We start from the raw sequence: 72089 nt of genomic DNA, 5'->3' as shown, positions 1-72089 counted from the left end.
GAGTGACGGTGATCGGCGACGACACGCAAAAGATACTGTTTTTGTTCTTCGTCACATGTGTGTAATGTGTTGTATTCCGTGATCAACGCCACTCCACGCTCGGCAATGTCACTTACAACCTTCATTTCACTCACAATTGCTCTCGCTCTTTGATACGCGTCATTGGTTTCCCAGTTATCTGGATCTATCTCCAAAAATGATGAAGACAAATTCAGAGCCTTAAAAAATCTGTTTGTATTTGATGTAACAAAATCAATGAATGACCATTTTATTTGAAAACCAAAGACTTGTTGTATTTGGCCTGCCGTCATCATATTCACGAGATAGTTCTCGAGGCAATATTTTCATGTGTGATGGGTCGTTCGACTGGTCCGGACATTCTACTCTTCAAGCGTTTTCAAATGAAATGGTCATTCATTGCTAAAGATGATGTACAATGTGCGTGAACTGACGACGAGGCTTTAAAGCATGTGACAGACGTAGCAGATGCCATAAGAACCTTCGCTAATGAAAATTGTTAATACAGCAACATTGTGACGACTACAGAGCTCCTTGAGTTGACCATCATATTCTTGGGTAGAGTTCCTCTTCGTGGCATCAAAATCATGGCTCCTGGTGCCCTTCATCGTGCCAGGTGGATGGCGAAAGCCATCTATGCACTCAAAGTTGGGATGTACCGAAAACAGTACACGTTGACTAAAAGGGAGGATGTCGCTTTGCGCAATATCTGTGTGTTTGTTGTGAGAGTGTACATGAAAGCTTGGTTTCTCGCCCCATCGCCGATTCTTGCACTATCTCAGGATCTCGCATTTCTCAACAACTCGATCAGTACAAGGATATTCATTCAAAGATGGCAAAGGCCGCAGTGAACAAGATGTTGCGTCATTTGTGGTACCTGGGAGAGGAGCTTATCGCGTTGGCATTCTTTGATAATTCTTTATCATCAGACACTAAACGGAAGATAATGACTCCAATAAAGACATGTGACGAAGGAGTACAGCCTAGTAAAAAAGCTGTAATTGGCCACAAAGAAATTGCAGACAAAAGTTTGAAAGTTTTTGCTACATCAAATACAAACCGATTTTAAGGCCCTGAATTTGTCTTCATCATTTTTGGAGATAGACCCAGAAAACTGGAAGACCAATGACGCGTATCAAAGAGCGAGAGCAATTGTGAGTGAAATGAAGGTTGTAAATGACATTGCCGAGCGTGGAGTGGCGTTGATCACGGAATACAACACATTACACACATGTGACGAAGAACAAAAACAGTATCTTTTGCGCGTCGTCGCTGATTACCGATATCCAGACTGTAGTAGAAAGACCCTCGCGCAATAATTCCTATATGTATGTACTAAACAATAAAAACTATTAATACTGCAAAAAATGCTCAATGCCAAGCAAAAAGCGAAGCAGAGCGAAATAAATCAAATATATATAGTTATTACTCTCTAAACCCTTGACAGCCTGTTTTAACCTAAAAGGAGGACCTTCTGATGATTACCCTTTTAGGGTGAAACAGGCTGTCAAGGGTTTAGTTTAGACAGTGGTTCTCAACCTTTTCTGAGTCATGGCCCCCCAGACTGTGGCTCTAAAAGACCATGGCCCCCTTGAGTGAAATAAAAATGTATTTGTTTAAAGAACAACGAAACGAAATCAATAAAAACAGTTAACGAGTGATTAAATGATTTAATGCTTTCTTTTTCGTAATAGACTACGCCAGTAAATCAAGCGTATCCTTAATTGTTACGTTACAATCACAAAAGATGATGCAACATGCAGTGAGATAGAACATACGATGAAAAAACATGCTTTTAGCTAGCTTTACGTTACTAACACCTACATGAGTGTTTTTTGTGTCACAATTCTACGTTTCTGTCAATACATGTTATAATTCATTAATGAAGCCTTTTATCGTGGCTCCCCTGAGAACGCTTTGTGGCCCCCTTGGGGGGCCGAGGGCCACGGTTGAGAACCCCTGGTTTAGAGGTTAATAACTATGTATGTACTATGTATATTAGTTTACATCATGTACATGTAGTTTATTTACTGTCTTCTAAAGTTGTTATTGATTGTCAAATTTAGTCTCTGAATTTTAAACACAAGTATGCAAAGTTGCACATTTTGTATATATGTAGACCAGTTAGTATAATTCGTAATACAGACGTACATGAGTTTATAAACAGACTATAGAGTAATTATTAAACTGTATTTTTCTTGCAATATACCATGGCACTGTACCATATTTTTTTACTGTACCGTATCATATCATATCTGTATCACATCCTCTCAAAACGTTAAAATGGGGGTAAACGACAAAACTTTGAACCCCGGTAGCAACCTCTAAATATCAACCAATCTTTATGAAAATTCACATATATCATTTTCTCATCAATGGTAACAATATTTTAGGGTGAGACATTAACATTTACAAAAAAAGTTTTTTTTGGACCACCCTACTGGGCGTGCAGTTGTTCTCTTGCGTTATATTGCCTTTTTCATTATTTTTGGACTTAACATTGTTTGGTTTTGAAAATTCTAACTGGTAATTTCATAAAATAACGGACATAGCATATTTATAAAATCGATTGAAGTATTGTAACCACTGTTTTTACATTGAAACAATTTTATATGGAGCTATAAATTGAGATGGAGCATCCAGGTAGCAGTTGTAAACTTTTTTACAGTGTAGAACTAGAACCATGATTTCCTGTTTTGGTACTACACAATCTTTTCATTTGTGTGATATTATGTTCAATTGTTTCTTTGCCATACTCTTTCACATCTTCTGCAATAGTGCTATAAAATGTGCCAGGTCTTATTTGGACTTTTGGTACATGGCCTCCTCAAAAAACGTAGCTAGTAAATAGCTGAAAGGTTTATTGCTCAATGCTGCAATCACGTTTGTTAGATAGAACCATAACTGAGATTTCTGAATATCAAATTTAGCTGCCTAATCACCAACTTTCATCAGACTTTGAAATAATCTCCAACAGCTCAATTAAATTAACAATTAACATCTGGACATTAAAAAACATCCCAATCATAACACTGTAAGTGATTAAACAATACTGTGTTTACTAAATTAGTTGATCTGACAACCTTAATCATTGTCACAAACCAGTGATGCATTCATGAAACTAGAATTTAAGGAATGGTTAAAAAAAATCTCTATGCTAATTTCTAACAGTATCTACAGAACGAACAAACAACATAATGAAATTACAAGGAAAGATAATAACTCTGCAACCTAAATATCAGCAAAATTGATACTTAGTATCTCAGAATTTTCAAGTTCTTTTGAGTACTGTAGTCAAGATGAGTCCAGCTGAAACAAAAGCAAAACTAGCATTGGTGTTCACTGTTCAGCTACTTCTGGAATGTCTGCATAAAAGTGGTAGTGGTGTGTAGGAATGAGGTTTTTTTGCATAATTTCATCAAATCGGCTTTTTTGTCCTTTTTTACTGCCAGCTGTGATTTGTAACATTTGGGTAGTTCCATAACTAACGGCAATGAAAATTCAGTTGCAAGTCGTCTGCTGCTCTGTCGACTTGATTTTATGAAGTCTATCTCACTGAAAGACGACTCTGAATATTTGTACTTGAAGTATAGCTTGACTGGATTTACCTAGCAAAACATTAATTGCATAATCTTGGTCCACAGTATTTTTTCACCGTCAGAATCAGTGAGCAAGTCTTTTAGGCGCAGGCAGTTAGGCGTTGGACCGTTGGTCAAATAGGCGGCAACACTGGCGTCAGGATATTTAGGTGCGGAGCACTGTGGCACCCGTTCATTTACATGCTATTCTTAGTAAAGTCTGCAGATTGTATCAGCTTGGCAGGTAGGGCAATGCTTTTCACACAAAATGTTATATTGAAAAGAAAAATATGTTGTTTTGTTATTGTTAATGCGCGTGCATTTATTTGTGGTTAGTCATGGCTTCAGTGAGTGAAGCTACTGTATCTGGCAATGCTTTAGTAAACAATATACCGTAGGCTATATTCAAGCGGGTGGTAGGCTTGAGTGAAGAATAACTTAGTTTTCCGTCAAAACTCCGACTAGGTTTTGCCAAACCTGCCAAGCTGATACAATCTGCAGACTTTACTAGGAATAGCACCTAAATGAATGGACGCCACAGTGTGCGCACCTATTTGACCGGCGCTTAACTGTCTGCGCCTAAAAGACGTGGACCCCAGAATCAAAAGTTGAGCCTCGAATGATATGTGAGTATTGTGGTAAATCATTCACAAATTTTTTGAAGTCAACAACTTGGCTAAAATCAGTGATTGTCTCTATGGTAGGATTGGTTTTAAATGACCCATAGCAACCAGCCTTACACAGCCTGTGTCATCCCTGAGTGACACAACCAGAAGATCACCTTTTCACAACATGTATTATGTCCGGCATTTTCAATCAGTCAAAAGTAGCAACTAGTTTAAGTCCAACATACTATGTTATGTCCAGACACAGTTAATAGGTTGACATTATGTTAAGTCCAGGGAAGGACATAGCACAGTTCTGTTTGAAAATTTTGAAATTTCTGCAGGACTTAACATAGGCTAAAAGCTAAAATAATTGACATAAGAGAAATCTGAGCATGCCATCAGATAGAGCTATGTCCAAAACCCAAGAAAAGTTGAAAAAGTGATTTTTCAAAAATTGGACATAACATAGTTCGGTTCTAGGTGAGCGATATATTTAGCACAATCAAGAAACTAAAATGGTCCTGGGCAGGTCATATAGCAAGATATCAGGACAATAGATGGACTAAAAAATTAACAACATGGACACCACGAGAAACCAAAAGAAAGAAAGGAAAACCAAAAGTGAGATGGAGGGACGACATTGACAAACAATGCAATACAACCAATTGGTACCAACTAGCACATAATCATGTAAATTGGCATGAAAAGGGGAAGGGTTACGCTCTGCAGTGGGCTCTCACAGGCTGAAAACGATGATGATATATATTTAAATTTAAAACAATGAAAACTATTAATACTACAAAAAGTGCTCAATGCCAAGCAAAAAGGCAAAGCAGAGCGAATTAAATCAAATATAGTTATTACTATCTGAAGCCTTTACAAATTGTTTCACCTAACGGATTATCAGAAGGTCTTATTCAAATAGAACATTCTATTTGAATAAGACCTTCTGATGATCCGTTAGGTGAAACAATTTGTAAAGGCTTCAGATAGTAATAACTATATTTGATTTATTTAAATTTAAAAGTATTGTAAAAATTTTTTTTTCCTTCTTTTGGTGTTTGATTCCATAGCAACACTCTATTAAAACATATGTTCTTACCAAAGTTTGACATTGCAGATGGCAAATAAAAATCCTTCTTTTGGTTTTGACCAGTGGTATAATGGTAAACTTTATTTACAAAAACAAAGCAACCACCAAAGGCCTGTGGCAGGATTTAGTGCCCATCATCACTATCCAAATTCGGTTTTGTCCCCACTAGTGGACGGTGGCCGATTCTGACCATGCAGCAATTGCCTTCACTTTTATTCTCCATCTCATTCTATCCATCACATCTTCTTCATTCAGTCTAACTTTATCTGCCTCATTCTTCACCTGTTCTTTTTAGACATCCCGTTTCCTCTTCCCATCTACCTTCAAAGTCAAAGCATTTCAAAGATAACTTCCTTCCTTCCTGCTTAGTACATGTCGATACCAGTATACCATCTTACTCAGTTTGCCTTGGCACGTTGTTCAGTTCAGTAGTCTTTGTCAGCTCTGGTATATCCAAATCCATCAGTTCTTCAATCATTTTCTCCCTGCTGGTTTTTACCCCACACATTGCTTTCATCATTGCCCTTTCTGTTCTTTTCTCTTAGCGCTCATGTCTCCCTGAAGAACAATATTGCAGTGATGTTAAGTGTCCAGGCATGAAATAGGGATGCAATGTATTTCACCACCTGAACACTTTGTCCCCGACCGGTTGAGTTGAGCATACTAAGTATCTTGAAATAATACCGATAATGATACACCAAACCTCACTTTCAAGTTAGGGTTCTCAAATTAAAATTGTAGCCCATTGATTGATTGAATCTTTATCCTCGGACTGGGAAAGCTTCTTGCAGAGCCTAATCCTGGCAGTTTCGCATACTTGTAGAGGCTTTGAATCACTGACGCAGGCCCGGTCACCGAGATTGACAGAGTGAAGTTTCCGATTGTTGAAGTCTTGTTGCCAGGGAACTATTCCATCCATTAGATGCCGCTGAATGGAGAGCAGTCCTTAACGTGCGTTGCTCAAGCGCACACCCCGAGAGTCGAACCAGCGCCGCTTGATCTTGAAGCTTCTTCGTTCCAGAAGTGACGCGCTAACCAATTGAGCTATCGGGGCGGAATGATCACGAGCTGAAATCACGAGCTGAAACACTGGAATGATCTATTCACATCCAACTAACATTTCTAGACAAAATTACAAAGAAAAGTTCACACTTATTTTGTGGTGGCCCATAAAAATTCAATGATTAATTCAAGTGGAAAATTTTGAAATGTTTGCGTGAACTCCGATCAGTAACTTCGGCTTTGTTCTATTGTTCTCTCGATCTTTTTAGGGGATAAAGTGTTCAGGGGACGAAATAGGTTGCATCCATGAAATAGCACCACCAAATAACCTTCTTTTCTACCACTACCTACTAGATGTAGATACATTATGGAGAAATTATTTTTGAAAGGCCTTCCCTTGATCCCAAAAGTTTTTGTAACAGTTCTCTAAACTACTAACACAGGAAAGTGAGCGTGCTGGCTCAAACGCTAAAATGAACAAGTTGCAGCAGCGTTTCTTATAACAGAAAACCTCAAAATAGTCTAGTGTAACAACATAGCTGATATATGTAATCTGCCTCACTACCTCAGTGATCAAGTGCCTGACTCAATCATATGACGGTGATTCGACTCTGGCAGTGTGTGGTTGAGCAGCGCATTTCAGGACTGCTCTCCATTCAGTGGAATAATTTGCCAGCAACAGCATTTTCACAATTGAAACCTTTACTTTGTCAATCTCGGTAACTGGTCCTGAACCAAAAGCCTCTACAAGTATGCAAAACTACCAAAAATAAGGCTTTATCATTCTGAGGAAAAAGATCCAAAACCAAGCATTTTTTTGTACTTGCCAACTTAAAATTTTCTTAATGTGGTGGCAGTTGACTTTGGTGACTTTCTGGTCTTTTGCTGCCATCCTTGTTGTGCAAAAATTGTTTGCCATATATGTTTGTGCAATCTTTTTTCACGCCAACAAAAACGAATAAACTGAACTGAGAAGTGGGAACAAAATTGCAACCTCCAACATTGACTAAAGTTCTAAAGTTAAATCAGTGTTGCCAGACTCCAGCTTGTTTACTTCACTGCTCGTCATAACTGCTCGTTAACACTACACCAGCCAAATGCCCAGGAACAAAGAAAACAGAACTGGATAAAATGAACTGGCAAACTCAGACGATCGCAAACATCCACAAACCACGAAGACTCTCCCTCCATGGAAAGATATCCATCCGCTCCGTTAGCTCAGTGGTTACGCGCCCGGCTCAAGATCACGCGGTGCAAGTTCGACTCTTGGGGTGTGAGCTTGAGCAACGCATTTCAGGACTCCTCTCCATTCAGCGGTATCTGAGGGATGGAATAATCCCCGGCAACAATTAACTTCAACAATCGGAAAACTTCATTCTGCCAATCTCGGTATCCGACCCTGCGTCAAGAGCCTCTACAAGCAGCCTACCAGTATGAGAAACTACCAGGAATAACCAATCAAGGCTTTGTCAGTCCGAGGATAAAGATTCAAAACCAACCAACCCGAGCATTCTCTCTGACGTCACGCTCGCTAGAATCCACTTGATTTGTACCAATACCGCGGGCTTTCAACACAATGCTGCGTCTCGCTCAGAAATTTAAGGAATTGTAGGCAATGAATTTTTGGAAGAATGCCTAATCGCATTCTGAGTTCTGACTAGTGCTTCATGGGCACGTAGATTTGCCGTTATGTTACATTGTATGGTTGTGTACAGCGTTTACAATGCTAATAGTTAGCGCTTTCAGTTCAGTTGTTTTTTTATTTCTGACCATCGGTGAATAGTCATCCAAAAGAAGATATCTAGATTATTTACCGCGGTGGGTCCCTTTAGTCAGAGTAAGTCCCTCGCCTGCCTGGTAGGTATATTCCATGTAAGTATGGTGTTCCACTGTGCCTGCTGAGTGTTTAGGTGTGTGAACAGCTCCCGGAGTGTATGCATAGCATTAATGATGAGTCAGGTAACAAATCTATTTTATATGGAAAATTGTCAACCTGCAAGATCTTGAACTCTGAGCGTTGCACGAAAAAAAAGAGCCCAACCTCATGGGCGAAACACGTGTCTATCGCTGTCAATTCTTGCTACACTCGACTGCCGAGAAATGCACGTTTTTGGAAAAAGTCTTGATGGCTAGTGTGAAGGCCAGTAGCGTAGCCAGGAATTTTGAAAGGGGGGGAGGGTTTGACGGCCGGCGAGCGAAGCCCGGCTGCATGTTCGCCTAAGACGACACCCAGCGCCGGGGGGTCTCCCCATAAAACTTTTGAAAAATCAGTTTGAATTCGGTGCATTCTGAGAGCATTTTCAACAAAAATGTAGGTATGAATATTCCTGTAAAATGGTGCTGTCCGATGGCATAGCAAAAGGATAAGATCATGTTTTATTCGTCATTTTTCGGCAATAAAGCTATAAGTCTCTATGTTTTCTTGTTGCTAATTCCTGGCTGAGATGTTCGAATGTTTGGTAGGTATTGGAAAAACTCGCTCTTTCAATGCAGTTTTGTTTAAAATTAGGCAAACTTTGTTTTAGAGACATATAGAGACTGAAAGAAGCATCGTTCTCAATATTGTGACATCACACGCGTGCCAAAGGGTGGGTTGAAACTCTTAACCCCTTTGGCTACGCCACTGGTGAAGGCTACACCGGTATGATAGTTAGTTAGTTGTTTTCTTTCCACAAAAGTAAGGATTCAATTGACTAACAAAAGCAGCGGTTGAGAACCATGTGTTATGTATTAGTGGTGCGATACTGACGAGCCCAGCCTCATAGGCGAAACACGTGTCTATCGCTGTCAATTCTTGCTACACTCAACTGCCAAGAAACACATCACTTCACTATATTGTTTGCTTCTTCTTCATCGTGTGTCACACGGCCGTAGCCCAGAGCATCACGCAAGCTCTTGCTCTATCGTTGAACTCGGCCAAATCCTGTGCAGAGCACCTTGCTTTTAGGTCAGGGCATTCGAGTAGATGTTGCATCGTTTGCTCCTGTCCGCATTTGCAACTTGTGCTCCCCATGGAATACCCCCAGTGTCTCATCAAGGTTTTACACCTACCAATAGGCTACCAGTACTTAAGCGGTTGGGGCATCGCCAATACTTCCACGGTTCATGTTTTCCTGGAGGAAGGCTCTCCAGTCTCCATGGGTGTGAGCTCGATATTGGCCAATGTCGGTCCGGCTGCCAGTCCCTCCTGCCATAGTTGACCCGCACATTGGCGGCGACATCGTCTTGACCTAATGGGACAACTGAACCAAGGAAACTTTTTCTTGATTTCAGACGCCTGTTTGCTGGAGTTTGGCCATAGGCCTACAGTGGATGTCTCAAATTTATGTCCTGACAAGATCTTTCCTTTCTGCTGGTCACGCTTCTTCTGATGTTGGGGAGAGCAATTCCAGACAGAATGTGCAGGGACGTGATGTTGGTTGGTTTGAGACAACCTGTAGTCAGACGGCAGCTTTGGTTTAATATGGGGTCAATTTTCTTGGCATGTGCTGAGCAGTGATGTACGCGCATACAAAAAGTATTGACGCCGTCAGCGTAAACGCAAACGTTCGAAAAACCATACGCCGTAAGCGTCAACGTAACTTCTAAAAAAAGTTGGCGGCGTCAGGGTCAGCGCATACACTAGCGTAACCTCATTTTGTTTGCTAAGTGCCAAACATTCACACGGTATAAACCACTCGAAACAAACAAGTTTTATTTTGAATTTCCACGAAGAAGCACAAGCATCTGAAAGTGTTTATCTGACATTTTGCTGCGTTTTGATTTCAATATGTCTTTGCCCATTGAAAACATTCTTTCAACTTATTCAAAATTTGAAAAGTTTGATAAAAAATAATGCAAACAACAGCTAAGACATTAAAAAGTATGCGTTGACGCTATGCGTTAAAAAACTGCGAAAACTTTACGGCGTAGCCTCAAACGACAACCATCCAAAAAATGTGGCCACAAGCGTTAGCGTAGGGGAAGGTGGGGCAAGATGATCACCGTAAGGTTAAAATCTCCATAAAATTCAAAGTTTAAAAGATATTTACAAATTCTCAGCATTACAAAAACATGTATTCATCAGCGCATCTAATGGTAGCATGCTTTGCATTACAAGCCAACAGCATGAGAATCTATAGCCGTTTGAAAAAATGTGGACGAAATGATCATCTTGCCCCAGTACCGGGGCAAGATGATCACACATATGGGGCAAGGTGATCATACATTTTTTGCATTCTGTGAGGTGGGGTTTATTATCAAAAATAGAATCAACTTGGTGTAGCCTCAAATTGAAGAGGCAAGCGACTGACATTATGAAAAACAGCGATTGGTATGCAGTACGTCAACTGCAAAAGAATCTTTCAAACGAACAGCAAAAGAACATTCAAACTATCGGCACATTGCTCAACAGCAGTGCCATAGGTACTATAAAAGGGTAAATCATGAGGTACAATTAAACAAAACCCAATTCTTTAGTGTAGCATGCATAAATATCAAAACATCACTAATTTAGGAATGTTAATCGTTTGATTTCATGATATTCCCTATACAAAAACGTTGATTTTTATTCTGCACCCCAAACATGAATGTGCTTTCCCTTATAATTGGGCCCTGCTTGGAGAATCTTAGACAAAGTTTTTACAAATTTAATGCATACAGGTTGGCATTAAAATATAGTTGGTGTGATTTTCTCTCGCTTCCACTCCTTAAGTGAGGTGACGGCAATTTGTGAACAATATCACTTTTTGTGAATGAAGCACTATCATCTTCATCAATTGCAAAGAGAAGCTTTTCAAAATTTTCTGGTAAGCACTGCATTTTCTTCAAAAATACTCCCTCGAATTCGCCATCTTCAAAAGAGTCGATTCTCGCGATATATGGAACTACTCACGATTTTTCGGTAATCTTTACTACCGTACAATGAAGTCCCCTTCAACAATTTCTGTATTACTTAAATCGCAGTCACTGGAGCTATCGGCAAAAGGAATTGACATTGTATTGAAGTTCCAAAGAAGCTTTCCCATGATGAGTTCTTCGTTTATATACCCGTAGCCTACCATAGCCTAATTCTTTAAGAAAAAGTAAATATGTTATGAAGTATGGTAGGCCTTTGAAATCAAAAGACCTGCAATAAAATTACAGTAATTCATGAAGATGTCATTTTATGGAATTTCACGAGGTTATAGCCAGGAACAGTGCAAGCAATTTTAACCATAAATCCACTCATTTAAATTAGTCTCAAACTAGCAGAATTATATTGTCCAAAATTATTTCAAGTGGGGCAAGATGATCACCCTGATCAACTTGCCCCACGTGCAAGTGATCATCTTGCCCCATGCCAAACATTTTACTTTCAACTGCACTCTGTTGAAACTTAAAAATACTAACAAGCTATAAGAAGCAAGGCTAAATTATGAATTGACTCCCTAACCGATGGGCATACTTTCGTTTTTCTGACATTCTTAAAAAACAACGTTATCACCTGCTTTTTGTGATTTTGCAATTTTACTTTTAGCTACCAAAATCACGTTTTTCAGCACAAGTCCTAAACGGCTAGTCTAAAATGGCTGAAAGTTACATGTAAAATGGCGCTTTGGTAGAGCTGCCACTACTTGGCAGCACTGCGTTAAAGCTTCATTTTAAAAGAAAATAAATGGGGGTGATCATCTTGCCCCCGTGATCATCTTACCCCAGCTTGCCCTAAACAAAAAGTCTACGCTGCAAGTCTACGGCGTAGAATTTGCGGCGTATACGTACATCTCTGCTGGTGCTGAGCGTTCTCACACTGGGCAAGCATATTCTGCAACAGAATAGCATAAGGCTAAAGCAGTTGACCGTATTGTGTCAGGGATGGCACCCCAATCAGAGTTTCCGAGTTTCTGTGAAATATTATTTCTAGAAGCCACCTTAGCTCTTATCTTTTCGATATGGGATTAGTATGTAAGGGACCTATCTAGTTTGACACCGAGGTATTGTTTGCTAAAATCAATCATGTATAAAATTGTGCACTGGAGCGTGAAGTAAAATTAGTCTCGAACCAAAATTTCAGACTTAATCGAAAGTAATTTTCCCAACGACTACCAAAAATTGACTTTTAACTAGGGATTGTAGATCATAGGGATGCGAAACTTCATCCGCTTTTGGCTTATCCGCAACACTAGAAGGGTTAGGTTTCTTTGTAATTTACAAAATATTTTACTTTTTATGGGTTATATAAGTAGAGTGAAGTTGGTTTTAAAGTAATTTAAGGTTTTTAGTTGAAAGCAAGCCAGCAGTAAAGCGTAAAAAAAATGTCAAATTGGCAATTGACCCTTCTTAATGTTGAAGGAACAACGGAGTTGCGCGTCCCGTAATGTACCGTCCCTACTTTTAAGCCAAAATTCCGCTTTATTAAGGAGTTAGTAACAAAACTCCCTGAACAAAACTATTACCCTGTCAACTAATTTTGGGGAACTGTTTAAATTATTCCTTTATTTCAATGTACCCCCATTTTACGGTACGATAAACTCTTTCGTAATGTTTGATGCTAGGTCACATTTTTAATGTCTTATTTTGTTGTGTGTTTGGGGTAGGCTACTAATTTTTTATTTCCAAATTTTTCTAATTGATTGAATCTTTATCCTCTGACTAAAAAAGCTTTATTTGAGAGCTTAATCTTGGCAGTTTCGCATACTTGTAGAGGCTTTGAACCACTGGTGCAGACCCGGTTACCGAGATGGACAGAGTGAAGTTTCCGATTGTTGAGGTGTTGTTACCGGGGTACTATTCCTTGCATTAGATGCCACTGCATAGATGTCTCAAATTTTCTTTTTCATAAACTTGTTGATTAGATTCTCCCAAATAAGAAGATTTTCTCACAAGTGAACTCGCAGTTCTGCTCGCACTCACCGCTAACCGCCACTACTTACAATAACCGCAAAACTTTGGCGTTCAAAAGTGTAGCAAATTGACAGATTTAGTTCTATCAGATGATTTTCATTAATTTTTTTTTTTTTTTTGCTTTTTATCGGTTTAAACTACCCTGCACTTTTCCAATTAAATGATTTCACAACGATCAATGTTGTAAATGAGTTCCACAAAAAGATTTTGGATTCGAATATTTTTAATTTAACGAACCGTGATGAAAATACGACTTGTGTCAGCTGGACAACATTTTTTCTTACAACAAAACAATTTTTCTGTCAGGATGTGGCTGGTTTCATTTTAAGCCTTTTGTTGTATAAGCCTATCTATTAATCCTAAAATATACTGTGTCGTTTGAATAAGTTAGATAGGTTCTGTGCGTCTGTCCTTCAGATATCATATTGTTCATGAAGAAATAAATGCTAGCCTAAGATTGTTAAACTTTTAGTAAGCCAGCTAACTAGGCTATTCAAAACTGGTTGGTTGATTTTGAACCATTATCCTTGGACTGACAAAGCCTTGATAGGTCATTCCTGGTAGTTTTGCATACTTGTGGAGGCTGTTGACGCAGGGCCAGTTATCGAGATTGACAGAGTAAAGTTTTCCAATTCTTGAAGTGTTGTTGGCGAGAAATTGTTTCTTGCACTAGTTGCGCTGAGTGGAGAGCATTCCTAAAATGTGTTGCTAAAGCGTATAGCCTACCCTGAGAGCCGAACCAGCGCTGCTTGATCTTGAGTCGGGCATGCAACCACTGAGCTAACGGGGCGGACAATGAGCTAACCAGGTGGACCTGAGCTAACGTACGGTAACGGACAGGACACTAGGCTATACCGTACGGTATATGGTACATTGTTCAATTTAAAGCAACAGACTCTTGATTTTAGGCAGTGGCTATTGTGGTTCAGAAAGTAACTCATCTATATAGTACTGTCTTAGTATATCTGGTACTGGTAGCCTCTGAGGCTATGATACCGTTATTACTCTAGCATAAAATTTGCCTTTTTTCCTAGCTGCATGATTTTTCAATTTTAACAACCATTGCTGGCTTAAAAGCATCATAATTCTCCAACTTGAATTTTGTGACACATTGGTAGGCTATAGAATGATGATTTTCAACGTTTTGTAGTTTGTGGCTTTTTCATAAACGCTCAAAAGTTTTGTAAAACTGAAAAAAATCATTAATTGATTTGCAAAACATTTATCAGGAAATGTGACGCTAATTTTCCATCAGTAATGGTTATAGTTCTTGTAAAATTTATCTTGGTGCGTCAATCCACACGAGGCATTCATCATTTGATATCTTTGTGCAATGAAGGCGCATAGAAGTTTTGTGATACAAATGTTTCCCAATCTTGTTAATAGAAACTTAACCTAGAAAAATTCAACACTATCAAAAGCGAAGCAATCGCTTACAACTTCATCTAGAAAAATGTACCATGAAAAATGTTTTGTGTCGATTGTGACAACTTAGTGCATTTAGAATCTAATCCAACAGAAAACTGAACACAACAACTCTGACTTTAGCATGACATTTCATATATGTGATTGTGTTTTTTTTATGTTGTGTCATGGTTAACCTGTCGCAAGACAATAGATTGCAGCCAACCTGTGGCAGAGACGTCTCACCACAAGACTACTTCTTTATCGATTGATTGTACAACCTGTGTACTACTGTACATCTCACACAGGTTGTACAAATGTACAATCATTGTGCCTACACTTTTCAACAAATAAAAAAATTACCAGAAATATGCCACTAACTATCGGTTTACATTGTGTGAATCAAAAATCAAATCATTGTTGAAAAAACTTGAATCATGCCCCTTTTGTGTACAGAAAAGTTACAAGGAAAGATTTTGACGTATATGGGCAACTAACACCAATGTTAGTGTACATTTGATGACATACGACACCATATTTGCTCAACTATAAACCTTGCCTGCTAATGTTTTTATTTCTCATCATTTGTGAAGTTTACATTTTGGGGCAGCTGGTGTTTTTGATTGATGAACAAAAGTTTTGTTACCGTACAATATTGAAAACATAGGCTAAGCAATCAGCAACTGGTATTGTAGTTAGAAGTTTTAAGATTATTCTGTTGTTCTTTTTCAAAATAGATCAACAGTTGTCCAAAGTTCGACTCAAGCAAGGCATGGGCATGCTGTGATAAGGAAACATTAATAGCATTAGTAAGGTGAACAAAAAGTGCAGACGTTGCATGAAATTAGGTATCTGCTCAATGCAAGAATGAATTAGAATTTGTACTAAGTGGTCTCGCTGGGAGATGTTTCTGCGACAGGTTGGCTGCGGTCAGTTGTCTTGTGACGCATCAGAGTGTCATGTTCTCCAGGCTATCTTATTTGACTCTGGATAATTTGTCATGTTGCCTAGCTAGGCGCCATTTTATGATCCCCGCAAAAAAAATCATCTAATTTGATGGTTTTGGTGTCTGAGTGCACATTGTACTTTAGCTGCTTCGAATGTGCTTGTGGATCTTTGCTGATTTCATAATTTTTTTACTAATTTTTTATCTACTATGCTTTCAATTTGCTTGTTCTTTAACTCCACAGTTTTTTCAATTCCTCCTCAGGTGTTGAGTTAGTGGATTTTGGTGTATCATCACAACACTAGTATTTTTTATAGCCTTGTTTAGAACCTGCTGCTTTAAACAATGTCAAAAAGGGATAGTATTAGTAAGTTAAAGTCGTTAAACTTACAACAAAAATATGACATTGTTACCAAATACAAAGCCGGATGCATCAAAAATAAGTCTAAGTTTGCTAAGAAACACAATCTGCCTCGATCCACACTGATTTCAATGATCAAAAACTCACAAAAAATCATTTCTGATTATGACAATGGAAAAAACTGTCACTTCAAAAGAAAGAGAAAGCACAACTTTGATAAGGTAGATGAACCTTTGTTGGTATGGTTCAAATCTACCAAAGATGAAAAGACGCCAGTTAATGGAGAAGATATTGTACTAAAGGCGCAAGAATTTGCTAAAGCATGTGGTTATGAAAACCCTGATAAATTAAATATTAGTTGGATTAACAGATGGAAAACGAGAGAAGGAATCGTCAACAAGAAATTACATCAAAATGTAAGGAGTGTAGACCAATCAACAGTTGCAATAAAAACCATTTTGGATGAAATTAAAGACAAAGCAGGTAGTAGAAAAAAAAACACTGATATGAATGAGAAAAGCCCATTAACATGTATTTCAGCAAAAGAAGCATTGAGTATGGTAAAGAAGTTGCAATTGTTTATGCTGCATCAAGAAGATGGGTGGGAACTATTTGAATCGCTTGCAAAACTTCATTCCTATCTCATACCCAAGTCCTCGGAAGAGGCTAAACATGAAGCCTGTTAAGTTAAAAGAATAAAATTATTAAAATGAATTGTTGTCAACATTAACTTACCTATCATGATCATTAATTGCTACACAGCATCTTAGCTCAGACAACTTGCTGCAGAGAAGTATATATCTCGCTGCCAAATGACTTGTAGCAAGACTATTTTCCATTGCAAATATCTAGTTTCTCAGCACAAAATGTTAGCTAGCTTTTCTGTCACAGTACATTTTCATGTTAGGTGACATTAGAAACAAGAAATGTTCCATACTTCTGGTAGTATATAGGGCTGTTCTAACGAGGGAGCTTACAGTGGCATTGCAACGTTGCATTATGCTTCAGGGCTGAGGGTTTATCCTTTTCAACTTTGGGTGTGCCTTTATGTGTTGTTACTATTCAAGTTGCTGTCTCTATTTTTTGCCCTTTCTAAGTGCAGGATTCTGGCACTCACCTTGAAAAACTTACAACAAACACTAAACCTAATGTACAAGTGGAAGTATGCACAGTTATGTCACAGTGCATTCTTTTGCCATAATAGTCTCCACACAGGAGTAAAATGGTTGGAACGCCTGTTTAACCTAATCAAATAATAAAGAGCCCAAAATGTTATTGTAACTCATGTTCAACACGGAGTGGTCTGATTCGGTGAGTTCGATTCGGTGAGTCCAATTCGGTGAGTCCGATCCCTTAACGGGGGATTTTTTCAATTTTTTTTTTAAATTATCGGGTACCGTAGCCTAATTATCATTGCCCTTTTAGGGTTAGGGGTTTGGAGTTAGGGTTAGAGGTTAGGAACTCACCGAATCAGACTCACCGAATCGGACTCACCGAATCGGACTCACCGAATAGTAGCAGACCCTGTTCAACAAGTATTTTGAAAACCATACTGTTTTCATCCTCATTACAATAAATGTAAGCAACCCTTGTGTTGCTTAGTTTCAAGTTAGGATAGATTGCTTACATTTATAGCACTGAAGATAAAGACAGTATATATATACTTTCCGAAACCTTTGCTAAACATGAAATTAGTATCTACAGTTTGGGCTTTTTATTTTGTATTAGTATCAACATTTATTGAAAGCATGGTCTTAAAGCACAAATTGTGATCACCAAAAGTTTTTCTTCTTTTTTTATGTACGGTATGTAACATTTGGGCAGTTCCATGATAAGGACAACCAACCCATCAAAACATATTTTTTATCTGATAACAATAAAAATGGTATCCCTGGAAAGCTTATTCTTTCTAGTTTTCAGAAAAAAAAAAAATTTGGCCCCCACACAAAATGGGTGAAAGTTATGCTTCAGTAAGTGAACATCATTTCAAATGTCAAAAAAATGATGAAAAATACTCATATATATACTGAATTCTGAAGTTTCTGATTGATATTTCAAGTAACTTCGTCAATACTGCTGTTGTACAATCAGAAATGAGTGTAAGATTAATCTCTAAAAAAAATTTTTTTGAACAAGGTGTCACATTGGACTTATAGCATGTAGGACTTCGACCTGGGGGTCCTGTACGTCCGTCACAAATTTTTTTCTTTATTTTATTTTATTAAATTATTAGATGAATTAAAATTTTGAAACTTCATTTTTTCTTTTAGTTCCTACATACCAACCTACATCCCAAATGGTTTTCAAAAATATTTTGTTTAACTAAGTAAAAATGCGTGACGGATGTACACCGTAATGGAACGTCCATCACGTAAGTCTGTCACATACGTCCATTACAGATACTAATACTGTTTAACTAACTTTAACTTAGTCATTTTGTGGTGCTTATTAATGCAGGGATCATGTTTAATTGTTTATATTGTCACTGATTTAAAAAGTTATTATCCCAAGTACAATAAATCTTAGTTATTATAACCCCATAGTTTTCAATTACACTTTCTACATCTTATGAGCTCATAAGTGTAACCTACTGATTACTGAACTCTTGTTACAACAATGGTCCACAAGAGGGCCGTGAAGTCTTCAGAAGAAAAAGGATAGGATGAGCACAACAATAGGGGAACATAAGCACAAGGGTATCTTTGAGGAAGAAGAGAAGTGAATATCTACATAGTATGATAGGAGTTGAAGGATGTGATAGCAAAAATTTAAAGTTTTAAGCAAATGATACCTCGTAAGTTAGATAGAAACATGGCTTTTAACTTTCAGTGTAGAACATAATTATAAATTATGTTACTGGTTTTGTACTCTTTCCAGCACTTGATGCCAGTAAGTCACAGGAATTTGTGTTCACTACAGTAGCTGAATTGATATTTTTTCATCTTTGGTGATTAGCAATGGCTAAAACTGATAGGTTAAGCAGCGGCAAGAAAAGAGAAATAAGAAATTGAAGGAAAATCCACAGCTATACTTGAACCATTTACACAAGGATCGTCTCAGAAAAGAGAAAGAAAGAAAAACCATGAAAGAACGAATGACACAGCAAGAAATTGAAGAACACACAATTAAGGAAAGAAATCGCATCTGAAAATATCGAGAAGAAAAAAAAAAACAAAGTTGCTTCTGCTGAACTTAGTACATCGCGAATTCTGTCTCCATATGGGTCAAATCAAGCAACTGGAAAGGCTTCGCGCAAAATGTCCAGGTGTTTGCCACATTCACCAAGTAAACAAAAGATTCTTAATTTTAAAAGCTGCTCAAGCAGAAGGATTAAATCTTCCTGTCGACACTAGGCAAACAAGCAAAGGCTTGTCGCTGGACACCATCATGAAAGTTCAAGAGTTTTATGACAAAAATGATAGATCATGGCAAGCTTCTGGAAGAAAAGATTAGATAGGATCATTATTAGAAAGAAAGGAGATGATGGAAATACGATGGAAAAGCAAACACAACAAATACGGTATATGACCAATGACCATGTCTCTGATGGAAGCATATCAATTGTATTTGACAGAAAATGAAATGCATCTTGAGAAAGTTGGTTTATCCAAGTTTTACCAGCTGCGACCTCAAGACATCAAAACTTTTGATAATATGCCACATATCAGTCATAGACAGCAACATCATCGCTGTGGCTTACACATCCGATGATAAGCAGCACGCTGTTGCTATTATATCTTCCAACTATGGAGAATCTAATGAAGACATGAACGTCTGAAGTAGAAGAAAGTGCTTGCTATCAAAAAAGTGATTGGGTACTTGTTAAATATGATAGTGAATTTTACCCTGGTGAAGTTCAACAAGTAGCGAGCACAAACTACGAAATTTTAGTGATGCACAAAAGTGGCAGTGTGTGGCGACTGGCGATGGCTTATAACTATGTGTGTACATGACTAATAACTAGTATACTTATAAGATACATGACTTATAACTATGTGTGTACGGCACTACAGCAACTACACAAGTGATTCTACTGGTAATGAACAATAAACTTTTATATTAGTTCATTTTAATATTGGACGAAAGAGCTTACTTTTCAACTATACCGTAATTGTAATTATTTGTATAGGCTGATCTCAATTAAAGCATATATATTGGAAATTTTAACCCATCCATTAAGTTTTGTATTATGTATGCGATTTTTCACTTCTTTTATAGTAGATTTCTTGCACCATTCCTGCTTAAATTCAGAGCCGTACGTCCGTCACGAAAGTTTTGTACGTCCGTCACGTTACATTCTGGGACACAGTGTATTCAATTCACACAATAAATTTGTGCAACAACTTTTGTGAGTTACTTTATTCATTCATTAAACTGATCAAGTTAAAAAATTGCAGTTACCTATGTACAAATCAGAGCGTTTTGTATCTTACGAAAGTTACTCATGATTTCTTGTTTCTCTGCGTACGTCCATCACGCATGATAAACGAGTTGTATCTATTTTATTAGAAGCAGCTAGGAAAAAATTTTTGGGGTGATTTCATAGTGGTAGGGTACCCTTTCATGCTATGTAGTAAAATTGCCAAGATTTCTATTTCATCAACAATTACGGACTGCTATAACTCTCTGAATGTTACGTCCGTCACGATGGAACTGCCCATTTGTATTACTAAAAGAGTCCGCAGCACTGTGGTAGTCACAATACCGGTAGTACATTTTGTTATGGAATTTTTTCGGTCATGGTGCTCAGAAATATTTGTATATTGCAAGATATTAAATAGGCAGTGCTACCATAGCGTGATGTCTACTACGATGTGCTGGCTGACTTGTTCATACAACAGGAAGCCATTGAAGGGTTGAGGTTATACTTAAAAATAACATGTTAAGGTTTGGTAGCATTTAAAATTTACTAGGGTGTGTATGTCAGGGATGAATAATGCAATGATGGATCTGTTACTGCAGTGCAGTGAACCTCACACTATGGTAGCCCCAAATAGCCTGCTGTGATAAAATATTTTTGTGTCAAGTTGCGCATATCAAAACATCACTCTGTATACCATAGCCTACCTTAGATATTTTTCAATGTCTCAAACTTTTTGAAAACTCTGTATGGTGGCCCTCTTGCAAAATGCATGTACCATGCATTTGGTGCAAATTGGAAAAAAATGATGCCGTACCATACTTCAATCGGTTGTTTATTTTATGCAGTTTACATTGTTATTGATATTCACCTTATCATGGTCTTACTAAATTGCTTCTTAGATGTCCATTTTGTAAATTTCTGGTTTATTTATCAATTTATCTGTCAGACAAAGTTATTTGCATTAATTTTATGGCAGTAAAAACAAGCTGACACTGACAGCCATTATTATAAAATTGGCTTTTGTGATTTAGTAACTTAAGATATACTTTGGAAGCATATCAATAATTTTTTTAGAAGTGTGGTTTATATACGGTACCTACAAGCAGTCATTAAGTAACTTTCATAGAAATCATGAAGTTGAGTACTGAAAACTTTGGATGCTCGTTGAGATTATGTATCTCTCTAGAGCAGGGGTCCGCAAATACTGGGTCGCGACCTAAGTTTGGGTCGCGAGACCATTCACAGTGGGTCGCAAAACGGTTTAAAATTACCATAAATATAACTTGTATGGCAAAAATAAATACAATCATAGTCTTTGATGTGCTGAGTTTCGTATAATTTGGTAGGCTACAAGAAAATTTATTCTTTCGATTGTAGTACAGTAGTTAAGCCCACGGTTATATATATAGCCTGGAAGACAGCTTGAGCCAGGGCATGAAAACTCTCTCAGCTTAGGCTATCTCCAGAACTGGCGACTGAAACTTAGCCAAAACAAAACTTTGGCGGCAGCTTTCCACCTATAGCCTACAATCGGGAAGTTGATCGTGAGCTACATGTTCAGAACAATGGAAAACCTCTGACCTTCTGCCCGAACCAAAATATCTTGGGGTGACACTAGACAGATCGTACACATACCGCCACCATTTGGTGTCACTGTGCAAGAAAATGACATCCCACGCTGCACTACTCAAGCGCCTGGCAGGCCACAGCTGGAGGGCGAGGGCTGACACTTTGCGTATAGCAGCCTTAGCCCTTGTCTACTCTTCAGCAGAGTACTGTGCACCTGTTTGGTGCTGCAGTGCACACTGCCATAACATCGGCACTGCCATAAACAGCGCCCTGCGCACAGTTACCGGATGCATGCGTCCCACATCATTGGATAATTTTGCCATTCTCGCTGGCATCCAACTTTCTGAGCTTCGTCACGAAGAAGCCACTCTGTTTCTTAGCCGACGGGCACTAAAGCCTAATCATCTTCTCCACCACAAGATCTCTGCTTCCCAAAACCAGCACCCCAGTCGACTGAAGTCAAGACAACCATTCGTGCCAGCCGCTCAACTTCTGATCAACGCAGCAGATGAACTTCATCTCTGCGGCTACTTGGGCGGACTATAAATGGAATTCTGAAAGGAAGTCAAGTACCACCGGACTTCATTCGTTCATCCCCAACGCCGACACATGCCCCATCGGCCTGACACTACAAAGACAAGCATGGGTGCGCCTCAACCGTCTTCGTACGGGCGTCGGGCTTTTCCGGTCAACCATGCACCATTGGGGAATTGGCCTCTTCCTCCTCCTGTGAATGTGGTGCCGAGGAACAGACTGCAGACCACATCATCAATAAGTGTACTATCTTCAAGCCACCTAACGGAGTGGAAGGTCTGCGTGTCATGGATGATGAAACTAAATACTGGCTGCTCTCTAATAGCCTTCCAGTGTAGTCCGGGAACATCTTGAGTCTGGGCTGGTAAAAGGATAGAGTAGACCGTCGGCCCCAGAGGCTTGCACGACGACGAAGCGCACGGTTAATAGGTCCACCCGCTTATTAAGCCCAATTTGGTCCATTCCGGAATTACTGAAGGTATAGGAGTGGTAGAAAATTGTCTCCCGCAGCCAAAATCGTCCGGTCCCGATGTGGCCTTAATAAGTGGGGACGACCGTATTGGAATTGATATTAATTTGCAAAGTGTTTTGCGCAAAATTATATGCTTCCGAAACGTTTGGGTCGCGAAGACTTCGAACGATTGCTTTTTGGGTCGCACCAAAAAGTATTTGCGGACCCCTGCTCTAGAGTAGCAATAGTTGAAATGTTCACTTGATGAATGAGAAATTAAAGCAGAAAAAATTCATTTGTTCACTGACATTTTACATGTCATGACATTGTGCTGCCTCGCTTCTCAGAGCAAATCAGTATGCACACTGTCTTGGTATGCAAAACTTGCCAGAGAAGTTATGATTTAGCTACTACTTTTAACTGGAAAGTGTGACAGCAGAGAAGCTTTGTCATTATTAAATGTTTACAAGAAAATCATTTTCTTTGATGAATAATAATTTTTGTTGTACTTTACTCATCAATTGTTATGCTGACATAGACATTTTTGAATTGCTGTAACTGTATTTTAAACACAACAGTTTATTAGGTTTTGCAAAATTTAAAGGTTTACAATTGCATGAAATGCAACGTAAACTTTAAGCAACAAATTTTGTTCTTTTGAAGTGATGTCTGTTCGTAATAGACATGGCGGATATGCAAATCAGAACAACGAATTATCAGACATGCAGCAAAGACCTCCACTGCCACAGATGTATCCTGCAAATGTGTCACGAGAGGGATTACTTTCAAACAGCGGATATGATAACATTTATCAAATGGAAAACATCATGCAGCCAACAATAATGAATACCGTTGTGTCCCCAAATCAGACCATTGTCCCTTGGCAGTTAGGAAATGGGAATTATGCGAACCCATGTTGGGTGGCCATGTTCGATTATGATGCAAAAGCTGACGACGAGCTATCGTTGCAGTCTGGGCAGCAAGTTGAAGTTTTATCAAAAGATATTGGGATATCTGGTGATGAAGGGTGGTGGACTGGCAAAATAGCAAATAAATTGGGAATATTTCCAAGCAATTATGTCACACAGCCAAGGCATAACATGCAGCATTTGGCACCACCGCGTAATGGGATCTACCACAAGCTGAGTGAAGATGATTCTCCTTTGGATCCAGCAGAAGCTGCTTCTCGTGATGGGACAGTTGAGGAGAAAATTTCAATAAATCTTCAAGAAATAGACTTCAATGAGCTTACATTGGAAGAAATTATTGGCGTAGGAGGTTTTGGCAAAGTGTATCATGGCTTTTATCATGACCAGGAAGTGGCTATTAAAGCTGCAAAAGTGGACCCTGACGAAGATGTCAGCATGACTGTGAAAAATGTTCAAACTGAAGCAAGATTATTCTCTTTATTAAACCACAACAATATCATTGGTCTGGTGGGTGTGTGCCTTCAGCAACCAAACTTATGCATCGTGTTGGAGTACGCTCAAGGAGGAGCATTGAACCGATGTCTAGTGGGTAGAAAACTTCCTCCTCATGTGCTAGTTGATTGGGCTTTACAAATTGCAAAAGGAATGCATTACCTTCACAATGAAGCGCCTGTTCCATTAATTCATCGAGATTTGAAATCTAGTAATGGTAAGTATTATTTCAATTGACTTTAAAAAATAAAACCATTTTTATACAGACTTTACAATACATCATGGTGTACTACTGTACAAATATTGAAATGTATGTTTCACTAGTTTACAATTTTTTTGTGTGCCAAAAGACAATTTTGTTTTAGAAATGTCTAAGAGCAGTGAGCACTGACATTTTATCACATTATTTATATTATTGTTTATATATTGTACTGTCTTTACCGACGATATTGGTTGAACTCATTAGCATACCAGTATGGAGTTATCAGCTGTTAAAAGACATTGCCTCTATGTTCCAATCTAGTTATTACAATGGTTACTCAACACTTCAACACAAACTTCACTGTTATTATTTAACATTTGAAAATAGTGTTTCATTCAGAATCATCATAATCCATCGTCGGTTTGTTCCCCACTAGTGGGGGTGGCTGATTGTTTCCGCGCAGCAATTGTTTTAATCCCTTTTCTCCATTTCACCCTGTCCCTTGCATCTTCCTCCTTCAGTCCAACTTTTTTAAATTCATCCTTCACTTGTTGTTTCCACGTTCTTCTTGGACGACCGTGTTTCCTCTTCCCATCCACCTTTAGATCTAGTGCCTTTCTAAGAAAACTTCCTTCCTCCCTCCTTATCACATGTCCATACCATCTTACTCCATTTGCCCTTGCCAGTTGGTCTATGGTCTCTCTCATCTCTAGCATATCCAACAATTCTTCAGTCCTTTTTTCCCTTCTCGTTTTCACCCCACACATTGCTCTCACCATTGACCTTTCCGTTCTTCTTAGGATTGCCAGTTCACTCTCTCTCAATACCCATGTCTCGCTACCATATAGCATTGCAGGCCGCACACAGCTCCGATATACTTTTCCTTTCATCCTTAGTGAAAATTTTCTGCCATGCAACATTTCCCCACATTCCCTGAACTTTGCCCAGCCCAATCTTGCCCTTGTTGTCACCGCTGCTTCACATCCACCACTTCCATTTATCCGATCACCCAGATAACAGAAGTTTGTCACTGTTTCGACGACATGGCAGAACTCATCATCATGGCCTTCCACTTCATTCCTTCCTTTACTGCATTTCCCACAAACAAAAAACTTCGCCAATCTTGTTGCGGCTCTCTTCACATTAGCACATCTTGCATGTACCCACTTTCCACATTCCTTGCATTGCATTGAATTTCTCATCACTCTCTTGCCACATATTCCACAGGGATCTACTTTGTTCTCAACAACTGTTCCTTCTGCTCCACTCACCATCACTTTTGTTTTTTCAAGATTCACCTTCATACCCTTGCTTTCAAATGCTTCTTTCCACTTCTCAAACTTTCTCTCCAGTCCCTCCATACTATTACTTGTCAAGACCAGGTCGTCTGCATACAAAATTTCACTCAATAGGCCCTCCCTCACTCCTTCAGTTACAACGTCAACCACAATAGCAAATATCAGAGGTGACAAAACTGATCCTTGGTGTACACCAACCTTCACAAAAAACTCATTCATAAAATCTAAATCAATTTAACTGCAGCAATGAAATTTGTAAGTCTAGACTTTGTTCATAATTAATTACACTGGTAAACACAATTTTTCTTGCATGGAGTTTTTCGATGGATTTAGGGTACGGTAATTTGAGGTGTGTTGGTTTTTGCTCATCACATCACGTTTTTGAGATATGAAAACTTTTTTTTATTTGATATTTATTTTATAACTTACCTATTAAAGTTATAAAATTTAGGTTGCGTTTAAGGGGTCTGCTACTATTCGGTGAGTCTGATTCGGTGAGTCCGATTCGATGAGTTCCTAACCTCTAACCCCTAACCCTAAAACGGCAATGATAATTAGGCTACGGTACCCGATAATTAAATAAAAAAAAAATTGAAAAAATCCCCCGTTAAGGGGTCGGACTCACCGAATTGGACTCACCGAAACGGGCCATTCCGCGTTTAAGCACCCATGTTTGCAATGGGAGACAGCTATTCCCTCAAGAATGCTTTTCCAAAACTACTTTTGTGATTGCATCCTTTTCGGTCATTATTAACTGCAGTACAAACACTAAATAAATGAAATATATTTGAAAAAGGACAATTTGGAGCATTGTGCTTATCACTGATAAGGCACCACTGAAAAGCTGATTTTTTTAGTAATGTGTCTTTCTCACCGAATTGAATTTTCAGATTTAAACTAAGCATTTATGCAAAAGTAATATTGTTACTTTAAAACGATTTGTATGGTGCTGCAAAAATCCAAAACATATCTTGGTACTAACAAACCCAGTCACATAAAGATGTCAAAAATTTTCTTTTTGTGGCTGATGAACTGCATAAGGGACATCTATGGCTGATGAACTGCAACTGCATCATCGAACTCCAGCAGTAATTTGCCATCATGTTACAGTTTCATCAACCTTGGTAACTTTTTTCCATCACTTTGATTCCTGGTGGAAATGCTTTCCCTGCTCCTCATTTACGTCACCAAGGTTCTCTGGAAACTCACTCAGGCAGCTAGGTGCAAGTACTGAATTGTAATGCTCATCCTATTCCCAAGGAAGTTATGAACCACATCAGCAAATGCATTCCAAGCTCGAGCCTCGATAATAGTCATGGTAGTCACGGCTGGTCCTTTAAGCAACGTTCTAATCTGAACCCCATCAAATATCCTGCTTTTTTCTTATAGCTAAGGCCAAGACGTTGAGTACCGGTATGTAGTCAAAACAGTCCCCAGAACGATCAAGTGCTTTGACGAACTGTTTCATTAGTCCAAGTTTGATGTGTAATGGTGGTGGAGTGATCTTTTTTTGATCAACCAGTGGATTGTTTATGATATTTTTATCTCCAGATTTCATCATATTTCTTGGTGGCCATTCTTTTCTACCCAATGTTCTTAGTTGGTTCTACTATCCCAGTAGCATAAAAAGCAAGGATAATTGGTGTGACCTCCTTGTTGTCCCAATAGGAAATTCACCATTTTAAGATCTACGTAGATCAACTACTAGTGATTGCAGTATGTTAATTTTTCTAACACAACTTTAATGTTTGCATAATTCTCCTTCAAAAGACATAATGTCCTATAAGTGTAGATCCATACTTGTTTCCATTATGAAGCAAAACTCATTTTAGGCTTCTTTTCGAGCTATCAATAAACAGTCTTACAGTTAGAGTGATATGCAGATAAACCCATAGAAAGAATAAGCCCCTTAACATCTGTGCAGTAACAAGTTGGCCGTCTGAGAGGATGTACTTTCTCAATATAGCCTCTCTGCCCTGATAAATGAAGCGCTTGTACTGGTTTTGAAAACATGTTTTCTCCTGTAGCCTGGAAGCCTTTGAAGCTACTTTTCTGCATGATTGTGTGGTGTCAAACTCGTGAGTAAATGAGCAGCTTTTACGTAATTTATCAATATGGAACATGCATATACCAAAAAAAACGTGATGTGATAGAGGAAATCTGAGCTCAGTTCGAGTCAGCACCCCAAAATTACCCTAAATCAGTTCTCAAAGTCCATACATGAAAAAAAATTGTTTTGTTAAACAGGTGTTATTTTACATAAATTTTTGAAAACATTTGTTACAAAAGAAAGAAATGTAAAACGTTCTACTTGCAACGGATACATTTTTGCTATATTATACAGTATAATATAATGGGTGTGTGGAACTGTGGATAAAAGCCAATCTTCAGCATGTTTTAGAAAACTTTTGGATACTCCAGTTAGATGCTTATCTCTCTATCAGCTTTTCATTCTTTACTCATGCAAGCTTTTTATGAAATATATATAATTTTAATGAAAGCTTAGGAGTTTTGCATTTTACTGATCAATTATATAGTATACTTCAAATTTTCAAGTCTAGTTTATTTTCAGTTTAGCATTTACATGCATTGTATCAAACAAGCATGAAGTACATTGTTAGTTTTTCGTTTGTTTTATTGTTGTTTTTTGTCTATTCAAGAAGACATGTGGAATTGTGGATACCACAATGTCTGATGTAAATAGAAAAATTGTTGGTTCATGATCAACACCTGGCCACAAGTCGCCAATAGTGTGTGGATTCCACTGAACTATTGTTCACATATTTCATTTGCAAGAGTTAAATATTATTATTGTGGTGTCTTGCAGACTACCGTACTGCAAAGATTCTGTTAACATTAGCCCTCAAATTGTTTTTGCCAAGTGATTCACTTGTTGAGACTTTTGTACAATAGATTTGCACTTTTGTGAAACAGTTTGTTGAAGCAAACTGAGATGCATTAATGTCAACCAAGTTCTGATGATTCATTTCAATGAAAAGCTCCATGAAACAGCTGTTTCTGTGGTGTCTGTGTGGATATTTTTTTGAGCAACTCATTAAATTTTAATGTGGCTTGCAAATTGGATTTATATAGATTTCCTTTGTGTCTGCACTTGAAGAGAAATGCGAACATCTTCAAGTGTAATTCAAAACAGCAGTGTTTTCGGTACAGTTTTACAAAGTTACTGCATCTTTTTCAGCTCATGTGTGTGATGAATGTATAATATTACATGATACTTAAAAACTTTTGCTGCTGCTAAGAAATCTCTTTAAAAGCTAACAAAATCAACTCAAATACAAAATGGTTTGTTGCACTGAGTGGTAGTTTTACTTGAGTTATTTGGCATGGTTTTAAGTGGTAGGAATTCTTTTAATAAAATGCGAGCAGTGTGTTTAGTATTTTGCTAAAAATACTTTTCAATTAAATAATTTTTTGTTATTATTCAGCATGTAATGCAAAACTGTTTTTTCTTAAGCTTTTTGTTATTAAATTTATTTTGCTCCAGTGAAAAACTTTATGTTTTGGATTGAATGAAAAACTGTTTCCTGAATTGACATTGCATAGGATTTTACTCATTTTTGTATTGTTTATATTAAACTAAGTCATGATGCAAGATTATGTGATTAAAGGTTGTGGTTGTGGTACTGGTATCCAGGATGTTGCAGAATCGGAGTTCTTACAATTCTAATCTTAGTCCTTGGCCTGTATGATCTGTAAAAATAGACACGATCATCCACTTCTACAGAGTTCTCTGTCAATAAAATGTAACCCTCTTTCACGTGATGAGTGATTACTTTTATACATATGCAAAAGTGAAATCTGGTGCAGTGGGCATTGCCTTGCACTGTGTTTGGTTTTTCTGGTCATGTCGCTTCTTATATTTGTTTACACAGAGGTTTTGCTTTGTCACTTCGGTTTTGGTTCTCAAACTCATTGAGAAAAAGCATTTTTCACTTTCCTTGAAGCAAAGCAGTTCAAGATAGATATTGATTTTATTTTGCGTTCAATTTTTCACGTCATTCATGCATGATTGGATGGTTTTCTTCTGGGAATAGCTTTGATTATTATTAACACACTCCACTGCTACCTTACCAATGGGTTGAAACTAAAGTTTCAATCTGCCTGTGCTTTTCTTGGTACTTTTGTTTCTAAGAATACACCCACGCAACAAATTTTAAACCTTTTGTTTTTCTTGAGTCTATTGTATCTGGTGGTACCCTATATTGCCAATGCACTATTTGCACAAAACGGCTTTGTTGATCCTACTCAGCCAATGGGAGTCAGCACCAGTAAACCAGTTAATTTTTACATTAGTTTAACGTTTGCAGACGTTGAATCAATGTAAAAAGAACACATATATATGCTGTCTGGAAATATTGAATCCAAAGCGTTCTCATTAAAGCTTATTGTGGCATGTTTTTAAATATTTATGCATGTACATTGTGCAAGGTGTCTGAAGAGAAACAGATCAGATTTTGGTGCAGTCTACTTGGCAGATTTTTTTTTGAGTAACACACTTTCAGCTGCGATCGCCTTGACCAATGCTTCAACAAAAGAAACAACTTTTTAATTGATGCTGAAGTCTTTAAATTCCAATTTAAAACCCTTTGGGGCTTTTTACTTTTTATGCTGTACATTGCTGTAGTGCTTTTCGTAACTGCTATAGCGTTTAATTACCGGAAACTGTCGCATATGGATAATTAAATAAGTAAAACCTGGAAAAAGCGAAAAAACATCAAGTTAAACAAATGTACCGATCGAAAGTCTGATTCAATCCTGATAGAAAGCCTAATATTTTGGGAATTGTTTTTAATCAATATAATTTTGGTTGAGAGGTGACTTTTATTGAAATCGTGTTTCTAATTAGCTACATTTTGTTCTCCAAACACCATGGTAGAAATGTGCTACATTCGCTGGCTGACATTTTTAAACCAAAAATGTGTTAAACTCACCCTGAAAGGTTTTTTTTAGTATGTATTGTATATATATACTGTTTGAATAAGCAGTTATACTTTTAGCTCATTGACATCACATTATACTTCCATTTCAGTTTTGATAAAAGAGCCATTTCATGGGGACGATGACATCTTTCACAAGACAATGAAAATATCCGACTTCGGACTAGCAAGGGAGCTTTATAAAACAACGAAGATGAGCGCTGCAGGGACCTATGCATGGATGGCCCCCGAAGTTATCAAATCATCTACCTACTCAAAAGCCAGCGACGTTTGGAGGTAAAAAGTTGTTTTCTTTTCTATGAAAACTTTTCAAAGACACATATGCAACAAAACACACGTATGTTGAATGAAACTGTTGCTAGAAAAGCGGCTAAAAGTTTTAAAAGCACATTTTTATTTGTTAAGTCATCCCTGACAGTTTATCGCAACTTGGAGTACGAATGACCACATTCTTGTCACCTGATCACCATTGCAATCCAATGACCAAAGTATCCATCTGACTATTTCACAATTGATCCACTTACTTAAGTTTTGTATAATAAGCAGGCTACAATTTCCTGCACTGCGCTTTTGTCCAAAGTGTCCAATATCACTGTACTGGTTGTTTGCTTTTGAAGTGTAGCTTTATTTTGATTCGAAAATCTGCTTTCAGGCCATCGGTGATGCAAATCTGTATTTTTATGAACGAACGCCCACCAGAGTGAAGCTGTTTGTTGATTATTTTATGGCTCAAGTTGCAAAAATTGATCAAACATTTGCTGACATGTTTTGTGTGCTTAATGTCGCTTACTGCTGCCTTGGTGTGTTTTATAGGAGTCTACACTTATAACAAGACAATACTTTAAAAATAGCCACGTTGTATTGCAAAAAACTCTTCAGAAACGGAGCTATGACAATTCGAGTTGCCAATTTAATAGGCTACTGCCGTTTTGTAGTCGACCGTTTCGGTCTGCGTTGTCCAAACTCGGGTGTCGATGTTGCATCTATTTAAAATTTAAAGAAATTTTAAGGATCATTTCATTCTCAAAATCATCTTCACGTTACCGGTACCTCAACAATTTTTAATACAGTCAAATACCGGGATAAAATAGAAAGAACTATGCATGAATGCCAAAGTCATGTAAGTTGGCGGTTTCCATGTTAATGTTCAAACTGCGTTTGACTAAATCCAGTTCGAACATTAACTTTAAGCTTGTCCCCTACCAAAATTCGCCATTATAAGATCCAAGAAGCAAACTCAATTGTTCCATTAACAATTATATAATTGTGGTTTCTATCCTTTTTTTGTAATTTTATTTTTTTCAATGTTATTTTACCGAAAGACTTGCGATCTCAGAGGGTTGCTAACAAAATTTTCAGTAAAAGTGGCCAGTGGACTGAAAATGGCTGGGAAGCCCCGATCTATGGTGTGAAGCCGACGTATGACATTTTTATTTAACTTATAATCGAGCTGTTAGAATTACTCACAAGATAACAGTTAATTAAACTCGCCTACCAAACTGATCTCTTCAATTTCTCTACATACGTAGAAGCAGCACCGAACCTAAATTTTGGACAACGTCCGCACCGAAACAGTTATTTCTGAAACGTCGTCTCCAAAACAGATTATCTCCGAATTGGGCCTTTACTTTCAGAAACAAACTGAATTACTCGAACTACTTGAATGTTTACTCAGCATTCAGCAATTTATAATAATGCTGAGTAAGGCTTAGATTTCGTCACGTTTCTACAACTTTAGCATGCACATGGTGCAAGATATCCATATCTCAATCAGTTTGCTTGTTCAAATGGTGTAGTTCAGTGTTCTATTCAACTCTAACTTGTGCATAACAATTGCCTTTCATTGTTAGCAAATTATATATGATAATCCTTTCGATGGAAAGAATCTTAATTACTTTGTTTTCATGCGTCAAACAAGCCCATTCTGCACTAATGCGTTTCATTCAATGTTGGCTCCGTGACAACATTTCAAACAACTCCAACCAATAAATGCAAATCATTAGAGCGCACACTGGAATCATACCATGATTAAAGTTTCTGTGTGGTTAAAAGTTTTTTGATGTGTAGATAAGATTAAGTGGTTTGTGAGATCGCTTTGCTATGTTTGCTTTTGCAAAAAAAAGACACTTTTAGGGATTTTTTCTGAAGAAATAACATGTAGACGACAAAAAAAATGGGTTAACCTGGAGCGGGGAATAACCTGCTTGTGTTTTTTTGTAAGAATTACACTCACTTGTTCCTCAATTGCAACCAAACACCCGAAAACATCTACTGCCGACATTAAATTGTCCAAGTTCTTTTGTTTACTAATGGTTCACTTCTTTTCCAGTTATGGTATTTTACTGTGGGAGTTGCTGACTGGCGAACAACCATACCGTGGCATTGATGGACTGGCGGTCGCTTACGGGGTGGCTGTCAATAAACTAACCTTGCCAATCCCTTCCACGTGTCCGAAAGAGTTTACTGTCTTATTAGAACGTACGTGACTTTTTGTTTGATTTATTGCTCATCTGTTTTGATTGTTGCAACAAATGTGTTGGTGTTTTAGTCGCTAATGAAGTCGTTTTATCTTCAGCTTAAAGCTTCGGTTTAGACAGCTGGTTTGTGGCTGTAAAGGATTTGTTCGTTATAAAATGCAGAACACTGACAATAAAAGGCAGTGGACGATTGCCCTTTTCTGAGAAATTTTTGCCGCCTTTGTTTTTTGAGTTCATGAGCGAACCCGAGAGAAGGATTTACAAGCTGTCTAGAAAGAAGCAATAACCCCTATATATACATCTTTGTCCACCTTCAAGCATATCATTCGTCAGTACGCTTTTGTTCCATTATGATTGTTCAACTGATGACTTAATGAGGGGGGTCTGCTACTATTCGGTGAGTCCGATTCGGTGAGTTCCTAACCTCTAACCCCTAACCCTAAAACGGCAATGATAATTAGGCTACGGTACCCAATAATTTAAAAAAAAAATTGAAAAAATCCCCCGTTAAGGGATCGGACTCACCGAAACGGGCCATTCCGTAATGAGGGACACCTAAGGGTCATTGGAGTGGTCTAGTAAATGGACTACCTTCTACGAGTGAGCAGACATGGTTCAATACCTCATCGAATTCTTTTTTCATGTACCAAATTTGTCCCAATTTCTCATGCAGATTTTTTTCCATATCTTGCGCAATTAAACTATTTTGACAGTTCCCTTGGCCGCATTATGAAAACAGTTTTTCTTGTCTAAAAAAACTTAGATGTTTTCATTCTCTGGGACGCTTTGCTTCCGTGTTACCGCGACGTAAGAGCCATGTACCTGAAACCGGAAGCATGAAACATGTCAGAACTCGCTTTCTAATTTCAAATTGAGTTGTTTTTCTCCTTGAAAGCAAAACAGTTGAGTCATGCCTGAGATTGGGCATAATCTGTACCGAAATTTGCCCCTGCTCAAATTCATAGCCACCTAATTGGGGTGGAAGGTCTGCTTGTTTCGGATGATGAATGCAAAGACTGGTTGCTCTCTAGTAGTCTTCCAGCATAATCTGGAAACATCGTGAATCTGAGGTGGTAAAAGGATAGACTCTCTGTCCCAGAGGCTCACTCGGCGACGACTTAACATCGATTTTCATTTAAGTATCAGTTCGAGTTGGGTCTGCTACTATTCGGTGCGTCCGATTCGGTGAGTTCCTAACCTCTAACCCCTAACCCTAAAACGGCAAGGATAATTAGGCTACGGTACCCGATAATTAAAAAAAAAAAATTAAAAAAATCCCCCGTTAAGGGATCGGACTCACCGAAACGGGCCATTCCAGTTCGAGTTAACAAGCATTGGCAAGTCTAACTTTGTATCATCGAGATTTTCATTTCTATTTTTTTGTTAGTTTGATTTTAATGTGTTTTTTTTCGATTTTAGTAAATGTAAAAACAAAAATGAAACCTCTGACTTATTTATCACTCTTGCCGTTGCTGATGATATCTCTGCTGTTGCAACTCAATTTTTTTTTCAAAATTGTTCAGTTGGTGAACTTCAGCTTGATCAGGAACTATTTTTACTTTTTAAGTTAAAATTCTGCAAAAACGACCGAATTCTTTCAAGTTTGCAGCCCTGATACTTGGTAACACCCGAAGGGTTGAGAACGAAAATATATGCACGGGATCTTTATCTATCTATACGATTTAACGTCTCTTGCTCCCCTAAGGCCGCGAGGGTTGGACGCCAACGAATGTCTACTTTGTGTAAAAAAGGAATGAACTAAGCGCTATGAAAAAAAATGTTGCATATTTTTGTGTACTGCCTACAGGTTGTTGGTCGTCCAACTCGCAGATGAGGCCGACGTTCAAAATGATCTTAACCGATTTACAAACGATCGCCGAATCAAATTTCATTTCTGTGCCCGACGAGTCTTTCAAAACGATGCAGGATGACTGGAGGTTGGAAATCCAGGCGATGTTTGATGATCTTCGAGCGAAGGAAAAGGTAGTTTGTTTAAGTGTGTTATTTGTTGGCACTCACATTTTGTTTGTGCTTGGTCACGCAAACATTTAGTTGATGACTACGACTGTTTAAATGACACATATCAATACATACTGATTTCAGTCCTATTCAATTTCTAATCTCAGTTTTCGTGACCTTTTGGCTATGTGCAGTTTGTTTAACCATAACATACGTCAAATTTATCAAAATCTTGAAGCAAAATTTTAATGAAACTATTTCGCTATAAGTGATGACCATGCCAAAAATGTTAATATGTAGGAATTCAATCGATTTTTTGTTAGGTCAGCGATAAACTGCCTGGCATATAGCAGTGTCTCCACTCACGTGGTGTTTGTAAAAGCTCGGATTAAAACCTTGTTTAGTGCTGTGCTTGACCCAAATATGAAAGCCATCACTTCCAAGCACTTCCAAACAGTTCCAGTAGTGAAAAACGTAGCGCATTCTGCTTGATAATATCAGTTAGATAACTTTGGGCTACCAAGTACCAACGTTTTTGGTCATTTTTTTTATAACCGTGCTGGTACAGTGGTAGGAATTACCTCATGTCTGTAGATAGCTTCCCAAACGATTTTATGTTACCTCCAATAAGTCCCACATTACCAGTTGGAAATCTTCTCAAAGGCCAAGCTGCATTTGTTTTCACTGTATGCCATGCACACTTGCATTGATTCTTGCAATCAAGCGAATGACAACAAATCGAGACAGCAATTGTAGCTCACTGAGCTCCATGCAGCTCCATCCTGTACAGAGTGATGCCGACTCAGAGCATGCGCCCTTCATGTCAAATAGCTGTTCAGGGCAGGCAGCTTCAGTTGTCGTATGGGAAGGCATCACCTTGCTGCAGTTGAATGTGGAAGGCCTGACCAAGTCTAAAATTGACAAAGTTAGCAAACTTGGTTGAATGTACTCAACATTTGGCACGAATCTGACTCAGGAAATGGGCATTTTGTTGAAGGCGCCCAAGTAGCAAAAAGTTATTATTTTCACATCATTTCGACGTTGAAACGACGTAAAAGTAACAATTTTTGTTGGCTGGGCATGTCAACTTATGTTCTTCGCCATTTGTCAGGAACTGTGCAGCAGAGAAGAAGCCCTGACGCGGGCCACTCTCCAGCACAAGCTCCACGAGGAGTACTTGCGGGAGAGAGAGCGAGAGCTACACGAACGCGAGCTGGTGATCATCGAGAGGGAACTCACCATGCATTTGGATGTGAAGAACAAGCCTCCGACTGCGAAAAGAAAGGGAAAATTCAAGCGACACAAGATAGCAAAGCACGGCGGCATAAGCGAGCCTACTGGTAAGAGATGCAAATGCGCCAGAGAAATGAATTTCACAATGTTGCTTAATGTTTTATGCCCGTCTTGTTGGTATCGGATTGTCAGACAACAATGTGTTTACATGTCTTAGCATGGTCATCTGTTCAGGCACCACGACGTGACTGTTTTTATTGGGTTTAGACCATGGCGATCTATACTACTGGCCTTCCTAACGTGGCTAATGTGGAGGCCTATTAAGTTTTGGCAACTAACAGGTATTAGGGTAAAAAGCCGTCTTGCATGAATTATTACTAAAAACAAATACTTCTGCAGCCCTCGAAATTAGCTTCCATCTACGACGGCAAAAACATTGCCGTCGCCAAATCAGCAAACCTTGGATTGCGGCGGCAATTGCCGTATGATTTAAAGTTTAAACAAACGAAATTTTAATCGTTTATTCTTCGTGTTTTATACGGCGGTAGCGTAGAGCATCACGCAAGCTATTTTACGCGCTGACAATGCTCTTGTAAACTGTAAAAAGTTTGCAACCTTGTAAATACTGGCTTAATTGTTACGAAAAAGTTATTGTTACATCGAATGCTTATTGTTTACCGGTGTCGTTGCGAATATAAATCATGGTGAAGGATACAGTTGAAAAGTAGAATTTACCTGCTATAGGTTATCAAATAGAGGGAACAGAAGGAAAAAGTTAGTGTGGTATTTTACAAAATTTATAAAGAATTTTATGACGGAAACAAATCGGAATTAGAAAAGCTAAGGGGTCAAGTTAAAAAAGTAGAACAAAATTGGATAAATAGTTCTTCGGCAGTAAAATAATGCTTCCGATCATATGGCATTGCGCGTTCACGAACGGGCAGTTTTGCGTCTTCAAGTATTCCAGTGACGACGCGACAACCTCATCCTCCGATACAGCATCTGATGATTCCGATTTATATATGATATCCGACTAGTTCTTTATCCAACAGACTTTGTGTTGCTCGCACGCAGTATCCCAATTGTGCCGAAATTATGTTAGGATAAACATAAATTGAGCCAATCTTCTCGCAGGGAGCTATTAATTTGTTACCGGTACCTGTTTGAGCAATTAACGTTATTTTATGATGGTTCAACGTCGCTAGATGTCGAAAAACAAACGTAAATTTTTTATTGGGCATTGTTGTTACCCAGGCAGCATAATTCGTTATTTTTGCATTGATTTTGCGTCTGTAGACGTTGAATCGATGTAGAAATGATGGTTTTGCTGTCTGGGTGCGCAATATAACCCGCCGGGAAAATTGTAAATCGATTTGTGCTGACTCGAACGTTGAATCAACCCAAAATTAACTTACTTTTCCCCTGAGCTATTTTACGTGAATTAACGTAACAGCGTGCGTATTGCGCTGCTCGCTTTATCGCTACTTTAAGTATTATTACATCACAACAAATCAAACGATGCGGTCGTGATAGACTACTCTAGTATACTTTTCCCTTCTCGTTTCACATGTTTTGGTACAATTGTTTCGTAATAAACGTTCAGAGCAATTGCCGACGCAATTTCAACTTTTGCCGTTTGGCCTCGGCAAAGTTCTTGCCAAGTAAAAATATGCTATAAAATATTATATTTTCGAAGACTGCGTGAGTGTTCACAGCAACTAAAATAGTCCGAGGTGAGGTCTTGGTGCGATGTTTCTGCTGATTAAACTCCCGCTGCGAGTAAATAACACAGGAAGAAATTTTGAACAAGTTTTGTTCTAATTAAGTGCTCATTTTGCGGCGGCATTTTTATTGCCGTAGCAGAATGGCCATTATGACGTTTACGGCGGCATTTACCACGGCAATTGCCGAGTGCCGCCGCTAATTTCGAGGACTGCTTCTGGATCAGAAAACGACTTTTTTAACATACTGAGTGTTTTGAAAGTTGGGTCACTCTTGATTTCATGTACCTTGATTCTGTTGATATCTTGATTCTCATGGTATTCTTAACATGTAGCTATTGTCCTGCTTTCTTGCCACTTATTTAATAATATTACATCTTAGTTACGTTTTGGCACTGTATTTACAATTTTTAAGCTAAAAAACATTACTTGACCAATGAAAATTGCTGGTTGTATGTTGTAACACTTATCTCAGTTGGTAAATTGAATTTTCGTATAAGCCCCCACATTATTTGGCTGTTGCCACGTTGGGAAGACCAGTAGTATAGATCGCCATGGTTTAGACTCTTTTGCAACCAAAACGTAGTGAAGACTGCTGGCCTAATATTGTTTGAAAGTTATTGTTAACAGAAAAAGTGACATATGTTTACATATTATCAACTTGATATTGAGCTGTGCAGTGTGCACTGGCACGTGATCTTGCTGTAAAACTGAAACAGCGCCTTTTCAACTTACTCATATTTCAACTATTTCCGTGTTTACATTTACACATCAAAAACGCGAGTAAGCTTTTCAGTACAAAATCTGATCTACGGTACTCCTACGTATTGCCAATTTGCATGGTCAACAGTAAAGTCACTTTTGTGGCATTTAATCCTTTTTAAAACTGTTCCAGTAACCTAATTAATGGTCGAATAAATGTAGAAGATTATTGTCATACTTAGAAATGCAAACTTTTAGCCAAATAGTTCAGGATGTTGACGTTGCACCCACAGCTGTTTTAATTTCTGCGGTGTCTTGATTAAATTTCCTTTTTTAGTTCACTTAATCGATATTTGGCCGTTTATCATAAGGATGATTTGAAGATGGAACTTAACACATAAAATACGATGTTGTCACCGCTCACGAGTCTTAAAGTCAATTTGAAAATCTCCCAGTTAACCAATTCTGTCATTTTTACATTCATTCAACGTCTGCAGACGTCAAATCAATGTAAAAAGAAAGGATTTTGCTAGCTGGTACAGCTTTCTTTTCTTTAAACAAACAAAGGCAAATTTAATCTTTAACTCAACTCTTCGCACAAATAAATGCTTAGCGAAATGCAACCGTTGCTGCTGCATGTTTTTGTCGATCATTAACACAAGAAATCTTTGAATCAGTCAGAATTTTGTTCTTTGATATTTTATTCGTTTTCAAATGACTAGCTTAGACTGGCAATATCGCATTCCTTTGTTTGGTAGTGTATGATTATAAGATTTACAACATAGATTCCATTCAGATCTTCCCACTTCCTTCCAGAAAGGTTAAAGTTATACTTTTCTCTTTGTTTCTCTCGCGCTAGCTGTCGACCAACTATAGTTTGGTTTATGAGCAATGGCTTTCTGTTTCAGCAGGTTGACCTTTTGCGTGATGAAGTTAAGTTTTGCAATTTCTCGAAATCGTGTTTTTTAGTTTAAAAAGTAGCTTTTTTGATCATATTAGAAAACAAAGAGTTCATCTAAAAAGCTTATAAAACGTATTTGAGCGTGCATAACTGTTTTGTTTTTTTGTGCTTGTTTGTAAGGTTTAAATGTTATGCTTTTTGTCTATTTTGCTCATCTCTGCTCTAAAACGTGTTAGGTACATACCAACAACCATCGAACGACGTTTTGTGAGTCATTCTTTACGAGGAATGTTTTACCAGCCACAACAACTTGAATATTTTTTTTCAGTGTGACGCTGTGTTATGACTTGATACCGTTGCGTTGTGCACCTTTCATACACTGCAGAGTGTGGCAGATCTTTTGTTTGTAGCTGTTTTTTTGTTTTTTTTTTCAGAATCAATCTTCTGCGGGCAAAAAATATTTTGGACCTGTAAAAAAACATGAATTTACGTTTGCTGCAACTCCAAAACCAGTGTGTAACATTCTACTTCGAGAGACAAGTATCAGAAAGTTTTGTGCCCGTGTATTGAAACTGTAAGACAACACTGCTTCGGCCTACTAGCATACAAGATAACTTGAACACTGCAAACAAAACAATATCACCCAGCTTAAAAACGTAACAGCGATGGTTGGTTTTTGTAAATCCGCTAATCAGCCTTTTTTGCACATTTGCAACGTCTACAGGCGTTGAATTGGTGTAAAAAGGGCACTGGTTTGCTGACTGGACACTCACAAGATATTAGTTTTTACACCGTCATGGTCACAGCAATAAATGTTCGCACATTGCTGTCGCTTAGCATTTTCCAGCAGCAACACAGAGCCTGCAGCTCTCGTTGCACCGCAGCTTCTATATATCCGACTTTGTGTTGTTTTGTCCTTGGTATTACGATCGCGTTCAGCTGATTCAAGTTAAAAGGGAGTTGATGTGAATTTCGTGTCTCTGACCGCTGTTGTGTTTAGATATTTTTACCTATGAAGCAACATTTCCCTTTTTTAACGTTGAAACAATGTAAAAAGGGAAACTGTTGCTTGCTGGCATAGTTACACACTTGCTTTTCTCCCAGCAAAGCAGCACATTATATGGACAACGTTGTGGCGCGTTGCAAATAGATGACGTTTCAAATGCAAACTTTACCAAAGTGGTTGTTTCGTAAATATTTAGCATGGTGACTATTCTTCTAGTGATAAAATCCTTTATTTTTGTAAGTTCCCAACAAGTTGTCTCAAATTGTCTCGGCTGTTTGTGACGCCCAATGTTTGCAATTTCCGCTTCAACTGTGCAACTAAACCTTGGATTATCCCAATAAGTTGGATAAGTCTGAAGCTGCCTGTTGCTTCCAGGTCAGGATAGATTGTCATGCAAGCGATGACTCAAACTCTGATTGCACTCAGAAAGCCGAAGACTGATTTTTCTTTCACTTTAAACCGTCTAGACTTAAAGCTAGACGCTAGTTATCGATTAAACATGCAACCTTAAGTTTGGTATTGATATGTACACATTAGGCTGGGTACTTTTAGTATTTTCGCTTTGAAACTCCAACCATGCTCCAACAATCTAAAACACATCTTGTTTTTGTCGATCGAAAACACTTTTCTGTTACAAACTCGCTTACAATTCCTTGTTTGTGAATTGCTTTCTAGATTTCCAGCACAAGATATCCGTAAAAGCTTCTACAACGAACGACACGCACAACAGTGTCATACAGAACATGTTAGGCAACCAGCCCGACGCAGAAGGAAACCCTTTTATTCCCCCAAGCCAGTCTCCTGCCATTCCAAAGCTTCAAACTATCATGAGTAAGTCAACCACCAGTTTCAATGCCAGCAAGTCAAATCGCAACCTAAAATGACGTGTTTATGATGTAAACCTAACACAAAATATGACTTCTCAGACAGCAAATCAACTGTTTTTAACGTCGTTTTAACGTAAAAAACGGTTTTGCTGTCTGGGATGTCCAGTAACGTTCTTTTCTCGATTTTGCTTGTTTTTTTTACCACGTTGGATTTGGTGAGTAGAGTTCCCGCTTCTGAGTCATAGACATAGGTTCGATACCCTGTCGGATCATGTCAAAACCTTTGTAATGATGACGCTGGATTTCACATTTCAACACTCAGAGGGATACATTTGGCATAACACAGTAAGACAATCAACCTATTCTCTACGTCTGACTTGAAACTGTATTGTAAAGCACTGAAAGCAACGCCTTGCACCCATGAAGATCCAGGGTGGATGTAAACGCTGTAAATTGATATAAAAACAAATCAGTATTCTTTCTTTTACTACTATTGTCTGAGTGGTTAGTGTGTCCGCCTCTGAATCGGTTGACATGGGTTCGATACCTTGTCGGGTCATACCAAAGACTTTTCAAAAGTGGTACTGAACCCTTTTTCTGCTTGGCACTCAAAAAGGAATAGATTCGTGATAATATACTCGGTTGCGCTTCTATACCTCTGCATTTACACTGCCTGCTTTGTAAAACGCTGAGAGCAACGCATATCTGCGATGGATACAGCGCTGTATGAAAACACATGGCCTATTGTTATTACATTACATCAATACTAAAAATGTACGGTTTGCAAATATCCCATGTGTGACAAATGGTAACCAAACCTGCCGATTTTGTTCACTCATTAATGATTCTTTGTGGATCCCTGTTTAGATCCGGAATCAGTGAACGAACCCATCTCGCTGGCTGCTGCAAGACAGCTCCTGGATGCCAAGAACATGTTGGAATCTACAAACAAGGATAAAAGTGAGCAGAATCCATTGTTGACAATAAGCTTTGTTGGCTCGTGAAGTAATGAAGCTCGTAGATGGCTCAAAGGCCATGTAGCAAATTCATTTATGTCTTGTTTGTCTTATTGCTCGTATTTGAAGGTTTAAACCAGTGGTTCAACTAAGTAGAATTGTTTAAAGCAAAACCGCTGCAAAATGTTTCGTCTCCTTTTGACGTAAAAGTTTTTTTGTCTTAGTTTGGTGTCAAAAGAAAACCAATTTCGTTTCGTTGTGAGCTCGAAACGTACGAAAATTCACCAACTCAGAAAGCACCCCAAAGTTTAAAGCGGTTGGCATCCCCTTACTTGCTTTGAATTTGAGTTACCACTATTTTTTCACGCTTGCATGTGTTCAAAACAAATAGATTTCGAAAAATCGAAACGAAACGAAATTTAGCTTTCACAGACGAAACTCTTTAGAAGAAATCGAAATAAAAAAGCCAATCATTACCAGCAAGTAATCATTAATATTATGACGTTTAAACGTTGTTGACCTTGGTAATCAATCTTAATGAAACTTAATTACAAACGCAATGGGGCTTTCCTTGGTCACTGAACTTGTGGTGGCGTCACGACTAAGTCAAAAACTTTCTTACAGCACTGTAATGCCATCGCATGTTGATGCGATGTAAAAACAGCCGATTTTTGACATAAAATATCGATCTCCTTACATGTGGGTAACAGAAGTAACAGTAAAAAGTCATGGTCCATTTAGTTGATAACTTTCCAAGCGAGTAAATTCAAGTCGGAGATCTACACTAATAAGAAAGTGTACATTTTGTACAACATATCACTTTAAAAAAATATATACTTCTCTCATCATCTTCGTTTTCATCACTGTGTGGTTTTTCCTGATGTTTTAATTCGTTGAACAACTCATACCGCTCTCCGGGGTCCATTACTTTTGTCTCTGTTGTAATTCCAGCTTGGTAGCTAATCAAGTAATCATGACTTGGTTAAACCACTCCGTCAAGTATCCTTTTATTGCAAGACTGTTACTTTCAATTAACGTTGACACATAATTGAATAGAAGGGCACTGAAGCCATTTTACCAGGTTCTCAATCTCAATTTTTGTACCTGGTTTTGTTTCACCATACGATCAGTTCTTACTAAATCTAATCTCTTCTTGTTGCATATTTAATTACTTTTATATCCAGCGCTTAACTAGGCTATTGTTTGCATGGTAAATCACTTTCATCTATTTCCATGGCCAAGACAACCTATCGCCTCCACAGAATACTGTTTTAATTTAATGTTTTTCACTTATCACATGAACATTCATTACAGAACCCACGTAGTTCTTAAGCTAAAATGTTTCTATCTTTTATCGTGCGTTTCAAAATTTCAAGTTGTAGTTGTGGATTACATTAACTCACTTTCAGAATGCTGTTTTAGCATGACATCATATCTACAAACGTTCAACGCTTTTCCTGCCTTTCGTATATCAAATCTAGCACACTCTTGTATGCATAAGTTCGCATAAGCTGTAGTGAGATGTTGAACTTGCTTGATCATCTGTTGCTTCATAAACTTCATCCCCTGGAACAATTTATCTGTAAAAAGTCTTTCACAGATAATTGCTTATCTGTTTAATGCTTTGACCAAATTATATATTTTTCTTGTCACAGTGAAATAAATTTAGATTTAACGTGCTTTGCTTTTTCGGTTTGCGTTCATATTACCACTGACGAGATTGTGTACTGATGAAAAGAAAGTAACATGGTTAAGTTTCTTTCAGGTACCTTTTAGACTGATGTTGACGTTTGAGCAGTGGGGGCGTTTCACAGGCTCCATTGTCATCGTTATTATCGGCGTTGTCATCTTTTGTTGTCGCAGCCGACTTACCGACGTCACAAAACGACACCGACACCGCCGATCGTCCTTCGGAACTTGCGATTCCAACAGAGTCGGCAGCTAATCAGAACCAAGGAAGTTGTGAAAGCGATGAGTCCACAACGCCACGACCAACACCTCAGAGCAGCAGGGACAACAGGTGACCGGTTGTTACACAGACAGCCAAAATCGGTCGTTTTTACAGTCTGGTTAGATATGATGTCCTCGCCGAATTTAGGCTGGTGCCTGGGTACTTGATGGCTTAGATTGAATGTATGTGAAAACAATGATTTTGAACATGGGCTTTTATATTTGTGACATGTAGTAAGGCACTCAGATACAAAAAAAGAAATATCTAGAAAAACGACAAAGCAGAACAAGGTAAACGGCGTGTGTGAGGTGCATAGAACACATTAAGGGTTCTTGCGTGCTGCAAACATTCCAATTCATGAAAGAGAGACGATAATGATCCAGGTCACGTTGTGATTTTGACTGAACGGGATCTGATAGAAAGAAGACCTCTGAACGTCAATCTTCGTGTCCCTTTCCAGCATGTCATTAAATGTCTTGCCAAGGCGCAGTGATGTGCTTTGGGTGGGCATTGAACCGGTGTTCGTTGAAGCATCGGACTTTAATTAAACTAACAACAGGAAGGTGTTTGTCAGCAAGCCAAAGCAAAAGTGCACAAGCACTTGACTTTGAAATCGATCAATATTTGAACAAACAAGAGTGAATAAGCGTCGGCATTTCCCCATACAGTAAAATCCGCCCTTTTTACATTGATTCAACGTCTGCAGACGTTGAATCAATGTAAAAAGGACGGACTTTTTTATTTAATTTGTTAGACAGTGATGAGACAGCAATCTTTCATGTCATAGAATTCTGCGGCTTTTTCTTTGTTTTCCATTCAGCCACCAAGTTTATAACACTCCAATATACCATCATGTGACATTGTAACAATGTGTAAAAACTTTTGCAAATAAAGTAACCACCTGTTGGCATGCGAGGAGAATCGTTCGTTTTTGGGACTTTAATGTTTTTCATTTCAAAATTTGAACTTAATTTCTTGCATTGCAGCCCAACAGCGATGTTTAAGTGAATCCATGTCTATCTTTTCAGCTTGAAGCGTGTCGAAAGAAATGTGAATAAAGCTCTGTTGGAGGCTGCTGTCGTGTTGGCTGCTGTTGCCCTCGGATGGGACATCCGTTCCTTCGCACAGACTGAAGTTCCTCTTTCGTTGGAGGATGCTGAGAGCACCAGCTCGGATGCGGAGTCCCGAACAAGCCACGGGAAGAACGCTCCTCCTCAGCAACCCATTTCCAGCAGGGATGGCTCTCCAAAAGTCCAAGTATGTGAATCACTTGAGTAGATTGTCTGGCGACAGTTGAAACGACTTCCAGTGACGTCATCATTCAAATTCGATTTTGTCCCCACTAATGAAGGGTGGCCGTTTCTTGTTGTGCAGCAGCTTCTCTATTTGTTGTCACTGTTTCCAGCGGTGCATGAATGGCAACATTTGCTGGTGTGTATGCATTACCTTTTTATGCCGAGAATTTGAATTTCGACAAACTTCTTGTCTTTATTTTTAGAATTCTCATAAACCCATCGCGAAGGCGCGGTTGACCACTAAGGCAGAGCCAGGTAACCGCATGTCTGCCACCTCCCTAGACAGTGACCCTTCGACGTCCAATACCCTTCTGTCCGTGTCCATGGACTCGATCGCTCCCACCGACAACGTGGTCCCCTCCATAGCTGTCCATCACCCCAAGGGGGGCCACCACCAAGGTTCTAAACCAAAGCAATCTTCATTCACTGTTAGGTTCGTTAGTTTTTATTTCTTTCTTGTTTCTGTGTCTTTTATAAACTTTTTATTCATTTCAAGGGAAATATAGCCGAAGGAAGAACGCGTACAATTCATGCCTTTTAGTTTTTTAGTAGAAAATATTTAACCCTGTTTTTGTGTTTTCTTATGCGTTGCAATATTAAATGTTTACCTTTTCATAGCTGTCCTTTTACTGTGACAAAAAAAATTAAAACTAACTTATTTAATATGTAAAAATAAATCAACAAAGCTGAAGATGAACGCAAAAAAAATTAGTTTCGTACTTTTTTTTTCAAAAAAAAAGAGGAAGCTTTTGCTTTTTTAAAAAAGGTTTGGAAACTTACATTAAACCAACGTCATCACAAGTTGCAAATTAAGTTTTATCAAATCAACAAACTTATATATTTCATTGGCAGACTTCCAGATGCCTATTCCAGCAGCAACAGTGAGATATCAGATAGCGACATATCGACTCCAGTGGTCAGCAGAGTGGACGCCGATATGTTGGTTGACTGTACCAACCAAGGATTCCACACCGACGAAGAAACCGTGTTCAACAGAGGACAAATCAACTATGCAGCACAAATATCTGTTGAATCTAATCAAAGTAACCATTTTCTCATCTTGTTTGTTTTTTTTGTTTTATTTGAAACTTATGGTTAAAAACACTATGGGTACCCACTACCCAGTCAACAAAATCGCGATTATACACAGACGTTGAATCAATTTAAAAATGACGGATTTTGCTGACTGGGATAGTCTTTTTGGCGTCACACTAGTCACGGCATGCAACCCTCTCGCTTTGTGGTAAAGTTCTCGGCTGTGAATCAGTGGATGTGGGTTCGATGCCCTGACTGGTCACACAAGAAACTTTATGAAAATGTCATGGAATTATAAGAATATTCATATATAAGAATATAAGAATATTCAATTATATAAGAATATTCATACTGGACACTCAGCCTTGAAAGAATTAATTTTTACACCAGGCTTCACTGAAACTGTCTAGCTTTTAATGAGAGATGCGCTGCTCTGTGTGAACAATCGTCATGTTGGAGTTCAAGGAACTATAGATGTTAACAAGTCTTTAAAAGACTATTCTTACATATTGAGATGAAGATTGGGGAAGTGGAAAAACACTTAAAATTTGCAGATAATTACGATTTAAAATCAATGCCACGGTCGAGCAGCTGTCACATAACTGACTCGATTTATTTATTCAAGGTCCGAGTCATCCCGGAGTTCCTAGTCATCCTAGAATGTCCAGTCATTCTGGAGATCATTCTTCCCCATCCCGGGTGTCCAATTCATCTTCAGTGACGTATCGGAAGCCTCCCACCATCGTCCATTCTCAATCTGATCAGCAGGTGACTACTCTAAAGAGATCCTCTTGGGGACCCACTGAAGTTGCATACAATGGTGGCTCCTTAGCTCCGACGAGCAACGCTGCTGGAGGACAGGTTGGAAGAGGAAAAGGACATAGGAGGACTCCTTCTGACGGGAGGCTACCGATGTCTTCTTTAGACAATGCAGTGAAAGTGTTACAACATTACAAAACTCCAGCTGAGAAAGGTTTGATTTATTCATTGATACTTTTGTTTATGGCTTATTTAAAGAATGCTTGGGCTCTAATAAACCTGGGTTTAGTTTTAGTATGCCTGGGTCGGTGTTAGATCCAGGTAATAAGTAAATTTGGCTAATTTGACATTGCAAACTACTTTGTTGGTTCACTCGTATTTCTACAAAAATCTAGAAATTAGTGTTGTCAACCGCGCAGCGTACGCGGTGACGTTGTCGCGCCGCGCGGGCACCGCGTAGAAATGTTGACTGTGCCAACCGCGCCGCGCGGGCACCGCGCGTACAAATAATGAAGAAAAAAAGAACAAAACTGAAAAAAAAAATTTTTTCGGTAGCATGGTTAAACAAACTTTTCAAGCTTGAACTCAATGTATCGTTGAACAATGCGGTGGGATAACTGTTCTAGCGAGTTTATAACAGGTTGTGGAAATTTGGTAAATCCAAAGAAAAGCATCATGAAAAATATGTTGCCAGATGAATTATTTTGCCAAATTTTTTAAACTTTTAAACATTTTATTGGAATCAAAATTGCAATTACATAAATTTAGCATATTTAATACCTTTTAGTAAATCAAAGGTCGTAGAATTAATGAGCCTTGCTAAGCATTGCACCTTCGAGAGTTAAAATTAGGATAATAAGCAAAAAAATAGTAAAACTTTTGGGGAATTACAGGGAAGTTCATTTATGGGAATCTGGTTGCTGGCAACACTGTTCAATGCAGTGTTGAGTCCTTGTCAAACCAGTCAGCAACAAGGCTGTTGTCGCTTGTCAGTTCAGTTGTCACTTGTCAGTATTTAGTTCAGAATTTTTTGACCATCAAAATGAAAACAATACGTAGCAGAAGCTTTTCTTTATTATATTTTATCTGCAAAGTGTAGTGCGAACAGTGGATGTCATGAGCGAAAATTTAGGAGCCTTATTGGATAACACAGTTTATGCAATTAACCGATTTCATCTGTGCTGTTTAAGTACAGTAGCTGTAAAAAGTTAATCATTTAAGGGTGAGATCAACTAATCCAACTTCAGAAGGACATTCAGAAAAACATTTCAGCAAGTTCACTTAGATTAGGACTCAACATTCAAGAATAGGCAACTCAGGCGATTAGCTATCAAGGTCAATGACTGTGGTAAGTTCCTGATACTGTCCAATTATCCAAAATTTGATTTTATAAAATAGACTCACTCGTATTTTCCATACACTTGTGCAAGTATGCTGTGATGCTTTCAGATTTTTGCGGTGCGGGCGCAGTGTGACATTTTCAGAATTTTTGCGGTGCGGTGCAGTGTGCGGGCAGACATTTGCAGTGCAGTGCGGGTAGCGGGCAGATTTTTCCTGCCCGCGCCATCACTACTAGAAATGCTTACGCTTAATCAGTGTTGCCAATTTTGACCATCATCATCATCATCACGTTCCTACCTCCTATTGAGGGTTGGATACAATGCGCCATTGTTCTCGACCATGAGCTGTTCGTACTGCATTTTCATAACTTAATTTTGTCCATTTAGTGATGTTTGAAAATTTTGACTACAATGTAATTAACTAATTATATGACTAGTTCAACTCGGTGGTCATAAAATGACTGGTTGATTTTTCGCCCTACTCACACTCTTATTGCGTTAATGTTATCTAATTGCGCAGACATAAACAAATTACAAACCTAGCTTTTTCCACAGCCATCGAAGCCGGTAAAGATCCTGAACTGCGTCGTCTGCCAGCTCCGATGGAGTCCAGGAGGAAGAGCGATCAGGGAAGGATGGACATCTCTGCCGGTGTGGAAAGACCGAACTCCTTAGCCATCACTCCAAGACCCCGGCCAACCGGTTCAAAACCTATGGATATATGGTCGTTGTCGTCACCATCCAGTGGTTCCGACTCTCCTGTAGGGTCCCGGAGGTTCAATGATCTTCCAACAAGCTCGGAACCATACCCAACTCCCACTAATTCCAACAAGTACCAATCCTCGATCCCCATTAACCATACCTCATCCCAAGCACTTATGACATACGGATATCCATCCAATCAATATCGCTCAACACAAGTGTCCACAAACATGGGTTATCGTCACGTCGCACCAATCAACTACAATCAACGCGCTAACACCCAAGGAGCGTCAAACACCTTGCAAGTCCAGAACACTGTAGTGCCTCGTCACCCCTCTCCCATGACCCAAGACCCAGATGGCCCGTCCCCATTCGACCAAGTGAAGTTTCCCTCTCCAAACAGCCAAACAAAGAGCCATGCAGATGGGAGCCACGAAGCTCCTCCACTTCCTAAAAAGACTGTTCGCTTTTCTCCAAAGGTTTCATCAAACAAATTTTCGATCAGGGGCTCTTATAATTCCCAGCGTAGTTTATTAGACGAGAACATGGGAGAGGAAAAAGACATCCACGATCCCCTGATGCGTTATAGTCCCAAAAAAGAAAAATCCAGCCTCGATTTCCAAAGCACCGACTCCGAGAGCAAGAAGCCACCTTATAACTATGAGGAGTTGGAGCGAGAATTTTTAGGCTGATTCCTGCTCAGTAGATTTCCGTTAAATTGCATTTATTTTGCGTTTATCGTGATAGTCAGTTTGCCAAAGCAGTAAAACAGTCGCTGGTTTTCATCGACAACTGCAATTTTGTACCATGGGAAGTTTTTTTTTACAAAGAAACTTTTCTCGGTTTTGTGTTTTATACTGAATCAGCGTTGCCGACGTTAATTTGATAAAAATGCATTTCCAGTTTGGAAGAAAAGTCGTTTTTCTACATTGATTCAACGTTTGCAGACGTCGGATCAATGCAAAAAGGACGAGTTGCTAGGTGGACGAATATCCTTGTCTAGGCGATCCTCTACAAGCAGGGGTATGCAGAAATTTTGACTAAGGGGCCGCTTTAAATTAATTCTTCGTTTTACAGAAGTTTTTCTACCATGAGATTAACATCCGCTTTATAGAAGGTCTTCGGGTCACTTGTTTTGCTTCTCTTTTGAAGAATAGACTTACCTCAGTCTCTCTGGCTAACAAAAGTTGCCTTTTTTACAATGTCGCCAGACGTTGAAGCAACATAAAAACGGCAACCTTTGTCAGACCTCAATCCATGGTTTCACTTGAGGAAGCCACCTAACTGTTGGCAGGGCTTCAAAACCACCCCAACTACCAGAAATCCAAGCCCTGCTCGTTCCTCGTCATTTTTATCTTGTTTCAACGTCTTTAGACGTTAAAGCAAAGTAAAAGTTGCAGTTTTGCTACCTGATTTGTTATTATATTGTTTTGACGTTGTTAGATGTTCACTTAACGCAAAATTAGGCTGGCTTTGTTGAAAATTGTGAACACCAATGTGGAGTGTGTTTTTTATCTTTTGAAACTGTGCAAAGTTTTACATAAACTCCCTGATATTTAACGTTGAATCAATGTCAAATATGATGCCTGTAAGCGTATTTTTAATCTCTATGTCGCTTGCGCAGATGAGATGTTTCAACCGGTAGACACTTAAGCATAGAACAATTTTCCCTGTGAACCAGCTGATTTCAGTCATTGTGACCCTTCTAGCACTCAGCCAGAGAGTTGATTCTTGCTTTGAACTCAAGCAAGTACATACAAAAGAAAAAAGAATAATGGTAAGGATGAGAATCGAACTCACGTCACCGAAATAACTACTTCCCTGACCCTTCAACCCTTACGCCACGCTGCCGACGGCGAAACGTTCATTCAATTTGCTTTCCATCAGAAATTTGTCGAGAAAATCACAATATGACGTGCATGAGTCACATGACTGCAATCAGCTGATTTAAATCTTGCCTTCCGATTGGTTAATAAAGATCATCTGCTGCAGCGACCTGCAGACTATAAATAGGCTGCCCGAAAAGTGGTTTTGAATTTTGACATCCCCTGGGTTGTCATCTCGAAGTTTCTCGTCATTGTTCGTAAATTCTATATAACGCAATGTAAACTTGATCAGTGCAAAAAATACAGACTCAAAATGTCTGCAAAATCTGAGCTCACAAAATGACTTAGCTGCTTTTTCAACTGCCATTATTTCAACGCTCATTCTCAGCTAGCAAAATCCGCCTTTTTGTATTAATTTAACGTCTACAGACGTTGAAAAAATGCTAAAAGATTGAACTTTCTAGCTGAGCTGGCTTGGTGACATGTTTAGAATCCTTCAAGAAAACACTTTTTTACGTTGTGATAACTTTGTTTTAAATAAGAGGCACTATAGAGCAATGAATTTAAAAGCTGTATACGATCTTATGCTTGCTAAACGGGATAAAAGGCTTTACGGCCGATGGCTTATCTCTTGTGCCACTATGAGACAAACGTAATTGAAATTAGCGCTCATGACAAGTTGTTGATGTTAGTGCCGTAGCTGGAAAGCAGTTTTTATAGTTAGCTATTCCGAGGGGGCAGGTCCCCCTGCCAGTTGATCACCTGGTTAAGTTTCATGTTGCTTTGTTGCATATCGTTTATTGTTGTTGCTGTTTGGCTATTCTGACTGTTGTCACTTTGGACACCGCAACTTATTTCAAAGTTATCGCTCATTAACACGGGGACAAATTTCTCTCATTTTTAAATTAATAAATTGCAGCTGAGCTAGCTTGAAAACGTCAGTTGGTTTTCATGGTCCCTAGCTCCGTAAGAGCTTTCTTCACGTACAAAATAAAACAGGTTTAATTTGACAAAAAAAATGTTTAAAGTTGGTCGTCATGTCGCCATGTACGAGTATTGCGTAACGGGCGCGTTTTAACCAAAGTGCCGGTAATCAATTTTTTCACGAAAATTAAAAAATCTGAACCGATGGCATCTCCAGACAGCAAAATACGTCATTTTTCCATTGATTTAACGCCTGCACTTGTTGAACAATGTAAAAATGACAAATTTTGCTGTCTGGGTCGATTCTTTGTGTCTTGACATCCCACATATTAGTGAGCGATAATCTGAAGAAATAACTTTCTCTGCCATCAAAAGTTGACGTTTCTCACGTCATTTCAATGTCGCTGGACATTGAGAAGATGTTAAAACAGACAACTTGTGCCAGCTAGGCTACGATTTTTTTCAAGAGTTAGGTTGTAACGCCAATCTATGCTCGATTTTGTCGTTTCTTTGTCTTGTCTGGTCTCACGTGTGCTTCCTAGTGGATGAAGTCTGTCTTGTATGTCAGTGCGACATAGAAAACCTGTGTTTGAATGTATTTTTTGTGCAATTTATCGACCGCATGCATTTGACTTGTGTAGACAACATACTTCCAAGCAGAGAACTCAGCGTTTGAAACCAAGTGAACAATTTTAAGGCATCTGGCTTCCTTTTGGCGGCAATTCACGGCTCGTGGTTAAAAACAATTTTTCCATGCACTACCTTCATTGTCATAAAGCCCAGCCAATAGAATCCCTCATTTTTACATTGATTCAACGTTTGCAGACGTAGAATCAATATAAAAACGACAGATTTTGTTGGCTGAGAGAGTGTAGGTGGGGTTACTCAGGGTTTTTTAAATATTTTGGCGGTTATGTTCTCTGCTTAATGAAAAGGTTTTTAAAAACCCAGCCAGTATTCCAGTCATTTTTTGCATTGATTCATCGTTTGCAGACGTTGAATTAATGCGATAAATGACTGATTTGTTGTCTGGGAATTTTGACATTGGGTAATCACCTAGGCAATCTTGGTAACTTTTTAATGGGTTTTGAAAGTAAATTTACTATTTAACGTGAATGACACTTCTTCTATTAACATGATACTCTTTATCAAAAAGATCATGATGATCATGAAGAAGCTCATGATCAAGGCTGATCAAATATCACATTACACCGTTTTTCTTCTGTTCTTTTCGTCCCCCTGCATGGCGTTTGTCATCAACCAGATTGACAGCTCCCCCTCTCTCGAGGGCGTTGTATGATTTTTGATCAGCCCGCCACATTGCACGGTTATTCGTTTCGGAAAGTTAACCTTTTTAATGTTAACTGGCTTAGAATGTCAGCATACAATTATCGTATCGAGAACTTGAATCTCAATGGCAACCCTTTTAACATAAGTCTTGTTCACTCCATGGCTTCATCATTTTGGTCTATCTCAAGAAAATCGTCAGTCGAAACCCAGCCAACAAAATCCGTCCTTTTTACATTGATTCAACTTTTGCAGACGTTGAATCAATGTAAAAATGACTCATTTTGTTGGCTGGGACATGACCCATTCAAGTGACTGGCCGTGCAAAACCCGCTCATCTGCTTCCTACTTCCGTCATTGTTTTTTTTCTCCACTTACTAGACCGTTGTTGTCGTAATCAGTATTTGTCAATCGTGACGTCGTACTTCATATTTATTAATGATGACGTCATTCCCGTGTCATTATCGTTATGACAATAAAACTCATCAGCAAAAACAACTGTAAATTCAATTTTGTGACAATATTTAAATGTTATTGCATTCCACATATTTCTGAAATAAGGAGAGTAGAGTTGCCAGAGCATAATAAATCTAGATTCAAGCTGAAAGGCAAGTCCTGCGTGGATTACAAATCATTTTCTAGTAGCAGCAGTAGGTAAATTATTTGTTTCCTTTTATTTTGACGTTCACTTTAGCTTTGTTGTCAGCCAATAATAACATCATAAACAATAAAGCCAACAATAAAATGATAACTTACGCTTCACATCTTTCGTCATGTTACGATACCGAGTTTTTCTCCTTAAATTTACTTACGACGCATTTGGATTGTATGTAGGGCTTAAAGACTATGATAATTTAAACCGATTGACCAGACAAAGGAATTATGTTCAATATAATTTTTTTTTGCATCACTCTGGGTTGGTGGAATTGTCTACACAGAACTTAAATATTATTGCTTTTGTCACAAGGTGCTCATGCTAGCGTTTCGGCTACGTCTGCTTATCGCCTATTAGACACCAAACAAAATTGCGACGTGAAAACTCACTCGTCTGTCCACTCAGCAAGGACTTTGTTTTCACAAAATCTCAGCAAACACTAAACTACTGTAACTCATAAATTACACAATTCCTTGTTCTTCAAAGTCACTTTCTTAACACAATTTCCTCGGGATTTCAAACAACTTTCCATATGCTTTGTTTGTTCACTATTTCATTAATTGATAGGACAAGCGTTGGCCACCTGCAGGTATTGACATATCAGTGTTAGATAGACGGTTTAGCATACATGTTATAGCGTTGTCAAAGCACCAATAAGATTACAGAGCCGTTTCCGTTATCAAATTTGCTCAAGAGTTCCAATCAATTGAATGTGGGCATTCACTTTTTACAAGCTAAATTTAATTAAATCCTTTTCCAACATATGTTTAATTATCTGCTTGTGGAATAGCAAAAACAGTGCATGTTCTTTATTACTTTACGCAGTCGTTGAATAAGGTCGCCAGATGAGGCTGACAGCAGAGGTGTTCGACAAATCCGAACGATTATTTTCTTCTCGAAAAGAAATAAAGTTTGTTTCTACAAAAAAAAAACGGTTCTAATAAAAAAAGCTCAATGCAAAGTAGTTTTGTATTGATAGATGATTTTCGTGACGCTGGAAATTGGAGAATCTTTGAACATAAACCAAAGTCATATTGCTACCCCCACTTCGAATTAGCTCACCCTGCGCGTTAGGAGTTCTGGGAATCCCGCGTGTTGGGTTTTTGCTTCGAAAGCAAGTTAAAGCGAAATTGCTGAGATTTTGAAACTATATTTTTCGCTAACAAATTGACTTCGAAACCAAAAAACAGGTATAAAAAGTTGCGCAGAAACGACATAGGCTGTTCTGAAACCTTTTTAGTTCGAGCAGGTTTAACTGAAACTGGTCAAATCTGATTCAGCAATCTTCATAACATGTCGAATATTTTCAGCTTGTAGCCTAACCATTTCTTTCCAAATCTTAACGCCACGCTCTCCCTAGGTCTGTTGAAAGAAATTAGTTATTAGCCTACCTCAGCTATTGCAGTGAATTTTAGCCTTAAACCTACAGCCTACCGCACATTTTGTTGTTTCACTTACAAAAAGCGCAAGCTCCAAATTTGGTGGATAGTGGTTGCAAAGTTCAAATGATTTCTTCGACCTGTTTCACAAAGTAAAATTCACACAAATTCTGACTTTGATGATACCTCCAAAAATGGTCACAGTTGTAAAACGGCCATGCTATCAGCTGCTATAAACTTAAATTTAATACAAAATTTCAGATAGGAGTACTGCAGTAGATTATCCTCACAGAAACGTGCAATAGCCCCATGTTTTATTTTTAAAATATCAAAAAGATGATAAAGTTATAGTTTAAAATTGAAGAAAGCGTCGTAGCAAGCGATATGAAAAGTACAGAACAAAAAGTCCAGTTAACGAGATTAACAATACAGCAGCAGACCAAAAAAATAGTACCTACGCATTACGACTGAGTTAAGCTGTGGAAATTCCGCTTTTATGTACAACTGCGCAATGGCAAGTAAAGTTTTTTTAATCGACGTGATAGCAGAATTTCTATCCCATAATGAATTTAATGATTTTCAAAATCGCGGAAAACATAAAGTTACAGTGTGAAAAATAAATACAAAAAATATGAGAGAATACAAAATGATTTCACACGGCTTGAAAAAACAAAAAAAAAAAAACAAGCAAAACAATTAACCCAGTTAGCAGACTCTGTCAGCCTGTACCGTACGAAAGTTGGCTTTAAGCTTGTCAACTTTCAAACGTCTTCAGATCCAAAAAACAAGCTTATTGTGTACCAGACAGCAAATCAGTCGCTTTTTACATTGATTCAACGTCTACAGACGTTGAATCAATGTAAAAAAACGACTGATTTGTTGTCTGGGCACAAACCATTAACAAAAGTGTCTTCCGATCTCATAGAGGGTCCCAAACCAAATCAGTGAAAGTGAGGCGTGGGCTGAAAAAGGTTGGGAAGCAGTACAGTAGCCTACAAGTACAATGATTGACTTCGTAAACTATTTTGGTGACCGGCCATCGTGATGATACAAACTTTTTTGAGCAGCAATTCGAGTTCAAATCAAAACTTATTATTTATATTATGTTGTTATTGACATAATTTCAAATGTTAAAACATATGTAACAAAACATAACGATTTTTTAAAAATCACTTTAATTTTTCTGCTTAAGATTATAAATTTTTCGAAATAACAATTTCAAATTTTGAAGAAAGAATATGCAATTGTCGACCAATGCAAATGTGTTCCCCAGTGCGATCACGCATGGTTCAAATCTAACATGGGCCTACTCTCTCAGTTAGACAATCCTCCCTGTTTAAAGTGTCTTGTTTTACCACAACGCCATCGCAAAGTTCAGTGTCGCTCTGTGGCACGTAAAAGGATGACAAGAACCGCCAATCAACTTGCCATAATTTTTCGAAACTTTTACATCACCGGATGCAAAAATAACGTCAAAATCCTACATCAGCAGGTGTTCGTCGATCGGGCTCTTCTCAAAAGAGAAATCAACTTCCTCTTGTATTTGTTTTTCCAACGCAACGCAATTGTACTTTTGTTGATCGAAAGCTTAGGCTCCAGACCAGAAGTATCATACTTTCCCAGCAGCAGATACTTTTTGTTTTTCTTGAGCCTGGGACAGATGCATGTCAAGTACCGATCCCTGATTCTGACATCTAGAAGACCTCGACGGAGCGTTGAATCTCCTCTTTTAAATATCCTCACAATGTCCAAAGTAACACGAACCCATTTTCCTAACGTCGCTTGGTCTACCACCTTGACTTCCACAGCTGAAGGAGAAAGTGTGACATTTATATTTATTGATATCGATTTAAATCTACAGCATTTCAGTGTAATTATTATTAGCAATTGAACCATTACATCTTTATTTAACATAAGCTGCACTTGTGCAAACAGTAACCTTGGGTAATATACAGCATTTTGCATTAAATTTTTTAATTTAATATTATGAAACTTTTTTTTGATACATACCTGAGCAGTAAATAGCTTCATAATGGTAGCCTAGTGCTCAGTTACTGAGCTTTGGTGAATGAAAAGATAAGGTTTTCATTGTACGTCACCTTCAGCACTAATGTAATTAACGTTCACCCAATTTTTCGTTTTTTCAACACCCAGTCTGATTCAAATATGAAGCCTAGCTTTGTTCAAAGCAAATAACAAGGTTGTTAGAGACCAATGGTCAGGAACCTTTTTGAGTAAGAGAGCCATTAATGATTAAAGCTACATTTTTGGAAATACATTTCCGTGAGAGCCATAGGTTATATTGTAATGCCTTAACACTTAATACAACTAACACGTGGTGGCACTGGTGAAGTTTTGAAAGTGGGAACGCGTCTTCGCAAGAGGAGAAAAACAGCGGGGGGTTTGGGGGGTCTCTCCCACCAAAAAAAATGAAAAATTGCAATTAATTTGGTGCATTTTGTGCGCATCATCAGCTCTAAATTGTAATGAAAAGTTAAGATAAAACTTTTGCGGTTTGCACTTTAGAAGATTGGATTTTTTTGCGAACCAGATGCCGTCGTCAAAAAAGCCATATATGGTTCGCGAGCCAAAGGTTCCCGACCCCTGTTATAGACTAAGCCAATACTAAATCCATGGCTCAATGCCCACCGCATCTAAAATAATCTGATGGAAGCAGTGGCGTACACGGGAGAGGGGGGCATTGAGCCATGGATTTAGTATTTGCTTAGTTTATAACAACATTGTTATTTGCTTTGACCATGCTATCCAAAGCATATTAAATGCTATGGTACTCTACTTCGTTAAATTACTGAAACTTCATTTTAAAACATGAGACAAAGCCCAACGCCCCCTGCCTACACCACTGGACGAAAGTATGTTTATATTGCATTAGAAAATAGATCACGAACTTACCGAAGTCTACTTTGCACCACTTTCCAACAGTCAAATGAACAGACCTTGATCTTTTGCAGGCGACGCAAGCTGTAGGTGAAAACAAGGTATTTCAGGGCAGGCAACTACCGAATGCGAGGCAGAACGCAGTGCTTTTCATAACATAATTAAACTTGAAATCAACCAGCAAGATGCAACTTGTGAATTGATAACAACCAAATAAAAATGCCTTGGTCTTGCAAATTTCAAGAGTAGCAAGCTACGGTATTAGAAGGTACAGGAAATTTTTGATACTAGAAATACTCACGTTTATTACTTGGAGGGACGACTGTGGGAATTCCTAAAAACGAAAGTGTATTTTAGTTTTTTTTGAATCAGTTTTCACGAAACAGTTTTACAAACAAGAGTTTTTACTGGATGACTTGATTCTTTCAAGAGAAAGTAATTGTTGCTGTTGACAGAAAACTTATTCACGAAAGACTGGTAGACTGTAGTTGACAAATTTGATTAAATTTAAGATCAACTAAAGTACTTGACTACGCAAAAAGCATTAAAATAATGTGATGTACAAGATTTGGTTAGAAATAATAAGCAATTTTAATGCTGAAGCTTAAATCCGTCATGCATTCATGCCACCTGCCATGCTTGTGGCCCAACATAGGTCATTTTACGTTTAAAAAACGATTTTCAACGTTATAGCAAACGCAAAAACCCACTCTAAACCTCTCCCCGGGTTTAGCTTAAAAACTCCAAAAAGAATCAAGTCCTACAGCGCAAACAGCTTGTCCGTTTCGACGTTAATTCAACATTATCTAGCAGCAACCCAAAGGTTGGAAAGTTATGTAACCAGAAGTCATTTTCTTTTCTCATTGCTTTTATGAATAAGCAAAACATCAAAAACAAGAAACCACACCTCACATTTAGTGGTGCATTATAAAACTTAACATTTACTGGTAATTATGGCTATATGTTTGGACGGAAATGTTAAAAAGCAAAGAAGTAGTTTGATTTCCAACTAGTTGCATTTTATTAAAGTTACTCATCTGATAGCAAGAAAAAGTTGCTTTCTTTTGCAGAACCAAATGATTAACTTCAAATAAAACACCCTAGTTTTGACTGGGTTAAGCATTTGCTGAATATAATATCACATCTACATTGGATATTAATAATAAGCTGAATAAATAGCAAAAGCTTTAACTAAAATTAATTTGCATAGCAGGCAACAACGAAGTAAATAAGTCAACATACGAATGCACGGGGAAATGCGCGAACGGGTCTGTTCATATCCTTTGGCACATCGATTACACTTTTTGCCAGAAACACCTTCTTTGCAAGGACACTGCCCGGTTGCAGGGTTGCAGATTTTTCCTGCTGCGCCCACAGGGTGGCAGCCGCAAGCTACACAAAGACGACAAAGAGATTATTTGCAAGGCAGCTCACTAAGACATGCATTACAAAAAACGTTTCTTTTCACGCGAGTCAGTTCAACCTTAACAGCTAAACAGTCGCTTTCGATTTGCTTGATCATCTTCAGCTAAGCTAACAGCAAACAACAGAAATCATCAAAACGCCGTAGGTGCAAAAAAGTTAAAATGTTGCATTCCTGATATGTTAAAGAACTAACATATCCATCAATAATAATAATAATTGCGCAGACGTTCTCACCACTCGGCTGCGCAGCCGACAAGTTGTCGGCTGCGTATCCAGTTGGCCATTGTCCAACGTCTACCAGCAAAATGAAAAATAGCAAGAGAAGGTAGGATAAAATTGTAAAACCAAACGTCTAATCAGGAATTATCAACAATTTGCAGAAATGTCGGTCATTTCAGAAAAAGAGGACAAAGCCTATGCCACAACCCGTGAGGAACCTGTTCTTGGAAAATTAGCAACGAAAAGAATTATCTACTATAAAATTATTTCAAGTTGTTGTACACATCTATTAAATCTTTAAACATAGCAAAACTGCAACATTTTAACTCTTTTGCACCTTTATCGTTTTGGTTATTTGTGTTGTTTGCTTTTAGCTCAATTAAAAATGATCTAGCAGATCGAAATCGATTTCTAGCGGTTTCATATTGATCTAACTTGCGAAAAAATAATCTTGTTGGTGTTACAAAACATGTATCCGAGTTGTTCGTATCAAGCATTGTTATAGGTTTGTCACCTGCCAGAAAATAACAAAAATAAATCTTTCTTTTTATCCCCAATAAGAAATAATAGATGTTTGCTCTAGTCTAAATTGACCGGATTTAAGATTTTATGTACGAAGGAAAAATCCGATATTTCGTGAAAGGGCTGATTAAAAATAGTAGCCTACATCAATAGCATATGGAGTAAATACGGCGTTGAATATGTTATAAACAAATATTGGTAGTGATATTGTATTAAAGCAAAAACTAGAAATTTAAAGATAATGAAATCACACGAGCAAGCAGTTTATAATTTGCTATTCAACTGGAATCTATGATCAACATTACTACTACAACTACGTTTTTCTAAAAGCTAGTCGTCAGGAAATCACAATAACTAAAGTCAGTTACTTGATACAGATATTAATATTTTTCAATTCACATAAAATACCAGTTTTTCCTGTATTTTAACGATATTTACCAACTGTTACAGAATATTACTTTTAAAGTAAAATTTTCTCAATGGAATGTATCTGTAGTGCAAACATCTATCATCAAAACTTAACACTGACTGCTTGAAAAGACTGTAAGTTATTATTATCAGCAAACTAGAACACAATTCCACCAGCAAACAGAACTCATTACATTTACATGAAATCCACGTTCATTTACGTTGGATAGATGTAAAAGCTGAATTGTGTCGCCAAAGCTCGTCATGCATGCAGTTAAAAAGCAAAAATATTTTGGAGAGCAAAATATTTTATGCATGCTGGTTACGCCACGCACAAAGTCTCAGCAAATAAACTTACAACATATTAAAAAAAAACTACTGTAAAACTAAAAAAGCAACTATTTGTCAACTAAGTCACACAATTGTCTTTCAAATGAAAACAATCAATATTTTTTGGCATTTTTTTAAGTGAAAGAACCAAGTCCCAGAGAAGACTGTAAGTTTACTTGAAGCAACCAGTTCTACATGATAGCTCTATACATAATCACTCCAGCTTTTCTGAGATGAACCAAACTTCAACATGTTTATATGGCTTCTGGAAAGTCAGAGACTTTTCGCTCTTGGAGCACTTAAAAAGTAACTTCCTTTTTTTTCCTGTAAGTTACTTCATGACCTTTATGGTATAATTACGTTTATTGACCACACCATAAAGACTCTAAAAAACGATTTCTTTTCAAGCATTTTTAAATCATGTTACAGAGCAATTTTACATTAAATTTACCAATCCAATAGAATTTTAAAATCTATAGACGAGTGTGGTTAAGTTAAAAGAGCATTTAAAAGAGCTTAAGTTTTATCATTGGTTGGTATTATTTGTTAGAAGGCACGTCAATTCACTCTGATGTGTATAAAGGCCACAACACACACAAGATGTAGAGTTCGCAATTTTGATTAAAAGCATGATGAAATATGGGGCGTAACAATAATGCAACTTCTACAGCTTTCAAGTAACTGTTCAATAACAAGAAATCAAAGCAAAAATTCAGAGTCTTGAAATGTATTTCCGATGGAAGTGCTATTGTGGTGGTGGTTGTTTGTTTAAAAGGTGTGAAAAACGTGCCCACTGGACAGGTCTGTAGTGAATGAAAACATCTACTACTGACAGGGTCCGGTTACAAAGTGTGAGATTTGTAACAAAGCTACCTTTGATAACAGCAATGTTGCTTTGTACTACTAATTGGTTCACTTCATTCTATCACTGATTCGTCCGGGACAACTCTTTTTTCTTCTCTTCAAAATTAATTAAATTCCTATTCCCAAGGTTTTGAAGCTGTTGGATTTGGACAACGAAAAAATGCCTTTATTTTCTTTTCACAAGTTTTGCATTCAATTGCGTTCATTTAACGCACCTACTGTCCTACTGCGTATGTCACAATATTATTTTACAATGTAATGCACAATATATTGGATTTTTGTTTTTTCACAAAACGTTTTGAATACTTTTTATTGGTTGGTAATTTTTTTCAACGGTTTTTTTATTAGTAAAATTTTTTTGATGAGTTTATTTTAAAATTAAACTGTATTAAAAGTTCTCTGAAAAAATCGCACAATATGTTCCTTACAATTACTAACCATTATACAACGAAAAGTTTTTCTTTGAAAAGCAAGAGAATTAAAATTCTAAAATTATGAGTATTTTGAAATTTCGATCGTAGATAGCAAGATGAAATGAACGCATTCCAACAATCATGAAAAACAATCATCTAGTCGTGATATGAAATCCATGAACGACTTTCTACCGTGAGTGTCACAGCACAAAGACTTGAAATTATTTCAACCGAAAACAAAACTAACAATGTTGGCGATTGATGACGTAAAATTGCACGGCAGACTCTAAACAAAAACTCTGAAACTTACAAAAAACTTAAATCAGTAAATTGGTGTTAGGACAGCACACATGTTAATCACAAATAAGACCACTGTTAAATAAAACACGCAGCAGTAAAAACCAAGTTGTATCACACAAAATAGCAAAACTTTATAATTTTGACGGGTATCGTATCTAGCAGTTATGGAGTAAATCAGGTACAGTATGTTCTCAACGTGAGACTCATCAGGTAAACAAATTACTATTAAACCAATATAAACAATCATTTATTCGATTTTATTGTCAATTTCAAGAACTTTTTTCTCGCACACTATCACTAAATAACGTAGCAGCTGATAACTTACTTTTACAAATTTTTCGATGTGCTATCGACTTTGTCTTGTTATTTTTGTAGTAGCCTGGCTTGCAGAAATGGCAGTATCTCCCCGTGGTGTGGTGACGACACTTCTGGCACACCCCTCCACTTACACCCCCCGATTTGACAAATAATTCGGCGTTGAAGCGACACTTTTTTGCATGCAAGTTGCAATTGCAAGCTGAAAAATCAAAAATTGAGTTTAAACTTCAAATAGCTTAACAAAATGAAGTGCAATAAACCATGCTAACTTTTCACTTTCATTGCTTCACATTTTAGTCAGGCAATTGCTTACAGTTTATATATTTTATCGGTCACAGCGCCATAATATGACAACTTGAGCACTAAAATACGGCTGCAAGTCATCGTGCACTGCTGAAAGTGGCCTCTTCCAAGGCTGATGGTGCTTTCAGTTTTGCAATCAATGACAGGCCTGCAAAAGTCACATAAGTTTCGGTTTATTTCAAAATGTATATTCTACGAAAACGTTGACACAAAAGTCAGACAACCGAAGTAAAGCAGTGTTCAGCTTTACATGTATTTGTCGCTGAGGGAACAAAAGTGTACGTTATAAAATTTAACGTGGTTAAATTGGGCTTTAAGGATAACCGATGCAGGTGCTGTCCATTCGTAGTGACGTGTACAACAGGTGTTCAAATAGCTAATAGCAGTGGCTTGCTTTTGAAGTGAGAGGCAGCAAGGAAGCTACAGCGTAGCCGATGGACGACAAAGGCAAAACACAAAAGGTTCTTTGTGAAGGTAAACAGTTCAAAAATGGCGTTCTCCGATTACTCATAACCCCGCCATTTTATTACTTTTATTCAAATTACAGTTGATATGTAGTTGTTGAAAAGTTATTAAATGCTTTTTTTAATTTTGTCTCATTAAGTCGTAGCACCTCAAGCACACTCAGCGAAACAGTTGTTTTTTTGTAAACAAAATCAAAGTTTAATATCCCATATCTGTTTCAGTGTATCTTCAGTGCTTCTAAAACACGTTGTATGGGCAAAAAATTACATAGTCTTATGCTGATGATACAAGTCTTTGTTGCAAACGTTTACGTTATATTTTAGTTTCTATTTTCAACATATGGCTATAATATTGAAATTACAAATGAAAATACGATATTGCGTGATTAGAAAAAAAGTAATTCGATTTTTTTTTTCTTTGACAAACTTGATTTGGGCATAACCGTTTCTTGTTCAGATGGCAACGATTTTCTTTTTGTAAACCTCCCTTCGTTGGCCCAAGAGCTAGGGTTGCCAGATTGGGCGCTTTTACGCCCAATTGGGCTACTTTTGATTTCTCCAGGCGCCAAAAATTCGCGTTGGCCGCGCTTTTTTGGTTGGCGCCCAATTGGGCTACTTTTTTTACAAATATAATATAACTTTTTATGTAAAAATTGTATCATGTTTAAGATTTTTACCTAATTCATAATTATTTCATTGAGGAGTAGCGTTTTGGAGGCCTCGGTCAGGCAGGGTTACCAATTTGGTCCGTATAAAAATGCTAATTTTCAAAAATGTGCATGTTTAGGCTTTAATATCTGGCAATCCTGGCAACTTAAGTGATCCAGGTTTTCATGAAAATGCAGTGGACATCAGTTCAGCTTGTTTTTATTTCTGACGATCACAACGAAAAACAATATATTTCAAACATAGCAAGGGTCTAGAAAAAGGTAGAAGCAACAAAACACGGACGCTATAACGTGCATGACGCCAAAGCAGGACAATCAGTTATGGCATGGTCGCAACACCTTAATAAAGTTTTTACAAATGTAGAAAGATGAGAAAAGAAAGGCTAGTGAAATTTTTTTTAACAATTTATATGAGTAAAAAAAAGATAGTTTCTACGTTAATCGACCAAGGTGGGTTATCAAAACTGTTGATGGTCTTGAGGGGAACACTCTTGATGCGTTAGCTCATCACGAAAAGCAAATAAATCATTTTTTGTGTTGCTTGGTGTGGAACCGGTACTTGTTTGTAGTTATTTTAACAAACAGTTGAGTGAATGCATGGTTGCCAATCTGTCTGAAAGATGTGAAGAACTGGAAAAACACTTATAATTTGGGACTGATGATCAAGCGTTTTTGAAGAATTTTGTATAATAGCGTATTTCTTTGCTTAGGCTCCAATTTGGGCTCAATTTTAGAACCCCCCAAAAAATTGGGCTACTTTTGGGCTACTTTTTGCATAAGCTTGGGCTCTTTTTTATATTAACCTCTGGCAACCCTACCAAGAGCTAATGTATGTAGTTTTAGTAACTATAGTACTGCAATGGCGGTGCAAAAACTTGCCATGGTATTGCTATACAACCTAGAGAGCAAATCAACCATTTTTTTTTTACTTTGATTCAACGTCCGCAGACGTAATTTGTTGTCCGGGAAACAACCATGGCGATAATGGTGACAGGTAGGAGAAGTATCATTTAGTACAATGCTGAAGAAAGGCATTTTTATTAACCAGCTGAATTTGAGTGAACCCAGTACCTTTTTATTTCGTGATTGTATTGTGCGAATTTCAGTCAAAAAAGCCGACAGCTGCAAACACTATTTTGAGTTTAGAAAATCAGCTGATATTCATGGACGCGTCCATTGATCTCTTCAATTGAAGGAATCAAGTGACTTCCTTGTTAAGGTTTCAGCTTCCTTTAACACGTTTGAAAACAAAGTTTATAAAAGAAACAAAGGTATTTCTGGATCTTTTACATAGCTAAGGCCTTCAGAAAGATTAGCTGCTGCACATGTATAAGCAACTTGATCTTTAAGCGCTTTTTTTACACAAAACCGGTGCTGCTTTTTTCTAAACGTGCTGTTTTTTTTGGTACCGGTAATCAGAAAAAATCTCCCAAGAAAAAGATCCACTTTTGAAATAAAAGATATTTACTGTGATGACTTTTTCAAAGGAAATATTTACGTAGGCTACATTAGGCTTCAAGATTTTAATTTCATCTACACTATTGTCTAAAAAAATGTTTTTTTCGTGCAATGACAGCCAATTCTACTGAAGAAGACAGGTTGAAACTTCAAATAAATTTGCTTGCATACTTTATTTACAAGTATTTGGTCTTCTAAAATAAGTATGAAAAACAGTATGTCCACGAATAAATGCATCAGTGTAGGCTAATGTTTCAAGTTATTTTGTTTTTATTAAAAAAGATAGTCCATTTACCCTTTGCAAATTCATATCCAACAATAAAGTAATGGCATATTTCAAAACACCAAAATTGTGTAATTCGAATGTTGCTGATTCAAGTTTCCGAGCTTTTTTTAAGTATTGACACATTTTAAAACGGAGATAACGGATTCACACGGTTTAATTTGTTTGAAGCCACTCTGACAATGATCAAGATTAAATAGAGATACGTTGCATGCCCAGAAGCAAGTATAAAAACAATCCAGACTACAGCAGGTGCTAATGTTGTCTTGGCAGAAATTCTGCGAGTTCAGATAGAGAACAAAGTCTTAATCTTTGTTTTAATAGTAACTCTGTTTTGTTTTTTGTGGAAATCATTTGTCAATTTTGGCATCCTTTTGTAATCGTAACAGAAGTGAGATTTTAGTTGTCGCACAATTAACGCGGTTTCTAAACGGAAAAAGGGTTAGCTTGCATCGTCTCACAGGAAAAACAGCAGTTACAGATCACAATTCACTGATAAAAGTTTGACAAAGCGACTATTTAATTCGTGGATAACGAGCAAAGGCTGTTTTGGTTGATAGGAAACGGGGTGTTCCCCGTTTGATTTCTCCACTTGACAGACTTCGGTCATAGACGATTGAGCGCAGTCCAAAATGCGACGTTTGATCTGACGGCGAATTGCAGATGTGGTTTTAATAAGAACTTGTGCACAATCAATCAAGCTTTAAATGAAGTTATTTTCTTCGGGGACCATCTTTGTTTTGTCACCTCCCGCAGACAATAAGCAGTTCGACGAATCCTGATAAATTAATTCATCGCCACGTAGGCTTGACTGCAGAACACAAGATCAAAATAACACATCACTTACCAAACACAACGCGCTATGTGAACAAGACACAAAATCGTTTTCAACATTAATACCAGTGCTCTTAATATTGAACTTGACAAGATCACTCAGACTGATTACACCGATTTTTCTTTGAGGTGTGAATCGTTAATCACTGTTAAGATCAATATGCCATGACCCTCAACCAAATTGTTTATCTTTTCAGTGGAAAAACGAGACGAGAAAAATTTCTACCACCATTTGCAATGCCAGTTTCGCTTATTTTGTCAACATACAAGCAATTAGTGTTGGATTGAAAATATTTGAGCTTGCCTTTTTAGTAACATACGAACCAGCGAAAGTTGTTGTTTCAAACTATGCAGTCCAATGAAAGCGTTTAGCAAAGGGGTTGAGAAATGACGTGAAAAGAAAGAAAATACGCCGACAAGCAACCGTTTACAGGTGCTTTTGTACTTAACAATGTTCGGCATGCAGGTTTAACCAGAGTCACCTGGGCCTAATCTCGCACAGATCTTTTAACTTTCGGTTGGTGTTATGTGACATTTGAAATTTGCAACCTACACTTGCAATAGTTATATGTCGCAACATGCTCTTATGATGACAGGTTTTTGGCGTCGCCAATGCAAAAATGCTTAAAATTTTCGATTTGTGGTTCAATACAAAAAGTAAAGCTGCGGATTTTTCAGTCTTTCTCAAGTCTAAAAAAATGAGAATAGCTACGACCGGTGACGTAGGTGAAGAGTATATCGTCAAAATTGGTCCATATGCCATATTTTGATACAAAAGATAAATTCCTGTTAGTTACATTTACACTTACAAGAGAAGTCGTTTTTTGGCCATCTTTTTACACCCCAAGCTATAACGGAAAATCAATACAAACGTGACTGTTCTCAGTAAAACAGCCCACTAGTGTATTCCGACAATCCCAGAACTAATACCACTGTGCCCACATAAGCAACTCAAATCAAACAACTACTTAAAAATGAGACATAAATTTGCAAACTTACCCATGCAAACGTTGGCGTTGGTTTTCGTTGCTCTTTTCCACGGTTTGTCGTGATGGAAAGCTTTACATTTCTCGCAGTTTACTCCGTCTGTGTTATGTCTGCATTCACAGGTTAAGCGTCCATTTTTTCTTATGCATCTCGCTGCATGGCCATTGCACTTGCATCTGCCACCTATTGTGATGTCATTGATGGCATAAAAAGCACTGGAAGATGACATTTCTGAAGACGCGGGCCTTTTAACGCTTTTGGGATAGCTGGATGAGACTGAACCTCTGACAACAGCCCTGTTTCCTCGTACGTTAGTTGCTGATTGAGTAGTGGGTCTCCCAGTCAAAGCGGCAGAGGAAGATTTTCGTCTTCTCGAAGAACGCAAAGGAAAAGCAGCGCTGACGTCATTAACGCCAGTAAGCACAATTTTGATATCAGTGGCAGTAACCCAGTCTTGCAGGATGTAACTGTTCTCGAAATCGTCGCGGGACGGGCGGCCTTTAGTCGGATTAAACACAACGCGGCCTCCAACCAAAGGAACAGGACTACTGCTACTTTCAAGACACAAGACCTCTTGTTCGTTCGTTTTATTTGCTTTGTCTTGGTTAGGACGATGGAAACGTGCGTGGCAGTTTCGGGCATAGTATTGGTATGGGACCCATCTTCGACCATGGTTCATAGACTTGTATATGATCATGGATGCCGGGCGCGGTGAATAGAATTGAAGAGAAATGTAGGATAACTCGTACTTTTTACCAAAAGAAATCGTAAGCGACACTTCCTGTCGTTTTCCTCCTCGACGAATGACCTTTGACTGCCAGTACGTGATGTTGCCGATATCGTTAATGTCCGTTAGGTGCTTGGCAGGATAAGATTTTCGGCCATTCTTTTCACATACATCGCAGGCCCTTGCGATGCGGCCATTGTTACCTACCAATCGGCAAAACGACTCGGTGTTAGGGACCCCACAGGTTTCTGAAACCTTGACCACCTTCTTCAAGGCGATATTGTCAAATGCGGGCATGCACTCTTGAGGATTCCCCGCGTCATCATAACACGGGTCGTGAGGTCGGAGGAGTCGTTTTTGAAACGTTAAAGTCGGAAATAATAATATTAAAAAAACAATTAACGAACACTTTGAATGTCTTAAATAAGTTCGTTTCGGTGAAAATGAATCCACATTAACTGCTTTATTCGAACGAAAGTCTTTATCGCAAAGATGCTGGTTGTCGCGAAAGATACGCAAATACTGAAGTGTTCTGCATGTTGCAGCCATGGTGTCTGATGCTGAAGGTTATTCAGTCATGAACTTATACAAGCTTTCACTATTACAGTTACACAAGAATTAAATTACTACCAGAGGATATCTGCGCTATATATACTGTATATTGCTGCAAAAGAAAATGACTTTACGGTATGTACGTACGAACTGTCACACTTGAGTAGGCTACGTGATCAAGCCAGGTTTTTTTTTGTATAAAATTAAGAAATTTATCAGGTAGCACTAGCGACGTGTCTTGTAAACTTAATTTGGCAAAAACAAGTAAGTTAAAAATATGTCTGCAAACTTTAAAAACTAGACAAAATGTTATATTGTATTTGAACACCTTAGTACTTTAGAGTGCAAAGTAATCACAGTTTCAAATTGTTTTGAAAGACTTTTGCACTTCCGCAACAGATTTCCACACTAGCCAAGACAAGACTAAGAGCAACCTTAAAATATGCTGAAACCAACACAATCTCTCATAGAGACCTGACTATAGGCCTACCTCAATTTGTGTTCTTGACAATTGCACATCATTTTAATAAGCCTCTTGATTCCTGCTTTAACTGAACTGTTTTTTTGAATAGTAAGAGAAGCATCGTCACTTTTGGAAACTGACTTACCAACTGAAGAAAACTTTGTCAACTTTATGAGGAAAAAAAATTAGGCTGCTGATTAATGACTTACGGCTATATTTTTCGTCACCAAACTGGGAAAACTATACTCTTCCATGTAATCTCGATCATTTCATTTGTTTGCGAAATCCTCTGGGTAAACTCTTGTACCAACGCAATTTCACGGCACCGTAGCTTTTAATTAAAGTGACGTACAATAGAACTAATTTTCCATTTTTAAAACAACAATCCGTTAGAGTTTATTACCATTTATCTAATTTCCTATTTCCAAAATACCCATGCTTAATTAACTGACGTTGTTTGAATTAAACAAATCATTTGCAAAAGAATTAGTTCAGCTGACAGAAGACAACGCTTAGCTTTTCAACAAATGTATTTATTTATATGTTGGAAAGCAATTGCTGGAACTAGGTTATTAATAAAATTTTCAAATTATTCATTGAAGAAAAAATATAGAACGAAACTCAAACCTAACCAAACAGTAAAAACAAAAAGATCAGCCCCCTCTCAAAAGCGAAAATTGCATAACTTAAAAAAAAATCTTTTTTATGATTTAAAAGCCAACAACAGCAAAAAATGGCAGAAAACTGTTAAAAAAGCTTATCTTTTTTACAAGTCTTCAACGTCGCGTTGAAAGAGATGTAAAAACGCCAACTTGTCCTGCCTGGAATGCTGTTGGATTAGCCATGCCAAATGTTACAAACAGTATGGGCAGGTTTGTAGCTTCGTTTATTAGTGTCAAACAATAATCAAGAAATTAATTTAAAAACAAATTGAATAAATATATACCAAGATTTTTGATTATAGTTTTCAAACTTGCTGTGGCGAGACGTATCAGGAAAAATTCGCTAAACTTGCAATTTACTAGCGACAAAACATTGACCAGTTCAGGTATGATATAACTTCTACAAGCTCATACAGCACCAACAGTTACTTTATCTTCAAATAATCGTGATTTATAATTAGTTTTGAAAAATTAGATCAGCGCACTGGGGCAGAGCACATCTTACAACTTCTCAACGTCGGTTCATTTTGAAATACCAAAGCCCTTTGACAACACATCTTCTGGTAGAAAGATACGCTTGCACTTCGTGGCCTAAATACCATAATATGTGACCTTAATCAAAATTTATCACTCCGTTGGCCTCTGCTTACCCAAGTAAGATTAACATCTGCTGAGAGTCTATTTTTTCGCCACCAAAGCCCAGCAAGCGACTTTCATAAAAAGTTCTGGGACATTTTTTTATCCAGGCGTAATAAAACATAAGATGAATTTCTCGAATTGTAGGTTTAGGCAGTTAATTGGCTTCGGCTGATTTGACATGAGAGTTTTATTGACGATGTGAAGGGGTTGACGAAGTTTCAATCACATTCAATCACTAAAAAGCTATTCTCTGTATTTTGTGTTAAAAACCGCAAATACAACGTAGGCGATTGCTCGAATTCTTCCAAAATTATCTGGTCACTCTTACTTTGTAGCTTCGGTTTCATTTAGTTTAATAGAGAAAAACAGAAAACAACAAAGGCTAGAAAGGATTTAGTTTCTCTATGCACAATTCTAGAGACAAGAAGACCTAATTGCCGCAGGTGTTACTAAAACATGTGTTGTTTGAAAAACAACTTTGTGTTCACTGTTGCAAACAACGCTGTTAAAAAATCAAAACTTTACTTTCAAAATTGAGATTCTCTGCTTATGCAACTAGCCTGCTTGAACTGGTCACACGAAGTGTAAACTTTTATATGAATTCTACAGACCGAAAGCGTCAACTGAGCTGTAGTGAAATATAATGACAGTTCACACAAAGCTGAACTTATGCCGTAACATATATTTAAACTTAGCTCTCTTGAGTGAAACTTGACTCCTTTATATACTTGAGTGGAAGTGACAGATTGC

At 37.9% G+C, this 72089-nt stretch overlaps 2 protein-coding genes across 3 annotated transcripts; one reads left to right on the top strand and one right to left on the bottom strand.

The window, feature by feature from the left end:
- Positions 1-23370: 23370 nt before the first annotated feature.
- LOC145787819 (uncharacterized) lies at positions 23371-54053 on the top strand. Its single transcript, XM_082599653.1, has 13 exons — positions 23371-24426; positions 30760-30943; positions 32997-33145; positions 34952-35127; positions 36215-36443; positions 41342-41497; positions 42361-42453; positions 44313-44469; positions 45429-45657; positions 45899-46128; positions 46548-46738; positions 47356-47703; positions 49385-54053. Exons 1-13 carry the CDS (start codon positions 23454-23456, stop codon positions 50221-50223), a joined length of 3954 nt encoding a protein of 1317 aa, XP_082455779.1. The 5' UTR covers positions 23371-23453; the 3' UTR covers positions 50224-54053.
- A 1862-nt stretch (positions 54054-55915) lies between these two features.
- Positions 55916-69374, bottom strand: LOC145787574 (netrin-1-like). Of its 2 annotated transcripts, XM_082599341.1 has the most exons (6): positions 68309-69374; positions 63307-63498; positions 59743-59892; positions 58802-58834; positions 58516-58584; positions 55916-57410 (listed from the first exon to the last, which is right to left on the bottom strand). In XM_082599341.1, exons 1-6 carry the CDS (start codon positions 69318-69320, stop codon positions 57088-57090), a joined length of 1779 nt encoding a protein of 592 aa, XP_082455467.1. In that variant the 5' UTR covers positions 69321-69374; the 3' UTR covers positions 55916-57087. The 2 variants fall into 2 exon arrangements, with proteins under 2 accessions (XP_082455467.1, XP_082455468.1); XM_082599342.1 differs by lacking the exon at positions 59743-59892.
- Between the last annotated feature and the right edge of the window lie 2715 nt (positions 69375-72089).

This window comes from Aplidium turbinatum, chromosome 18 (assembly GCF_918807975.1).
Source record: "Aplidium turbinatum chromosome 18, kaAplTurb1.1, whole genome shotgun sequence".
NCBI lineage: Eukaryota > Metazoa > Chordata > Ascidiacea > Aplousobranchia > Polyclinidae > Aplidium > Aplidium turbinatum.
This window is presented reverse-complemented; position numbering and strand designations above follow the sequence as displayed.

Coding starts and splice junctions, on each gene's coding strand:
- LOC145787574 (XM_082599341.1), bottom strand. CDS start 69,320: ATGCCCGCATTTGACAATATCGCCTTGAAGAAGGTGGTCAAGGTTTCA. Junction 63,499..68,308: donor CAACGCCAACGTTTGCATGG/GTAAGTTTGCAA, acceptor TTGATTTTTCAG/CTTGCAATTGCAACTTGCAT. Junction 59,893..63,306: donor ACATCGAAAAATTTGTAAAA/GTAAGTTATCAG, acceptor GTCTTTGTGTAG/CTTGCGGCTGCCACCCTGTG.
- LOC145787819 (XM_082599653.1), top strand. CDS start 23,454: ATGTCTGTTCGTAATAGACATGGCGGATATGCAAATCAGAACAACGAA. Junction 41,498..42,360: donor AAAGCTTCAAACTATCATGA/GTAAGTCAACCA, acceptor ATCCCTGTTTAG/ATCCGGAATCAGTGAACGAA. Junction 46,129..46,547: donor CAATCTTCATTCACTGTTAG/GTTCGTTAGTTT, acceptor TTTCATTGGCAG/ACTTCCAGATGCCTATTCCA.